Source organism: Impatiens glandulifera, chromosome 2, assembly GCF_907164915.1.
Source record: "Impatiens glandulifera chromosome 2, dImpGla2.1, whole genome shotgun sequence".
In the NCBI taxonomy this organism is placed as follows: Eukaryota; Viridiplantae; Streptophyta; class Magnoliopsida; order Ericales; family Balsaminaceae; genus Impatiens; species Impatiens glandulifera.
In genome coordinates this window covers 40,592,253-40,664,341 of record NC_061863.1, presented here as the reverse complement: position 1 = coordinate 40,664,341, position 72,089 = coordinate 40,592,253, and the positions used below count along the sequence as shown (strand labels likewise).

Below are 72,089 nucleotides of genomic sequence, written 5' to 3'. Positions count from 1 at the left end.
GGCCGTCGTCCTGCAGCCGGACATAAAAAAAATGAGCCAGAACCACAAGCATGATCAGTTTGCTTTGTGTGTGGTTGATGGTCCTCTCAGCTCCCTGGACACGCCAAATGTACTCGTCTATGTTTGTCATATTGAGAAATCCATGTTGGAGGGTAAACAAAAGAGCATCAAACATTGTACATCCATAGAAGCTGTCGCAAATGTGGACGGCCATATGAGGATCTTGATGGACAGGCAAAATCATGAGTGCAAGACTACCACACCTAAGGATTGAAGCAAAGTCCTCTATCGTCGGGCATATGTGCATTTCCCCAATAACAAAAGAACGAGAGTCCATATTCCATCTGCTTTGCATGTGGGCCATCAGTCCGTTGTTAACGTTTATTCGTAATAGAGGTAGAATCTCATCTACATGATAGACACTAAAAGGGACAGGGTCATCGTTGATCAGACTTAAGTATCGCTCCAGCTGTTGCTGCGATAAAACAAGCATGTCTGGGTCAATCTCTACATCCATCTTATGAGTTTTACACTAAAGGAATGAAGGAAAGAGTCAAAACAGAGAGAGAGGTGAGAGTGAGAGTGGAGTGTGAGAGTGAGAGTGAGGGTATGAGAGTGATGATGTTGATACAGCAGTAGTTGAAGTAATAAATGAGTTTTCATTCTTGAATTCACATCAATACATAACTCCGGTAGGTGCATTACATGTTGTGAATATATCTTCGTATTATATTTTTTAGTTCATGTCAATACGAATATATATTCGTCTAGGAATTTGAAAACATATATTGAAGAAGATATCTTCGTCTCGTATTTTCGAAATATCGATTGTACCCCAAAAAAAATTAAGAAGATATATTCGTTTAGGAATTTCAAAATATATAGTGAAGAATATATCTTCGTTTAGTAATTTGCAAACATATATTGAAGAAGATATCTTCGTCTCTGATTTTCAAAATAAGGATTGCACCAAAAAGGAACATAAGAAGATATCTTCGTTTAGGAATTTGAAAATTGATAGTTAAGAAGAGGGCCACAAGAAGACATAACAAGATAATTTCGTTTCAATAGGTGGTCATCATGTCAATATTACGGTTACAAGTTTATCAGTTTCATCATGTTAAGAATATATCTTCGTTTAAGAATATTAAAACATACAGTTAAGAAAATAACCTCGTTTAGGATTTCACAAATATGGGTACAAGAAGACATATCAAACATCAATACATTATAAGCAATTCATTATAACTCCATACATTAAGATCTGAACTGCCTTCCATACATTAAGATCTGAATTGCATTATAAGTTATAAATCAATATCAAACATCCATACATTAAAAATAGGTCAATTGACCTGTGTAAACATAAGAATTACTGTACAAGTATAATTCCGTATAACACATACAAATCCCTAATATCTTGATCTAATTGCAGTCTTTAACTTGAACCTATTGACATTGTGCTCAGACATAAGAATTCTGTATAAATATTTTATCCTCAATGTACTCAAAGCTTCGTCGGCCTTCAAAAGAACAAGAGAAAGTATAAGAACATTTAAAATTGTTAAATGTCATAGAATAACATATGGTATAACACTCACATTATTTTTGTTGATGTCACAAGACCAACCCTTCATCGTTCCTCTATATGTTTCCATATGTCTCATTAAATATACACAACAGTCGGTCTTGTTTGTTTGGTCTTGCCAAGGCAGCTTTGGGGCCGTTATCTTGTACTTCTTAACCTTTTTTGCAAATCTTTGTATGCCTTGCCTTTCCAAGAAAGTCGAAAAACTATCGAGTTGATTCCTCAACTGGACATACTTGTCCAAAATTTTCATTCTATGCGGACGACCGGAGTTGTCTAGTACATTGATTTGGGAGTCTTTAATATTCACACATACAAGAAAGAAATGTCCAGAAGTGACGACAGGTAGGAATATCTGCAAAAAGAACATAAACATTTGTTATTTTATGGCATTCTCGTTACTTGGAATTGAGGGATATGTACATACCAGGTCAGCGAAGATGATGTCTTCTTTTGTGACATGGTAGTTTCTCATGTCTTCTTCAAGGGATTGACAAAATAAGGTCCTATCATACTGCAGATTAACCTGCAAAATAAGGGTGGAGACTCAAAGTCATGAACATTGAAGGATACATAGCACAAAACAAGAGAAGCACTTACATGTGAAATTGATGAAAAACATATTATTCGTGGTTCATGCTTTGGCAACCTACGACATTTGAAGTGCACAATTATGGACCAAGCGTCCACAACTTCGCTCGCAATTTCATGACCCATTTTCACTGTTTGAAATAGCTTACGGGTGATATTACCCGGTGCACCTTCGTACAGAACGTCCCTGCAAAATACATTCATTTACAAGACCATAACTAACTAATTTCATATTTGAAATTCCGAAAAGCATGAGAGGTAACTTACATTGGAGGCAAGTCTTCATCAAACACAAAATCGGCTAATCTCTGTTCCTTGTTGGTTATGTTGTGGTCCAACATATCCGCAACCTGATGCATGTAAGGGGATCGAAGGTGCACAGGAATTTTCGTGATCTTCCTCTTAGGATATTCTCTAATGTTGATGCATCCCCCCCCCATCACCTTCATCTTCATCTTCAGAAGATTCAACGGCCTTAGAAGCCTCAACATTTTCCTTGCCTTTAACCTGATCATTTGGTGCAACAGACTGAGCTTTGGGTTCCGCAACATGTTCCTTCCCTTCACCCTGATCATTTGGTTCAACATGCTGCGCTTTGGGTTCCTCAACCGGTTCCTTCCCTTCACCCTGATCATCGTCTTCAACAGTGGGTGTCTGCACTTGGGGTACCTCATCCGGTTCCTTGACTTCGCCCTCATGATCAGTTGGTTCAACACGGGGTGAGTCATCTCTGTTGGGAAGAACTGCATCATTAGGTTCGTCCGGTTGAGAAGGGGGTGACTTGACTTGAATGGGCTGAAATGCAGCCTGTACATCTTCCTGTTCAACAAGGAGTGATTCATCGTCAATGTCATGACCTACATCCTCAACATCTTTCGGTTGAACAGGGAGTGACTGATCTTTATTGTGCAGAACTACATCATCGAGATCATTCGGTTCAACGTGATCTGAACGATTTTCTTGATTGGGCATAACTGCATCCTCTAAATCATTCTATTCAACCCGTGCTGTTGGATTGTCTGCATGGTCCTCCACTGTAGTCTCACATGTGTAATCAACCCGGGGACTATTGATTTTCAAGCCCGCACACTGTAAAGTGTCCCCAAGTGCCTCCCTTGTAGGATCTTCCACGCCTACACGAACCGCACCATCGTTCACCACATTCAAGTGTTTCATGAACCCTTCAGACTCTCTGAGGTTCAGGAAACCGGCCTCAAAAAAGGGCTTCGGATCGATGTTGCGTTTCTCCAACTCCCCTGATAGGTAATTCAGTTGTTGGGCTGTATCTTTAAAAGTTTGCAGGATTTTGGATGTCAACATCTGTACATTATGAAAAACAGATTTCATTAATCTTGAAAACAGGATAATAAAGAACAATGGGAGTCAATTTATTGTTTCCACATACCTCATTATCGTCTTCTTTTACTTCAACCGAGTCAACTAGATTCTCGGGTTGTTTAACTGCTAGGCGCGCCCTTGCCCTGCCCAGCCCAAAACCACCGGCACGAACTTCTAAGTTGGTAAACTCTAACACGGTGACGTCATCCCAACAAGAGATTATTGGAAATTTTCTTTCGTAAGGCAGACGTTCACCTTCCACAAAAACACCATCTAGGTAGCAAATCTGGAGTAAAGGAATGGGAAACATGTTAGAAAATATGACATATCTATAAATCATATATAAGAGAGGCAAGAATACTTACCGATAAAAAGGGTTATAGGTCCATCGAAATATGGATTTTTATCTTTACTTGCTTTTTCTTTCCAACTTCTTACACTGTCAACCAATCGTTGTAGTGTAAAGTGGCACCAGTTCAGTTCCTTTATGTTATCAACCTCCATTAAGGATTTGAGAATTTTGAACCTGAAATGAAAAAAATACATTTGTCAGTATTCACAAATACAATTAGATATATAATAGGTTTGAATACATGTTTACCTGGCTCGTGAATTTTGAACTGGACATAAAAAACTTGAGACAACAAAGACAACGAAGTCTATTTTGAAATCGTTGTCTACACTTGTGTTACTTAATATCTTGGGGATCATAGAAAGTGTTTCGGGAGCTTTTGAGTCTTCCCCGGTCCATCTGGTCTTCCAATCCCTTAAGAAATTAAAATAATCAGGGTCCTTAGTCTTGTCCAACCCAACGGACTCGACTACGTTCATTGCCCCTCTAGGGAGGTTCATCACGAGCTGTACGAGATCTTCATCGATACGGATCTCATCACCGTTGGACAATACCAGAGAACTCTTATCCGGGTCAAAACATTGGATTACGTGTCTGGAAAAATGAGCCAGGCACTTGGAGACGCCCATTGTAAGAAGAGAACCAAACCTGATTTCCTTCACAGCTTCCCTCTGTTCTACGCTCAATTTAGGAATCAGTTGAGCGAGGCCATGAGGGGATGATCTTGTTAGAAATGTCAGTTTACGTTTCTTGATGGTTTTGGTTTTTTGGGGAGATGGTGGTAACTCTTCATCGAATGGGGTAGTAGACGGAGAAATATTAGTGGTTTCTGGGGGTGGTTCTGGTAACTCTTCATCGACTGTTGGAGTGGAGGTAGGAATAACATTGGGTTTTTTTTTAGGGGGAAAAGGTGGTGGTAAAATCTCATCAGTACCTGCAGCAACATCAGTAGCTTCGACAGCAACTGTGGAAACGGATTCAGCAGTCGATGACGACTTAGTATTCGTCTTCGGATTTCTCTTCCTCTTCCTTTCATATGTAAAGGTATTAAACCTCGAAGTCATTATTTTTGGTGGGATAACATAAATCAGTATTCAACGAAATAAATTGAATAATCATGTGTAAAATTAGTATAAACACAATAAGATTAACATACCTCTCTGGTTTATTGTTGGGATTGACGTTAGATGCAGGAGTGGGGGCATTTTCGTTTTCGTTGATGCTCCTACAAACTTGCAAGACGACCTCTCGGGAGTCGATGGGATCCACTTCCATGTTGTTGCCTTGGTTCCCCGACATGTTCAGAAGAAATCCTTGTAGTATAAACGAAATATCTAGGGTTTCGACGTTTAGTGTTTGGATTATCGCCGGGAGAAAGAGAGAGAAGAATATGAACAGTTGCTTATGAAAATGAAATTGAGGGAGAGTCGGCTTGTAGCAGGAAATTGAAATTATATCAACTAGTAATGGAAGCGAATATATATTCGTTCGATATCGTAACTTCTTAAAAAAATTATAAAAATAAATTGAAAATAAAAACTATTCATCGAAGCGAAGATTTATTCGCGGGATGTAAATGCACGGGTAAGTGAATTTACATGACCGGCAAGTTGGCTTCTCATGGGAGGGGAGGGGGTTTTACATGAACGTCAGGCTAAAAATATTTGAAAAGAAGAAATCTTCGCTTTCAATCGTATACTCGAAAAACAAAATTAAAGCGAATATTTGGTCGTTTACTGAATGTCATTTTAAATTAATTGAATTAACATTTATTAATAAACGGAAATATAAAATTAATAAAAATTAAATAGCCAAGTAATTGAGGCGAAGATTGGTTCGGTTGCGGAATGTGATTTTTAATAAATGAAATTAATATTTAATAAACTGAAATATAAAATTCATGTCATTTTGGTCTTTACATAGACATGTAATTGTATTTTCATCGAAGGCAGGCGGTCTTCTCATGGGTGGGTTGGGGGGTTTACATGAGGTTTTTATTCTAATTAATTGAAGCAAATATATCTTCGCTCCTGAGTGTCTGAAGGCCAAAAAAATTAAATGGAAAAAAAAAGATTGAATTAATTGAAGCGAATATTATATCGCTGCATGTGTTTTTTAATAAATTAAATTAAATTAAATAAACGTAAATATGAAATCCCTGTCAATTTGGTCTTTACATAGACGTGTAAGTGTATTTTCATGAACGGCAAGCGGTCTTCTCATGGGTGGGTATGGGGGGTTTACATGAGGGTCATGGCAACGGGCGTGTAGATCTTCGCTCCCATCGCATCTCACCCTTTCCTCTGACACGGTGCCCTGAGCGAAGATATCTTATCTGGATATCATATGAATATTATATAATTTCCTGGCGTTAACAGGCGCTGCCGTTAACGGCGTCTGGTGTGAACCCGGGCCGAAACCCGGATTCCGGATTCTCCCTCCCTCCGTCTCCTACCCAGATTCATTTATTATTAAATTAATAATGCTGCAATCTGATTGGTCCGCCACAGGGGAACACAGCAATCGGTAGCAGAAGATCTGAATTGATCTACATGTGGGGAATGCGATAGTCAATCTCCATATTTCTATCCTAGAAAAGGACAACAATGTTGAACTAAAGTCAATTCTAGATGGAAGAGTTGTTTGGAATGATTAAATTAATATTGGACAAATTTTTATTAGATGATCTAACGCTTCAGATGATGATGTTAATTGGAAGAAGAATCGTGGTTCAGACAAAGTACCCTGAGTTTATGTTAACGGTGGAAAACATAGCTTTTTTCAATTAAATTGATAATGGGCGAACTGATGGGGGAGACAAATGATATGAGAGCATTTTAGTGTTACATTTTCTAAACAAATTGTTAAGAAAGTTGACTTGTTATGTAATTTCTTTCTGAGTAAGTTGTATATTAGAGGTTAATTTTTATTTTTTGTACTCTTATTTTTTTTTCGAACTTCTTAAATAAGAAATTTAATTTTTGTAAATTGTTCAAACAATTATGATATATATATTATTAATTCAATTATTTGTATTAATTTTATATATTTTATTTTGTATTATTTACTAATTAATTTTATATATTTAATTTTAAATTAAATTAAATGATAACTAATTTCTTATAAAAAAATCTAATTTTATTTAATAGAATAAAATTGACAACTAATAAAAAAAAAAAAAAAAAGTTTTAACCCTTAAAACAATAATTTAACACTAGCTATTTAGTTATTGAAAAAATAACTTTAGTTTTATTTAATAAATTTTAATCTCGAGAAGAAAACTTGTAAACAACCAGCCCTTCATTTCATCGGAAAAAGATGCCGACAGGCATCACAAAGACGGAAGAGAAGAAACTAACAATGGCCTCCAAGAGCAGCAGCACCAACAACAATGGCGCCAGTATATGCTCTGTAACTTCCCATTTTCTCAAACTTTCTATCCTCTCCATTTCCATTATCTTTCTCTTTTTCTTCATTGCTTACACAAACCATCCGACAAATCAAACTCCATTTCAACTTTACGAAGACCCTCAGTTCCCACAAAATTCCATTAAGGTATACGTAGCTGACATCCCTAGATCCCTAAATTACGGCCTTTTGGAGAAATACTGGTCACTCGAGGGAGATTCGAGACTAGGAAGTGAACCGGATAATGAAATCCGTTCTACACAGTCGTGGAAGAAGCTCAATTTTCCTCCTTACCCAGAGAATCCACTGATTAAGCAGTACAGTGCTGAGTATTGGATCATGGGTGATCTGATGACCTCTCAAGAACAAAGAACTAGGTCGTTTGCTAAAAGGGTTTTCGATCCCATCGACGCAGACGTAGTTTTTGTACCTTTCTTCGGTACCCTCAGCGCTGAGATGCAGCTAGGTATGGCAAAAGGGGCGTTCAGGAAGAAAGTGGGAAATGAAGATTATGATAGACAAAGGCAGATGGTGGATTTTGTAAAGAGTACTGATGCTTGGAAACGATCTGGTGGACGAGATCATGTCTTTGTTCTTACAGGTGATTCATCTTTTTTTAATCCTTTAAAGCTTTCCCTAAGTTCTGAATAATATGGGTTTTGTTTTAGTTGACAGATCCAGTAGCATTGTGGCATGTGAGATCTGAAATTGCTTCAGCCATTCTCCTAGTGGTTGATTTTGGTGGGTGGTACAAGGTTGATTCCAAATCATCATCTAACAGCTCGGCTTCTTCGTCCTCCATGATAGAGCATACTCAAGTCTCGCTGCTGAAAGATGTGATTGTGCCTTACACTTATTTATTACCAAGATTGAGCTTATTAGCAGCAGAGAATGGGAAACGTCCAACCCTTCTTTACTTCAAAGGAGCCAAACACAGGCATCGGGTAACCCTTCTATAACTTAAAGGTTTTACTAGACTAGATGGAAATAGCTGGTATGTCAGTTAGTTTCTTCTTGACATTCTCAATGAAACTCATTTGGAAACACTTTCATATTTGATATGGTTAAGAAACCAACCCCAATGAATGTCTGTTTCTGGATACAAATCCAAATAGGATTGCTATTAAAGGTGTGTGGCTGGCTAGGATACACCGGAAACCATGAAACTTGTACAGTTTGTAGATCTCTCCAAGATGGTTTGTTTTAACCCTTACCTAACCCAATTGAACTCTGCCTCTGGTGAAAATAGCTATTCTATAACTGATGCTTTTTTTTAGTCATGTCTTCGGATTAAAATCATATACACATTGTTTTCAAATGGAATCTCCACTGGAATCCCACCCACATGAGAAAACGAGATGAAATAGTGTTTCCAAATGAGCTATTATGTTTTCCTTGTAAAAGTAGTTTGGTATGAACTGTGTGTGGTTCAGTTTATACATCTCTCCAAATCGATATGTTTTAGCCCACATCCAGCCCAATCAAACACTGTCTTTGGACAGAAGAACAATTCTAGCCGGCAGCTTCTTTAGGTGTCTTCGGACTAAGTTATTAAACATTTCGTTTTCAATTGGAATCTCTACCCAGATGAGAGAGTGGCACTCATTAATGTGGGGTTATTTGGGGTTTCTTGTGAAGGTTATCAAAATCTTGTTCGATGAAAAAGTGGATATTTTTGGGATTAGTTGGGTTCAATTACTAAAGTGTTCTTTTATATTTAAAATTTTAATTTTAGTAAATTAGGGGTATTTTATTTGATGAATTAAGTGAATTTTTGGTTGAAAATATAGGGTATAAAACACAGCTTTGTTTGGTATGCACCTTTTTTTCATCATAATTCCTAAATAGTGTTAGTTTCCAACTTGCAGGGTGGCCTGGTAAGAGAAAAATTATGGGACATGCTAATTAAAGAACCAGAAGTAATAATGGAAGAAGGATTTCCCAATGCAACTGGGAAAGAACAGTCTATTACAGGAATGAGAACATCAGAATTCTGTTTGCATCCAGCTGGAGACACCCCAACTTCTTGTCGTCTTTTTGACGCCATTGAGAGTCTCTGCATACCTGTCATTGTCAGCGACAATATCGAGCTTCCATTTGAAGGAATGATCGATTACTCACAGTTTTCTGTTTTCGTTGCTGTTAGTGACGCTTTGCAGCCAAATTGGCTTGTCCGTCATTTGAGAAGCTATTCTCTTCAGCAAAAGCGAATATTTCGTGAAAATTTGGGTAGAGTTCAGCCTGTTTTCGAGTTTGATAATGGCAAACCAAGTGGGATTGGTCCTATTCCACACGATGGGGCTGTGAACTATATTTGGAGGAAGGTTCATCAAAAGTTACCATTGATTAAGGAAGCTATTGTTCGAGAAAGGAGAAAACCTAAAGGTGTTTCTATTCCACTAAGATGCCATTGCACATAAATGGATTATGATCTAATGATCTTTGTAGTGATTTATATGTTTTGGTTTTATTTGTACATCATTTTTAAATGTCTACTGTATTTTCTATGTTTCGAACATTTATGTGCTTATTTAAGTTGAAAATTATTTAGGGTCTGAAAATTTCACTTGAGCAATCAGACTTCAACTATGATTGAAATTCTAAAGCCATGTTGAGGATTCATATTCTTTTTAGCTAAAAAATGGCTATAAAATTGTATGCATAAACCATCTAAACTATGAAACTTGTAAAGATCTATCCAAACTAATGATTCTCTTATAAGTGCATTCAATTTTTAAGAGATCTTTAATTATAATAATTGTGTTAAATGTTTTCATTTAATTTGTATAACATGATTTTGTTTGTTTTTTTGGTTTTGATCACCTCATTTTAATTTTAATCTTAATCATTTAAGCCTTAATTTAGATGAAAACAATGAATAATTTTACTGGGAAGTGGCTGACAAATCATGAGATCTTACAAGAATATACTTTTCAGTTAAAACTTAGGGATTAAGTCATTTTTTATCAAAAATTTATCCCAAGCATTTGGTGTCAATTTTCTAAAATTTCTATCTATAATTATTTATAAGATCGGTTTAATTGATGTATTGGCTTTAATAGTTAAATAATTAACCAAAGACAAATATATATATATATATATATATATATATATATGAGATACAGTAAACTAAAATGAAAAATATATTCAGTTTTATATATTTAAACTGATCCAGTTTATAATTACTCTTGTAGCTTTTTTTTTTATCGTTTTGGTTTGATTTTTTAATTTTTTTTGGGTTTTGCTTAGACACTTGTATCAAGTTTTCTTTCTACATTTCTATTCATATTTTGATTGCATGAGTATGATAATCTGCAACCTAAACCAAAAAAAACAACTCAAATAATTTACATTTTTCAATTGAACAAAATTATTTGATAATACTCTGATTATATCAAAATAAATCCACATCAAACAAGGCCGCATGCCATCTTTTCTTTTATTGGGTAATGCTACGGCCAATAAAGAAACTGACCCTTTCTTTCTTATTTTTTTTATTATTTTTTTTTATTTAAGAAAAAGATGGTTTGGAATACATACTATTTTTTAAAATATTTTATTAAGTATTGATTTAAATAAAATAATGTTATAATTTTTTTAATTATATATATATTAATAAATTTAATAACATTTGTTCGTTCAAATATAGGTTCACTTCAAATTAATATTTTAAACTAAATCCGATTATATTCTGGTTAAAGTTTGAACTTCAAATTTAGAACCCAAATTCATCTACAACTATTTTTTCAGCAAATCAAATATTTCATGAAAATTTGGAACAAGAATCAAGATCAGTCTATTTTCTAGTTTGATAATGATAATTCCAGTGGATTGACCTATTATTCATCGTTATTAAGTTATCTATATTTAGATATGAGGAGTGATAGAGAAGGAAATATGAGAGAAAATAGGTTGACATCATCTTATTGGTTGGAAAAAAATGTGAGAAAAGAGAGAAAAAAATTTTGCGTCACGTCATTGTCTCTCATTTCTTTTCTCAAATTCTCTCCCCAATCATTTCTCATTTAGATATTTAAGGGTGTGCCCAACCAAACTAAACAGGCTCAAGCTTTGGCTTAAACTCAAGCTCGGTTCAAACTTTTATATTAGAGCTTGAGTTCGACTCGTTTAGAGCTTTTTTACAACAAAGAAACACGTTAGGTGAAATACTTCACATTTATTGGGTTATTAAATATTAATTTATTAATAAATATTAAACGATGTTTCAAACAAACATTTTACGAGTCTCTAAACGAACATATTTGTAGTGCATTAACGAGTCTCTAAACAAACATGTTCACGAGCGCATTAACGAGCCTCTAAACGAATATGTTCGTGAGCTGACGAACCAAAGTGACAGGATCCTATGCTCCCGATTTATCCATGCTCCCTTGTTCCCTCTCATAGGGGAGAGGCAAAACCGTCTTTAAAAAAAACTATTTTGCCCCTCCACCTGCGAGAGGGAAGATGGGGAGTAGGAACAAATCGGGAGTAGACGATCCCATTTGCGAACCGAATATCTAAAAGCTCTAATTTGACTCGTTTAATATTTTAAACTTTTGAACGAGTTGGATTTCAGCACGTTAGGGAATTGAATGAGCTTTTTACTGAGCCGATATTTGAATATTTCGCGAACAACTCTATAATTTACTTCCCTAATTATATTGTTCAACAACAAATAAAAAAGATTATGATTTTAATAATGTTTTAGTACTTATTTAAGTAGAAATATACTCTTAGTTGGTCAGTTTTTATATTATCATACATGTACAATTGTACATATTTAAGTGATTTAGAAAATAATATAATTTCAACTTGTACAATAAGGTTGAGGCTGGTTGTCAAATAAAGATCATTTTGCTGTTCCTTATATTATAATATTATATCAAATCATAAGTAATTATATATTAATGGTTATAATAATTCAAATTCAAAATATTTAAGGGTTATTATATTATTAAAGTGGTTAATAAGAGTAATAATGTTTTGAAAAGATTCCGTCCAAATATAAAAATATTTGAATTGATAAAAATAATTAAATTAAATTCAAATTCAATGTTTATTTATATTTTTAAATTCATTTAATATATAAAGTTTGAAAAAATATAAAATTTATTTATATATATATTAATATTTTTCTTTTTAAATTTTTGTCAATTCTAAAATATTATTACAAGTGTATAATATGTTATTTTGTTTTTTATAATAATAAAATATACATATATGGGAACGTTATAATGCATTATATCACCCTTCATGGAGGAACCCTTAAATTTTGCTTCATCGATTAATATTTGATGATCAATTAATATATTATTTATTTTTAGAGGAATTCGAACTCTGGTCAAATTTAACACTTTAACCGCTAAACAATTTATGATCGTTGAAATAATTTTATAATTTTGTGTATTATATATATTTTGTAAGTTATATTTTGAATAACTATATATTATATAAAATTTTCATACTCATACAAAAAAAATTATATAATAAAATTAATTATATATTTTATCCTAATATTAAATAAAAATATTTTCGTTAATAATGATATATATATATATATATAATAAATTAATTATACTTCTTAACCTAATTTTATTTATTAAGTATAAGACATATATTTTATGAATTTTGTATATATATAATTAATAATTTTAATAATAATAAAAATGCATTATTAAAATATTTTGCATCATAGTTATCATCTAAATTATCTTTCAATAATATATTATTAATCGTAATTATTCTCAATTCCCGCCATATTTAAACATTCGACTATGTCTTTTGGCTTTTTCTTACCCTCCATGAAAGATTTGTGCCCCCTCCGTGGACAAACTCTTTGATTTTTTCACAAATGTTTGTGTTACTCAAGTCGACATTTTTGTTTTCGCTTCATCTACAAATGTTCGCACACCCACATATAATAATTATTTTTAGAGGGATTCAAACTCTGGTCTTAAATATGAAATTTTACAATTTCACTTATGATTATTGAAATAATTTTATAATTTTGTGCATGTATATATATTGTAAGTTACATTTTGAATAACTATATATATTATATAAAATTTTCATACTAATACAAAAAAAGTTATAATATAAATAATTATATCTTTTATTCTAATATTAAATAAAATATATTGTTTGTTAATAATGATATATATATATATATATAACATTATATGTAATAAAATTAATTATATTTCTTAACATAATTTTTTTTTGGAAAACGGTTAAAACCATTTCATTAAAATCCCAAAAGTGAGATGGTCAGAAATAAAAGCTAGACAAACCCTAGCTATGATTAAGGTTGACAATCAAAAGACCCTAAAAAACTGATTAGTAACATTCATACATTCTAAAAAACAAAGATTGCAAATAGAAAAGACTACATTCAAACCTAATCATCCCAGCCTGGGATTTTCGCATATCATCTATCTTCATTGAGAGGCATTCTTTCTCTTCCTCTTCCTCTAACGATAAAAAGAGATTGTATTGAAGAGAATGATGAGTATTGTTGTTTCTCATTTTGAATTCTCTCTTTGTACGAACCCATTCTGATTTGATAGAAAGAATTATTTCTGAGATTTTCAGAACTTTTACCTTTGTTATCTTCAACTTGAATTTCTGTATTCTTGTCTTCCTTATCTTCAGCTTCAAACTCCACATCGGTTTTGGAATCTTTTTTATCGACTTTAGAATTCTCTGTTTTAGCTTTGAAATTCTGGGTGTTTTCATCTTGAGTTTCCTCAACAATAACTTGAGGTTCATCTTCCATTTTAGGCTTAATCCTTTGTATTACAGAAAATTTTCTTTTCCTCTTCACCTTGATTCTCTTTACTTTCTTTTTTTCGCTGATTTCCATTTTTCTCAGAATCCTTCTTGCTTTCTTCTATAAATGTTTGATCTTTGAGTTTAGCCTCATCTAGTTCCTTCTTTTTCTTTTCTATTTCCTGGTTTTTCTACTCTTCTTCTTTAGCTTTATCACATTTATTGTGCAGAAAAGTGTTACAGAAAGCCCACATTTTTGGTTTCCATTCATAAGAGATCTCTATGACATTATGCTTTCCTTTTCTGTCAACAACTGTCATTTTCATTGGCAGGACACTCTTAGGATGCACTTCAATGTTAATTCTAGCAAAGGACAAGTGCTCTTCTCCTTCAGTTATTGGGTCCATATATAATAGTTTCCTAATTGTACCTACAAAATGACTAATTGCTTCAGCATTGTACATGTGGGCTGGAATGTTCCAAAGCTTGAACCAAATTTGGGCTGTTTCTTTTGGTTTGCTTTGTAGATTCATCTCTTCTGACCACTATTCCAGCTTTATGCAATTTGATCCTATGTAAGTATGCCCTTTCTCCAAAATTTCTTTCAGATTTGAGCCATTTTTGAACTGCAAAAAATAGAGATCATGTATATTTGCATAAACTTTTTCAAGCCATTTTTTCTCCCCACTGTTTAATTAGAGTCTCTTTGGTAGTTGACAATGATACTTTGTTTTTTCCAATAAATTTTCCAACCACTACAAACTCTCAGTCTTCAATACATTTCTCCTCTATTTTAGAAGGCAGTTTGAATTCAAAAGGAGAGTTGAGTACCTCTACCTTTGTTTGGATATCCCCAAGTAGATTTTTCCTTTGTAGGCATGATCTTCAAACTTCTTTCCTACTTTATTCATCCATACCTCGTTGACTTTCCATGTTGAATTACTTTTAATAGTGCAGGTCTTGGTTTTGGGAGCTTTCATTATCTCCTTCATTGCATCAACTGACCATTTAACTATTTCATCATATTATGTTTTTTTCAGTAAATTCCAGTTTTAGAGATAATGAATATTGAGTTGGACTGTTATTTGCTGAGCTTTCTCTTTACTGATTATGATTTCATCCTTCTTAGAATGCATTAGGAGTTTGGTAATCTTGTTTTTAAGACCAAACAGGTTGACTCTTTCATTATAACCAACATTCCAAATTACTTCTTTCTTCCCCTGTTTTCCTACAACATTTTCTTCAGAATTTGTAACAGCAATTGGTTTCTTATCTTTGTTGCATTCCCATTTTTCTTGAATTATTTCTTCAGCAATCATATTAATTTATTTTTCAGCTACCTCCCTTAAACCTTCCATCACAAATTCTTTGACTTCCTTATACTTATTGCTTTTCTTTCTTCCCATTTTAATGAAAAACAAAGCAACAAAGCAACAAAGAAGAACAATTACAGAATAGGATACCCAAGAAATCCTAGCTATACAAAACAGGGTAAACCAGAAACCCTAACCTTCCAACCAAGCTTGTAGATGAATGACCTACCTAGCAATTAGGGTCGATACCGTGTCGTTCGTGCCGATTGTGTCGATTGTGCCGATCGTGTGCACGTTTGACAAGTGACACTAAACAACTAACAACGTGATCACAATTAACGAACCGCGACCTTGATACTGTGTAAATCGTGTCGATTGTGCCGTTCGTGCCGATTGTGCCGATTGTGTCGTTCGTGCCGATTGTGCTGATCGTGTCGTTCGTGCCGATCGTATTATTCGTGATGAAAGAATTTGCTGCAAAATTGGGTACTTTTATTTTTTTTATTAAGTATAAGACATATATTTTATGGATTTTGTATATATATATAATTAATAATTTTAATACTAAAAAATGCATTATTAAAATATCTTGCACCCATATATATCATCTAAATTATTTTTCATTGATGCATTATTAACCCTAACTATTCTCAATTCCCGTCATACTTAAGCATTCGACTATGCCTTTTGACTTTTGCTCATCCTCCATAGAAGATTTTTGCGGTCTTTAAGGGTGCATTTTTAAATATTCTATTAAACCTTTCGGCATAATCTTAGGTCCTAAATCACCCCGTTGACAAACCCTTAGGTTTTCTCACCAATGTTTGTTTTACTCAAGCCGACATTTCCACCATTCGATTACACTTTTCGACATAAACTTATGCTCTAAATCGCCCTCCGTGAACGAACCCTTAGGTTTTCTCACCAATGTTTACGTTACTCGAGCTGACATTATTGTTTTTGCTTCATCTACTAATGTTTGCGCACCCACATATAATAATTACTTTTAGAGGGATTCGAACGCTCCTCTTAAGTATGAAATTTTAACATTTTAACTGCTAGATCACTTATGATTGTTGAAATAATTTTATAATTTTGTGTATGTATATATATTTTGTAAGTTACATTTTGAATAATTATATATATTATATAAAATTTTCATACTCATACAAAAAAAAAATATAATAAAAATAATTATATCTTTTAACATAATATTAACTAAAAATATTTCAGTTAATAATGATATATATATATATATATAACATTATATATAATAAAATTAATTATATTTCTTAACCTAATTTTATTTATTAAGTATATGACATATTGAGTACATATTTTAAAATTATTGTAATTTTGTTGTTGTTGAATTTATGTTTTTTATTTTTATGTTTTTCATGTGCATCCCAAGTTCCCAACATTCGATACATATAACATTTTTTATTTTATTTTAAACTGTTTCAAGTTTATGGGCGGGTCAACACACGATTCGACCGATATATCCATTTACTCTCACATATATATCTAAATTAACCACAACTCTCGACTCGACAAATTCAAATTAAGCATTACTATATATATATAGAGAGAGAGATTATATTGTTATGAATGGTGCGCGTTCATCAATTTTTGTGTAGAATTTAAAATATAAAGTCTTATTAGCTTAGTTGGTTAAATGGTTGTACTTGTTTTGTTAGATTGCAAGTTCGAAACATATATATAGAAAATTTTAAATTATTTTTAACTGTTTCAAGTTTATGGGCGAGTCAACCGACGACCCGACCCAAGCATCAATTTATTCTCATATATATATTCAAATTAACCACAATTCTAGACCTGACAAATTCAAATTAAACATTATTATATATATGTTGATATTATTATGAATGTCGCGTGTTCATTAAATTTTGTGTAGAATTTAAAATATAAAGTCTTATTAGCTTAGTTGGTTAAATGACTATAATTTGTTAGGTTGCAAGTTTGAAACATACATATAACATTTTTAATTTTATTTTTAACCGTTTCAAGTTTATGAGCGGGTCAATCCACGATCCGACCCAAGTATCCATTTACTATCACATATATATCCAAATTAACCACAGCTCTCGACCCAACAAATTCAAATTAAGCATTATTATGTATATATAGATACTAGCATAATGCTCTTGCATTGCAAGGATAAATAAAATTCACATTTATAAAGTTGAAATAGACAATACTCACATATTTATAGTAGGGGTATAAACGAGCCGAGCTGAGCTTAAACTATTCATGACTTGAGTTCGGTTCGACTCGTATTTTATTGGCTAGGCTCGAGCTCGATCGAGCTTTCAATATTAAGCTCGAACTCAGCTCGATCATATAAGCATAGGCTCAAGTTCGGCTCGAAAGACTCAAATTTAAATATATTTATATATTAATTTCTTATATTAAAAATCCTAAATCACCATTCATCAATCGCCAGTTCACCAAATCACCACACAAATATTTCAAATCATTAATTACATATTAATAAAAACAAAAAACATAAATCATAAATCAACAACTATTATCTAACTTTAGTGATTAAATAGAGCAACAATTGAACAAGATTTAGGGTTTTACCGGAACGAGATTTAGGGCTTCGAAATGAGATATAAGTTTGTTGAAGAAGTATCAATGGGCAGTCTCTAGACTCTTCTTGCAAAATGGTTGTGGAAGTCGGGAGTGATCTTGTAAGATTGTTGTGTTGTGTGGACTATAGAGTGAGATGCAAATGAAAGTTGAGACTCTTCTCAAGAAAGAAAAGTGGAGTGAGCTACGGGGAACAGTTTCCCAAAGTGACATTGTTTGGCGTTCACTTTCCCAAACTAACATAGTTTGTTTATTCCCAAACTAACCTAGTTTACTATTCAAACTCAATTTTTTTTTTATTTTTTTATTCTTTTTACAATTAAAATTCATTATATATAAAACTAAATTATTTATATTTTGATATATAATTTAAATTATTATTTTTATAAATTAAATTATTTATATTTTGATATATAATTTAAATTTGATTATTTATATTTTAATATATATATATATATTTACATTTTAATTATTATTTATATATATAATAAATATTCCCTTTAACATTCTAATAAATAATTAATAAATACTAATAAATTTAAAATATTTTAACTATAATAATATAATAATTATATATTCATAAAAACGTTTTTAAATTTATCAATTATTTATTAAATATAATAACATTTTTAATTAATATTTTAACGCTAGAAATATGGTAATCTTTTTATTATATTTAATAAATAATTGATAAATTTAAAAACGCGAATATTTAATTATGATATTGTTATGGTTAAAATATTTTAAATTTATTAGTATCCATTAATTATTTATTAGAATTATTTAATATTTATTACACTATATAAATAATAATTGAAATGTAAATATATATATATATTAAAATACAAATAATCAAATTTATAAAAAATAATTATATTTAAATTATATATCAAAATATAAATAATCTAATTTATAAAAATAATAATTTAAAATATATATCAAAATATAAATAATTTAGTTTATATAAATAATAATTTAAAATATATATCAAAATATAAACTTTATATATAATAAATTTTAAATGTAAAAAAAATAAATAAATAAATGAAACTGAGTTTGAATAGTAACTAGGTTAGTTTGGGAATGAATGAACAAACTAGGTTACTTTGGGAAAGTGAACGCCAAACAAGGTTACTTTGGGAAACTATTCGAGCTACGGGCACTGATTGTTAATGATGTGTTGTATTGGAAATTTGGAATTTGAAAAACAAGATAGAAAATAAGGTTAATGTGAATAATTGGATTTTGGGGAGGCCCATAAGTAATACGCCCATAGATAGTCTTATGGGTATGTTTCAAATATTGATTAAAAATAAAATAAAAAAATTATATGATTAGGCTCGAAAAAGTTCGACGAGCCAAAAGGCGAGTCTTACCTAACCTCAAATTTGGCTCGAATCTTAAATGAGATGGCTCCAGCTCGGCTCGAATTTGATTTTGATCGAACTCGAATTGAACTTTGACTAAGCGGCTCAACTCATTTACACCCTTACATTGTCGTCACCATCATCATCATCGTTTTCATGGCCTTCATTATCTTTTTCGTCGACAATATCTATGGTCTGAACATGAGGGACTTCAATGGTTGGGACAACCTAGTGGTCGTCTTACTCCTCTCATTCAACATTATTTTCGTTATACATTAAAAAAGAAAAAAGGATTACAAATTTGATAAAGAGACACCATTTAACTTTTTTCCCATTAATTCACTAATTTTATCATCATCTCTCGGTCAACCAAAAGTCTCATTTCTTATATAATAGACATCTCATATTACCATGGGTGGATCTATGTATGGGATCAGGTGGGCTGAAGCCCATCCTAAAAAAATGTTTTTTTACGGTACAAATGTGACATTACCTCATAATTTCTTGAATTTTTTAATTTATTATTTTTTAAAAAAGACAACTTACTTTTATCCACTTTCGTTATTTTTTTAAGCTTACCCTAAATTTTTTTCAAGTCCACCCCAACGCGGATTTTTAGACCTGTCCATGCATATTACTAATTTTTTATCCTCACTTATGCACCAAACTATCTTAGTAGTACCAACATATTTTAATTTTACTTTTTACAAACCAACAATCTCATCATATCACTAATCTCTTTACCTTAACTACTTCTTCGGTAGATCAACAATCACATTCATAAATTTAACCAACAATATTTTTGTTTTCTAATTAATCTCTCATCTTATCCCTCGGAAAACCAACCACAAATCTCTTATAATTGGCAAACCAATGTTACTAGTATCTTTATCTCTCGATAAACTAACCACAAATCTTAATCACACTTTCACACGCCTCTTATCCCTTGGCAAACCAATCATCAATCTCAATTGACCTCTAATCTCGTGACCTAACGATCCTTTATTACTGGTCTCTTATCCCTCGATGAACCATATCACAATCACAATATTATCGACCTCTTATCTATCGACAAACCACATCCCAATCTTAAGTTTACTGGTCTCTTATCCCTCGACAAATCAACCATCAAGCTCAATCGACCTCTTTAATCTTATAACCTCACTCCTGCACCCAACTATCTCAACGGTACCAACATCGTTTACCTTTACTTTTGACAAACTAACAATCTCATCATATCACTAACTTCTTTACCTTAACTTTTTCGGTAGACCAACAATCTCATTCATATATTTAACCACCAATATTTTTTGTTTTCCAATTACTATCTCATATTACTAATCTCTCATCTTATCCTTCGGAAAACCAGCCAAAAATCTCTAATCATTGACAAACCGATGTTACCGACCTTTTTGTATCCCTTGGTAAATCAACCACAAATCTTAATCACACTTTCACACCTCTTATCTCTCGGCAAACTAACCACTAATCTCAATCGAGACCTCTAATCTCGTGATCTCATGATCCTTTGTTACAAATCTCTCACACACTTTTACATGTCTCTTATCCCTCGACAAATCAACCATCAATCTCAATTACACTTTCACACGCCTCTTATCCCTCGACATACCATACGTATATCACACACTTTCAGAAGTCTTTTATCCTTGGCAAACCAATGTTATCGACTTTTTACCCCTCTTAGCAAACCAACCACCAAATCTCACTAGATCTCTTATATGCATCAGCAAACCACATCCCAATTCCAATGTTACAGGGCCTCTTATCTCTTGGCAAACCAACCACAAATCTCAATCACACTTTTACAAGTCTCTTATCCTTGATAAATAGATATTATCAGTCTCTTATCCCTCGACAAACCAACCATAAAATCTCAATCGACCTCTTATCCATTAACAAACCACATCCCCATCTTAATGTTACCGGCCTCTTATCCTTCGACAAATCAACAATCAATCTCAATCAACCTCTCTAATCTCGTGACCTCACAATCCTTTATTACCGGCCAATCACACTATCACACACTTTTTATCTCTCGATAAACCAACCATTAATCTCAATTGACATCTAATCTTTCGACAAATCAACCACCAATCTCAATCAATATTTAACATTGTGACCTCACGATCCTTTGTTACTAATCTCTCACACACTTTTACATGTCTCTTATCTCTCGACAAACCAACCTTAAATCTAAATCACACTTTTACACCTCTTATCCATCGACAAACCATATCGATATCACACACTTTCATAAGTCTCTTATCATTGGCAAACTAATGTTATCAACTTTTTATCCCTCTTAGCAAACCAACCACCAAATCTCAATTGATCTATTATATCCATCAATAAACCACATCCCAATTCCAATGTTACCGCCTCTTATCCCTCGACAAACCAACCACAAATCTCAATCACACTTTCACAAGTCTCTTATCCTTGACAAACAAATATTATCAGTCTTTTATCCATTGGAAAATCAACTACAAAATCTCAATCGACCTCTTATCCATTAACAAACCACATTCAATCTCAATGTTACCGGTCTCTCATCTTTCGACAAATAAACTATTAATCTCAATCGACATCTTTAATATCGCGACCTCGCAATACTTTATTATCGGCCAATCACACTCACACACTTCTTATCTCTCGGTAAACTAACCATTAATTTTAATTGACATCTAATCATATGATAAATTAACCACCAATCTCAATCAAACTTTAACTTCGTGACCTCATACTTTGGTCAATCAAATATATGATTCATATATTATAACCATCAATATCTCATTTGTTAAATGCATCTTATCAACACATATAATTTACTTAAATTTGCATTTGTAAGGATTCAAACTCTTGCCTCGAGTGTGGAAGATGATCAATTTAACCACCACACTACTTATGATTGATATATTTTATTTATAATTTTGTGTATACATGTTGTATATTTTGTAATTAATAAATTTCGAAAATTTTATTTTTTTTATAAAATTCACAAATAATATTGACTCTTTTTATTAATAAGTTAAAACTATTTTTCAAAATAAAAATATTATTTATCATTTTGTGTTAAATCTAGTCTAACGACAAAAAGATGGATATCCACATCCTCTTCGAGGTCCTGGGTTCGAGCCCGTTATGCGACAAATTATGCGCTTAGTTAAATGGTTAAATGTGTTTGCGGACATATGCTTAACCCGCGGGGATTAGTCGCACTCTATACAAGAAATAAAACTCAACGTTTTAAAAATAATGTAGATAAATAATCAAAAAGATTAATTTATTTTTAACTATTTTTTCAGTATAAAAAATATTATTTATCTTTCAAATATAAACTGTAGACAAACAATTAAAATTAATAATTTATTTTTATTTAAATATATCACAAATTAAGTTTCAAATGTATTATTTTATATATATAATATAATTTTAAACATGTTCTATATATAATATATATAAAAATTATAAAAACAATTAATATAAATAGAATTATATATATATATATATAAATATTTATTATCAATAGTATATAAGAACACTTATTATTATTAATATTATTAAATTAAAATTTTTATTATTAAAAATGATTAATTCTTAAATTATTAATGTTTTATTTATTAGTTAAAAAGAGAAACAAACGGAAGGAATAAAAAATATATATGTAATTTAAAAAATTGGTTTAAAATTATTGATATATATATATATATATATTAAAAAAATTTCTATTAAAGAACACTAATTATTTTAATATAATTATATTAAATTTTTATTCTTAAAATTTATTAATTTTTGATTGGTTAAGGTTGATTATATATTTTATTTATTAGTTACAGCATGGCCGGATCTATGTAGGGATTCGGGTGGGCTGAAGCTCACCTCGAAAAAAACAAAACAAAATTTTACGGTTCAAATTTCATTATATTCACTAAATTTTTAATTTTTTTTAATATACTTCAATATTTGTTTATTTAATTATTAAAAAAATGGTAATTGAGAATTTTCACTAGTTTTATTGAGAATTTTCTCGTTATTTTTTTAAGTCCACCTCAACCATATTTCCCGAGTCCGTCCCTGAGTTACAAAGAGAAATGAAAGAACGAATATAAAAAGTCTCTTATTCAAACTGATTCACGACTTGACCCACATAGGCCGTACCTATTTACTCTCACGTCAAGATTCAAATTAACCACGTGTTTCAACCGAAGAATTCAAACCGTCAAGATTCAAATTAACCACGTGTTTCAACCGAAGAATTCAAACCATTTAGATTTAAGAATTTGATATATATATATATATAGATATAGGGTTGCGAATTTGAGAAAATTAGGTGAGAATGTGGGTTCAAATTCCAAAGACTAAAATGTGGGTAATATACATATTTATTAAGAGTGAATATTATAAAGATTAAAATGTGAGTAAAAATTTGAGAGATTGTGATATATGTAATGACAAATTTGAGTGATTGTTGATTCTAAACAAATTTTTTTAATCGTTTTAAGTTTATGGACGAGTCAACCACAATTCGATTCAAATATTCATTTACTCTCTATATATTCAAATTAATCACAATTCTTGACCCGACATATCAAACAAATTCAAGTTAAACATTATTATATATGTTAGGATCTAGGTCGCCGATAGCGGACCAGGGTCCGGCTAAAGGATAATCTTTGACTATACTCAACGGTTGGCGTTAATCCGGTTAAGAATTAACACCGGTTTCAATACTACACAAGCTGTCACAAACCCTTGAACTGAGTTCAAGTGCGGAAGTGGTTTGTTTCAGATTGAAGCAACACACACACATGATGGATAGAGATGAGATTTGGAGAAAGTCGGTTTGAAGATTAATGAGTCAGTTAGAAAAGTATGGGTCGGTTAGAAAGATATGAGTCGGTTAGAAAATGGGACCGACAGAAAGTAAGGCACGATGCATGTTTTTATGGATGTTCGGAGATAAAACTCCTACGTCACCCTTTTTTCTCAAACCACGAGAAGGATATTCACTAAGGAATACACACACAATACACGATCGAGTCTTATTTACTACTCGATAATCACTTTTACAATTCTCACAGAAATTGCACTTTACAAACACACTTAAGCTTTAAATCTTAGAGAGATGTTCGCTCACAACACACTTAGCTTGCTTGTCTTTATGTTCTTACTTATGTCTTCAGCTTCTTCAACTTCTCCTTTTATAGATGAAATGTGCTAATGGTCACATTTCTTCAACGGATACCTTCAGGGTAATCCTTGAATGTGATTGGTTGAGCAGAGGATCAGCATGACATTACATGCGGTTTAATCTTCCAAGGCATGAAGCAGACCGGTCTTCATTTGTCTTTGCTTGATTATGGCAACTGTCGGTTGGACAGTTGCCTGCACCTGGGAGATTGCTCCTTTGACTTATACTAGAATGATAACTTTTTTTCAGGCAATCTTCTGCAGCCTGTAGCATATCATCAGACTTGTATGAATATGGAAATGTTACAGTCTGAGGCTTTAATGTCATCTTCTGCATATACCCAAAGTGTCTGTTTGCACCAATTTGTAAACTGTTCTTTATTTGATATTCTTGACTTCTTTCTCTAAGTAGTCTTCTCGTTGGATTTGGATTGAATACCTCATTCCAACTGATCATGTTGACCGGTTGATCAGTTCAACCGGACAGCTTCAGGTTTTGGATTTGTCACTTACTTCTTCTAGCCGGTTTGATTACTTGGCCGGTTGTGATTCTTGACCGTTCGAAGTTCTTGACCGTTCCTGCACAATAAATTTGTTTTGTTAAGTTCTTATTAGCCGGTCAATTTTATCTAACAATATATATAGATTATTGTAATGTTTGTTAGATATGACTATAATATATATATATATATATATATTATATTTGAAAATACTGGATTTTCATTTTTTTCGAAATACGACTATTTCTCGCGGGTTAAACCTATAGTACTAACATGTTAACTCAACCATTAACCGTAAAATGAATAATTGTTGTAAAATTATTAAAAATTTATTATATTATTTTTAAAATAAATAAATTATGATTTAAAAAAAATTAATATATAAAATATATTAATTAGAAAATATAATTAATATGTATTAGAAAAAAAAGTTTAATGCATTATGCATGTTATTACATTCTCTTAAAGAAAATTTGAGCATGATCTATTCTCTTAATTGTTTTATTAATAATATTTTTTCATTTAAATTATTATAGCTGGTTATTAATTGTTATGAATTGATAAAACAGAAAAATAATATGAAATTTTTTGGGTCGGGTCAGAAGTTAGAACAAAAATTGGCCAGATCAAAAAATAATAACAAGCTCATGGCAAATGTATTGGCCCATCATGTATCTGCTTTTCTTCAACCCTAAAGATTTAATTTTTGCTAAGATTCAACCTAAACTCAATTCTGCCTGAGACTACTAAGGAGGTTGCTCATTTCGAAGACGACGACGACGGAATCATTTCTCAGTAGAAAGAATAACTGAGTTTTTCTTCTCCACTGTCACTCTTTTCTGTCGCCGTCATCGAGATCTCACCGCTGAAATTCCAATTCACTTTGAGAAGAAACCAACTATACAGAGTCGAACCCAGAAATAGATTCTGCAACTGAATGCAGACGCGGCCGTCAGCTGACTAGACTCCATTTTCTTGCCGGGCCGCCCACGGGAAACACCGAGCGAGAGAGACGACTGCCCCCCCGCAGCTCAAGCATTCTAATTTAGGTCCGTAATTTAGCTCAAGCATCCTTATTTAGGTCCGTAATTTAGCTTAAGCTAAACAGTGAACAGACCCACTAATTACATAATTTAACTCATGCCCATAACCCGTATAAGACCCATTGCTTGGTTTGCAATCGAAGTGTTTTTTTTTTTCAGTTTATTCTTGAGCTAAGCCCCACCTATTTTACTGCGTAGTGTTTATCTTTCTTCAAACCTGAAACCCTAGACATGTTTTTTCTCTTGTAAAAAACAATTTCGTATTCCCCTAAACCAAGAAACTTAATTCTTGTTAAACTGGGTTTGTTTTAAGCTTAAATCTGTGTTTCTCAATTGTTATCACAAGTCGGATTGCATCACTAGCTCCTTTTTTTAGACAGATGACGGATTGGGTGGAGTCATTATCGGTTATTGCATCAGCTGTGTCCACTTCGTCTACTAAGAGGCGCCTTCAGATCTTTCGCAATGAAATTCCGGCAATTATTGTCAATTCAGGTATGTTTACTAATAACTCTGTCTCAAACTTTCCCATGTTCGAAGTCATTTTGTCCATATCAGCACATTACTAATGAAAAAAGAGCTATATTTACCCTCTGTTTCAATGTCTTAATAAGTAGGTTCTATTTTAGACTGATTCTCTGTCCCTGTTCCAAGATTTCTGTGGGGCGTTATTGTTTAATATCTGTTTGGAACTCATTTAGTTCCATCAGTGGTAACTTTGTTTTGATGGAATAATTTTTAGTAGTTTACTCCTTGTTCCTGTGATATGGAACTGGTGAAACTAAATCAAGCAACCTAGACTAGTAAATGAAGTCTGAATTCTAGCTGGAAAATACAACACAGTTATTGTAGGACATAGTTTAACTCCACTTATTTTTTTTCTATACGTGAGAGTAGTTTAGTGGTATCCATGGGCACCTGCGGGAGCAACATCCTTGACATTTTTCAATTTTGTTGCGCCTGTCTTGGAATACAGATGTCATGTTTTGTACTAAAATCGTGATGCTTATGTTCACAACTAACACAACATTGCGTTGATTGTAAATTTGAGCTACTTCCTCCACATGCCAGCTCTATAAAATTAGAATAGAAACTCCAGTAAATTCTTACACATCATCAATTCATCATGTTCGTGTTTACCTCGTATCATCTGATAGGCCTTTCCCCCTTTTGAACTTTTTTATTTTGATATGCGAGTCCTTGTCTTATGAAGTAAACAATTGGGTTCTATATATTTTTTTGAAAAGATAAAACTTGTATATAAATGATTTACTAAATGCTATTTCCATACATACAATGCAATTCATTTAACACATCTTGCGGTTTCTTTTTAATGAAAAATTGACCTTTTTCAAAATACAAGAAACTGTCCAAAGAATTGGGTTCTCTTTATTGTTTTATCTTAATGTGTTTTTATTATTGAAATGAAGCTAAGTTGTTTTATTCTCACTTCCAAACCACTAGGATTGGGTTAACAGTGTTTGTTAAATAACTAATTCATATGTGACGGGTTGCACTATTTGATGAATTATACTTTCCTCTTATAACATTTGGATAATTTTCTGTTTTCTGAAATTGCAGAGATGTCAAATGAGCTTGCTGCAGTGTTGGTAGAAATAATCTTTAGGACCCTGTCAATTTATGATGACCGGAAATCAAAGAAAGCTGTGGATGATTTTATTTCTGATGCTCTACGTGAAGTTATTTTTCTGAAATTTTTTACAGCAATTCTTGTGCAAAACCTTGAAAAACGGATAAAGTCAAAGTCTCCTGTGGACTGCTATAGGCTTCTTAAGTGGTCATGCCTTCTGCTAAGCAAGAGTAACTTTGCCAATGTATCTGCTAATGCGCTGTCCAGAGTAGTTGGAGCACAAGCAGCAGCTCTTCACATTGTTATGCAAGGACCTTCTTCTGAGAAAAAGTCATGCAAGAAAACCTTTTTCCACTTGTTCTTGGAGGTCCATTATATGCAACCTTTACATTTTCATTTCTGAATACAAAAAATATTTCTTTTAGGTTTCTTTCTTAAATTGTTTGTCCAAAAAATCAACAGTCGCCAAAGATCTTCAAGATTTACTTGGAAGAATTGAAGGAAGCAAGGATCCCATACAGAGAAAATCCAGAAATATTGTGGCTTATTCTTGAGTTTTCATGCTCTAGTCCTTTCTATTTGGAGCAATGGAAGGTAAGAAACCACTTCATCATGGCTTGTTAGGAGGATTACATTCTTGTTGTTTTTGCAAAAGAAGCATTTTCAACAGATACTCAAGATTTTACACTCTAGCCTGACCAGGAATTATTTTTTTTTCATGGGTATCTTATTTATTGCTTCTTCAATAACTGCTACTTTATTATTTGTGTTGGACAGGCAACTTTTCTGGACATATACGTTACATCTGTTCTAAATACAAGGGAGAAGCCAACTAAAGATCTCAGTGATGCTTTCCTCCCATTGTTTACTCGATTATCGCATGAAGAGTTTAAGACTATAGTGGTCCCATCATCAGTTAAAATGCTGAAACGTAACCCTGAACTTGTAATAGAATCTGTGGGGTATCTTCTGAAATCTGTTAGCCTTGATTTGAGCAAGTATGCTGCAGAGATTCTTCTAGTAGTACTATCACAGGTTCGCAATGCAGATGAAGCAAGAAGGCAAGAAGCCTTGATTATAGTAAGATATTTGAGCCAAAAGTGCAGTGACCCTGATGCTATAGAAGCAATGTTTAATGCTATCAAATCTGTCATTGGAGGTTTGTATTTGTATCCAAGGTTCTCTGTAATATCTTTTCTAATGTTTACAATTTTCTGCTAAATGTCTTAATTTGATGAATATCGATAGGTTCGGAAGGAAGGCTTACATTCCCTTATCAAAGGGTTGGCATGATTATTGCATTGAAAGAATTGGCAAATGTTCCAGAGGGGAAATATCTCAAAAACTTATCACCTACAATATGCAGCTTTCTACTGTCGTGTTATAAAGATGAAGGTGTTGGTCCTTTTTAAAGTACCTCCCCCATATGTACCTTTATGAACCTGTTCAATGTGTCAGTTAGATGAGTAGATTGTTATCCAGATCCTGTTGGGATTTCAATACTCAGTGAGCTTTCCTTAATAACATAATTATTATTTTATTTGATTGATTATAGGCAATGAAGAGGTAAAGCTTGCAATTTTGTCAGCAGTAGCTTCTTGGGGAGTGAAATTTCCTGACGCCGTGAAACCTGATTTAGTTTCTTTTATAGCCTCTGGGCTAAAAGAGAAAGAAACATTGAGAAGGGGCCATCTCCGTTGTCTACGAGTAATATGTAAAAATGCAGATAACATTGCTATGGTGAGAAACTGATCGAAATTTTATTCTTTCATCCCCTTCAATCTTTTTTCTCTCATGTTGGTTTCTTTATCTAACAAATAAAGGTGTGACTATATCTTCAGGTTGCATCTTTGCAAATGCCACTTGTCCAATTGACTAAAACTGGTTTTACCAAAGTGTCTCAACGATTAGATGGTATTTATTCCTTGCTTTGCTCAGCGAAAATTGCAGCTGTTGACATTAAAGCAGGTACTTCTCAAAATTCTGGCAATATTTACTTTGTGTTTTCACTTTCCTAGTTACTAGCTCACATTTTCTAAATTAATGCAAAATTTTGTTTTGTTTATCTCTGTTGAAGATGAAATCCTTTTGAAGGAAAAGATCTGGTCTGTGATATCACAAAATGAACCTTCACTGGTACCGGTTTCTTTGGTAGGTATTCGGTAAAGTTTTGTGTCATCATGGTTCTCTCTTATGGATATCTTTTACCTAGTTATGTTATGCTATACAGTGACACTATTTTATCTTATAATTCTGAAACAAGAGGATGAGATTAGTGCCATGTGAATTTGGTCACGAATGACATTTAGTGGGCGCTTATTATGTTGCTGAGGTTGGTTTTATGCCTGAATTATCCCTTAGGTAGTATTCCTTCTGTTGCTTTGCAGGCTTCAAAGCTATCAATTGATGACTGCATGGCATGTATCGAACTTCTTGAGGTGTTACTTGTGTCTCACACACAGAGGTACATGCTTATTAATTTTCTACTTCAATTTAATTTTCTAGATGCTGATATGGGGTTTGAAATTTAACTTGTGTCTCACACACAGAGGTACATGCTTATCCTAAAAATTTTAGTAAGGAAATAAGATTATACACTCTCTTAACTTATAGGCAAGGAGAAAATAAGTCCTTAAAACTTTTGGAAGACTATTTAAGCCCTCAACTTGTCCATATTTAGATTAAATAAGCCTCCCGTTGTCTAATCGTTTTATATCCTTTAAAAGCATTCCGATACACATTAGTTCCGTGTGTCCTGTATTTGTGCCCTATAACTTTGAAGAAGATGCATAATTTCCTGATGATTGAAGATCATTTGATTTGATATTGAAGGGCTTATTTGATCTTTGGCTACACATTCAAGAACTATTTGTTCTTATTTCCTTTAGTTATTTTCTACATGTCTCAAAAATGTTAATAGGTAATCTTTTTTTATTTTGCAGAGTATTGGACATTGTTTCCACTAGATCATTGTTACAGGTAAATCTTTCTCTCATTCTGTCATCTTTTGAAAAATAAATTATATAATAATGTTTTTTTGTGGTGCAGTTAGTACTGTTTTTATTATGTCATTCGACTTGGGATATTCGAACAGCTGCTTATGAGTGTACGAAGAAGATTTTGTCTGCTGCTCCACAATTAGCTGAACCTATATTCCAAGAATTCACAAGTTCACTCTCTGTAATAGGAGAAAAAGTTCTGCATAATAGGAGGTAATGCAGAGATTACTGTTTCCATTGCAAATGATTCAATCTACATTATTTTGTTCCATTTTATTAATGTCAGTTTTACTCCTTTTATTTTATCATGAAATTTGTATTCTATATGTTTAAACTTCTTTTGTTTGTTTATCCTTTGGATTTACTAAGCTTTTCCTTGCAATTACAGTGAGCTTGAGAGCACATTGGATGGCCAGGTTGCATCACATGCATCGGTAGAGGTTTTGGTGAAGGCTCTACTTGTGATCTCATCAGCAGTTTTTCCTTTCACTGCCAACTTGTGCGTGAATATTATGTTATGCTCACACCATCCATGTTTGGTTGGCGGAGCAAGGAGAGATACTGTGTGGAGGGTAACTTCTTGATCTCATATGCTTGGAAAGTAGTTACCTTGGATGTAGTTGTCCTCATTAAATATGGATGTGATATCATGCTTGATTCTTATCTCTCTATTCCTTTTCTTTTTTTTTTTATAATTTCTCCCTTGCAATTTCTTTTTAGCTGGAGACATACGCTGCAGTTTTTATTATATATTGTTCTTTATGTTGATGTAGGTTCTTGTTCATATGTTCATGAACATAAGGAGTTAGTTATACATGGGTCTGAGGATCACGACATGTATAGTAGAATCAATGTATTAAAATCAATTAAATAATCGATTTCTCATGTTTGATACTTATCAGTCCAATTCTCCTTTTGATAAGGAATAAGGGAACAATGAATCCATCTATAACAAGGACTATAGTCTTATGTGTGTATAATGGACTATGTATTGAAAATAAACTTTTAAACTGAAGTGTTAGGATGAGTACTTGCTCATAGGTAAAGAGTTGTATTAGCATTCATTATGTGTATCTGATGCCATTTGTTATTTTCTTAATTGTCAGAGGCTGCGGAAGTGCTTGCAGACACTTGGTTTTAATATATTTGATCTTATAACAGCTAATGTTGGTATCATCTGCAAGGTAAATTGCTAATCTGATTTTCAATTTTCTTGGGATATTTAATGATGGCTCTAGGCTTGAAGTTGTTGAAACTTTCGGAAAGAAAGTGACCATTTATGGTTATAATATGACCAAGAGTAATATTGTTTTGCTACTGTTGCAATACTAATTTATTGCAAGTTGGTTTCATTGTTTGCTGAGTTAGTATTTCAATATACAGTTTTAAGAAGGTAAATGAATGTGCTAAAGAACTCTATATAATGGAAATATCAGCAAATAAATGATGGATACTGATAATAAAATTTAAGTTAATTGCCATTGTTTTAAAGTATTATGTCTTAAATATGGTTGGAAAATCAATACCTTTTTTCCAGTCTCATGATCAATTGTTTCATTAATAGTTTTCATCAGTTAATCTCATTTTTCTTGGCTTTCACATGAGCTCTGAATAACGGTATATGTGTAATGCAACGCCATCAATATAGTGCACACTTGTCTAGAAATTTAAACCTGGTTGCCTTTCTCTTTTCAAAAAAAGGGTCATCTAAAATCTATCTTGCAAGTTAAATGTTCATTTCTATTTATTATGCAAATTCAAGGATTTTGTTTCATACTTTCATTCAAGTTAAGGGTCTAATTAGAGTTTTTGACTCTGCAAACACCATTTTGTAGTTTTAGATTTGGGTGATGGAGGTCTAAGATAGACCACGAATGTAATGCTATTGTTTTTTCGACTTTATTATGCATTTGATCATTCTTTTTAATGTTACTTGGTTATAGGGCTTGCTAGGACCAATTGGCCTGATGAGTGCAAATACTTTTGAACAAGAAGCAGCCATTTATAGTTTGACTACTTTAATGTCTATAATCCCAAGGGATATTTATGGAGAGTTTGAACAGGTTTTTCATATACTCATTTTGCAAGTTCTCTTTCTATGATTCATTTGGATGTCTCGGTCTAAAACTCTGTTGTAATATTGCAGTTCTTGGAGAATCTCCCTGACCGTAATGCACATGACACTTTAACCAGGAGTGAAATCCAGGCAATCATCTATTCTTTATCACTCAAGCTGAGACAATTTTCTACGTTCTCTTGTATGCATGTATATAGATTTCTATGTAGTCTATCTAGGTTGCTATATGTTAATTTTTCCCATTGACTTAGTGAAAATATTTGAATATGCTAATTTGCTATGGCTATAGTGTTATATCTTCAGATTGGAACATTGGTCTTTCGGTACCTGACTTGTATTATTTTCAGTTTCATGTTGCGCACTGCATTTTCTTGTAAAATAAAATTGCAAGATTAGGATGATTTTTTTCTTATGGATACAAAGATAACCGCTAAAGAAGTATTTTGTAGACAATTATCTCTTTATAGCTTTTGTTGTAGGTAGATAAAGATTTGCTGAAGTAATTGAGTCATATACTCATGTTCAGTGCTTGACATGGAAAACATCTAGCTAACATTAATTTAAATATGATGCTGTAGAATATCAGTATACTTAGTGGTAGACATAATGGGACTAGGTGTAAGTAATGGTAACCACCCACCTTCCTAATCTTTATATTGGATGTATCAGGTAAACTAAAAATTCATTCAGCGAAATATCCTAAAATTCTCTAACTTTATGATCATCAAAACTCACAGATACTAACTGGTGACTTACATAAATCAAATTCTCAAATGAAGCGGTTTATTGTAATTGATATTTCTAGATCTCACCTGAAACAATTTAATACTATTGTTGTTGCTTCAGTTAGTGTGAAACATTATTTTGTTCTCACATTTATTTGACATGGATTGCTTTTCATTGTAATGTCCAATAAAAAAAGACACTCCCACCATGCAAATCAGCAACAATTCATTACATTTAATCTTTTTAACTTCTAATTAATGAGATTCATTTCGCCTTTCATCTTTTATCAATATTATTAAATTTTGTGTTTTGCCATTTTAACACCATGAATGATTGCAGCACTAAAATTCTTTAGAACTACACACATTTTTCATCCAGGAAATTCAACAATTGAATAGTTATTTTAGTTGGGGATTTTATTTGAATTGATGTTAAGGTAACAGGAGTTCATTTTATCATATTCTTTGGCTTCCTTGATAATTCAATCTGTTTTATTTGTTTCTTTAATTCAGTAAATGTGACTTGTAGAATTGATATTTTATTTTGATTTTTCTGAACTCTTCTATGTGTGTTTAGCATTGATATATATGGTTTGTAGATTTTAATTCAGTTAATGTGTTCATGTTGTTAAGTGCTATGTTTTATCATCTTTGATGGCTTGGCTTTTCTAACAATTGCTAGTATTCCTGCTGTAATCAGATATTTCGTACTCCTGAAGGAACAATTTCCAGTGAGCAAGGTGTTTATATTGCAGAGTCTATTGCCAGTAAGAATGTTAAGCAAGCAAAAGGCCGTTTTCGTGTATATGATGACCATAATGAGATGGTGATTTGCCTACTTATATTTATAGTATTGCAATATTTTACATCTTGCATGAATAGTTGACAGTCTCTAATCTATACGTGCTTCCAGGATAATAATGTTAATTCCAATCGTTTCTCTAAGCCTGAGCCTTCAGGTAGAGAAGTTGCCGGTGTAGGAAAAAGGGACACCGGAAAGTCAATCAAGAAAGCTGGCATGTTCTGTCTTAATCTCTAAGCTAACTATTTTCATTGGCGGAATTTAATTAACATTTTGTCCATTAATCATCTTATCCAGATAAGGGCAAGAGTTCAAAGGAAGAGGCACGTGAATTGCAGCTTCAGGAAGAGGCCTGTTTACGTGAGAAAGTCTGGATTATACAGAAGAATCTAACTCTGGTTCTTAAAGCCCTTGGAGAGATGGCTATAGCTAATCCTATTTTTGCTCATAGTCAGCTACCTTCTCTGGTATGTCCTTTGCATTAGATATGCTATTTTTTTCTAACTAAACAATTGAAAAAATGCTAATATATTTCCTGTTTTTTCATGGTCAGTAATGTTTCCTTGGGCATTTAACACTTTTTTGTTCCTATTTGTTGGCAATACTTATATTTTTATTTGTTTTTAATTTCTGACAAATGTTTGTAGTGATCAATATTTTTATGCTTACTTTCTGTACATATATTGTAAACAGCACATTAATTGAGTAATACTGAATATATATACCAAAGTTTTCTTGGTTCTCTACTTGCTCATGCTTGTTTGTTATTGAGTTTTTTACAGTCTCGATCATTGATTCACTGAAAACCTTTGATGTATTTTATTTGAATTTTGATCATTTTCTTGTCATCTAATTTCAGGTTAAGTTTGTTAACTCGTTGCTGAGGTCTCCAATAGTGAGTGAAACGGCTTATGAGACGCTGGTGAAACTTTCTAGGTGTACTGCACCTCCTCTCTGCAGTTGGGCAGTTGACATTGCTACTGCCTTGAGATTAGTTGAGACTGAAGAGGTTGATGTTTTGTGGGATTTAATTACATCCCTTGGTGAATCAAGGACAGCTGAAAAACCCGACGTGGGCCTTTTTGAGCGTACAGTTAACGGATTGTCCATATCCTGTAAATCAGGGCCTCTACCTGTTGATACTTTTACCTTTGTTTTCCCGGTAAAACTTTTAGGTTTAATAAAACTGTTCTATGCCATACCATCGTCTGCTTCTATTTTGCTACATTTTCACATTGGTCTGTACTTTTGCAGATATATAATGCGATATTGCTGTCTTCCAAGAAGACTGCACTTCATGATGATGTGCTCAGGATGCTTTTTCTCCACATGGATCCTGTTCTACCTCTGCCTAGGCTTCGAATGATATCAGTTAAGATTAGAATAATTGGATGGTATTTCACTCCTTTTTTTTTTCTTTTTTATTTGGTCTTGCTTGTTTATAGTTTTTCCCTTATTCTGTAGGTACTATATCATGTCCTTGGTATTGTTCCTGCTTACCAAGCATCTATTGCACCAGCATTAAATGAACTGTGTCTGGGTCTGCGTTCTGATGAAGTGGCATCTGTATGTATTTGGACACTTGTTTTTTGCAACTTTGCTATTTCTCAATTTTCTGACACATTATCTTCTTCAAAAGGCTCTTTCCGGAGTGTATGCTAAAGAGGTTTATGTTCGCATGGCTTGCTTACATGCTATAAAATGTATACCAGCTGTTGCCAACCGCTCTCTTCCTCAAGATGTTGAAGTTGCTACAAGCATTTGGCTTGCTTTGCATGATTCTGACAAGGTTATGATTACACATATTTCTCTAATCTTCACTACAATTTGTCTTGGTTCTTTTTCTTCTTTTATTTTGTTTTGTTTGGTCGGAATTCAGTTTATTGTACATACATGATAATACTCGCGGTAGCATGTGAACCTATTTGAGAACATATATTTTCTTTGTTTCTCATCTATATATGGATCTTAATAAGATAATCGTTTGGAGTAGTTGTGTGATCGGTTTCTATAGATTTCTGTCGTTTCTTTGTTGAAACCGATAGAAACATAATTTCCTGAAAATGGGATTTTCAGATAGTCCCCATTTTGATTTTCCCTCCGTTGACTTTCAAATGGCAGATTGTTGATTTTCATAACTATTGTGTTTCCTTGTGTTATATTCAATGACATGATGCTTGCACAATGATTTTCTATGATGGTTAAGTAGGTTTGCTCCCTAATTAGGAAACTAGATTCTGAATTCTTAGTGGGGCATATCTCATAATTATTTATTGTAAGGGGGTTCTCCATAAGTCTTGTAGTTTGATTTGTTCTATACATTTCATGACCGCAAATTTTGGAAGATAAGATTCCCAGGTTTTATCTACCCTTGAACTAGGTAGTAAATTATGGCACAACCTTAATATGCTAAAAGTTAACAAGTTTTTTCAGTAATGTGAAGCCTCTTACTTCAACATGTAACTCATCAATAATATATTACTTTTTCCATTCTGCTAACCTGCCCTTATGATGCTGCCATTGACTCTCTGATATGCGGTATTCAATTGTACTACATGTTGAGCATTCTGTCAGGCTAACAATAACATGTGTTCCTGTGTACCTCACTTGTGTTTTAAAGCATCGTAAAGCTTTCTATGCATATTGCTATTTACTTATCTTCCCAGTTTGGTCTCTGTATTCACTGGATGTTTTCTCTTTACAGTCAGTTGCTGAAGTGGCAGAGGATATATGGGATCGGTATGGCCATGACCTTGGGATTGATTATTCCGGACTGTTCAAAGCACTTTCCCATGTGAACTATAATGTCCGTTCAGCTGCTGCAGATGCACTATCTGCTTCTTTGGATGAAAATCCTGATACTATTCAGGTGTTGATTGATATCATTTGAACATATTGAGATATGTGATTGTAATCTTGATTCTGATGTATTTACTGTATTATAGGAGGCTCTGTCAACTTTATTTTCTTTGTACATCCGTGATGTTGGCCTTAGAGAGGACACCAATGATGCTGGTTGGGTTGGAAGACAGGGAATTGCCTTAGCTCTGCACTCTGTGGCTGATGTGGTCAGAACTAGGGACCTTCCAGTCATTATGACTTTTTTGATATCACGAGCTTTGGTATGTATCTTTTTTTGTTCTTCTTTATGTTGACCATCACCTTAAAAGTCTGAAGCATGCATTTTTGTTTATTTCATTTTATATTGTTAGGAAATAGTATTATAAGCTCCTATAATTTCCATAAATTTCATTATAGTTTGCAGTGAGATGTGCTGTACAATCATTATAGATAGTGTAGATAATTTCTTTCGATTATTTACTAACTAACGATGAAATGTGATACTTATTTGTAATTAACAGATAAGTTCCCATTTTGATTGGAACCTAGAGTTATCGTAGGTCATAAAGTCATGTACTTAAAGAGAACAATATTGAGGAATAAAATACAAAAAATTATTCCTTCAATTACCCAATGATTAATAAATGAACATATCTTTATATAATAAAAGAATTCATTTGCACTTAAATGTAATCCAAAAGTACTATTGTCTTGCAACCACATTGTAATTTGGCTGTCCACTAACAATTTTCCACAAGAGTACATCTTATGCAATTATTAAATCTTTGTACATCTCATTAACATTTTGCTTGTTTTGCTCTTTCAACTTTCAAGATTTTCAGTAATGTTTTAGCAACGAAGTCTAGCTTACTGATATCAATTCAACCTTAGGGAATTTCTCAACTTGTGGGTTGATGAATGACATCACATCATGGACTCTTGATATTTGTTTTGGCATGGATGTAATTTAGATTGTTCATAATATAAAATGTAATCCTTCCATCTGCAGGCTGATAGTAATGCTGATGTACGAGGTCGAATGATTGATGCTGGGGTTATGATCATAGATAAACATGGAAAAGATAATGTCTCTTTGCTGTTTCCTATTTTTGAAAACTACTTGAACAAAAAGGTAGATGCCCTTCTTTATGTCTATGAATTAATTTGCCCCCTCTGATGCTTTTTTAGTGTGGTTGTCGAGCAGGGTATGCTGTTCTTTATGTTTATTCATGTACAATATTTTTTTTCATACGAGTTTGTACATATGCTCTTTTCTCTAGGCATCTGATGAAGAAACATATGATTTAGTTCGTGAAGGTGTTGTCATATACACAGGAGCTTTGGCAAAGCATTTGGCTGAGGTATTTTGAACCTTCTGCTGTGGAAGTTGGAGTTTATAATATTTTTTTGTTCGGTATCTAACGTCATAAAATTTCTCCAGGATGACCCTAAGGTCCATGCTGTTGTAGAGAAGTTACTGGATGTGTTGAACACACCATCAGAAGCAGTCCAACAAGCAGTTTCTTCCTGCTTATCTCCATTAATGAAGTCAAAACAAGTAAGATTAATTATTGCTGGAATTTGAAATTTTGACTATTAACTTCATTTTGCTTAAATGATCTAGTGTATATCATACGAGTCCTCATAGAGAATCTTGAGCCTGTGAAATAGTTTAAAATTGATCTGAAGCAGAACCAGATTTAAGAGAATTTCTGATGGTTACTATAGGAGTTATGACCTAGACATAAGATAAAAAGGTTTGAAAAAAGGCACAAAATCTCTGTCAAGGGAGATCCAAGCTAAAAGAATGGAAAAACAACCATATGGGTTTAAGTGCCACTCTGAATGACATATGTTATTGCCAACTCAACAGTTCAACTTCTTCCACCTAATATTAGCATTTGTCTTAACTTACTCATGACTCTCCTCTTTAAGTTGTAGTACATATGCAACCACAATCTGTTATGTGTTGTTAGCATGGTTACCAATTTTATAAATCTTGAAGGTTCGTTTATTTTCTTATGATTGGTCCGTGTTTATGGAGGTCTTATGGATAAATGTTTCCTTTGTCACCTTTTATCTCTCTTTATATATTTATTTATTTTTTCCTTTTTATTCTATTTGGATTCAATTTGTTAGGATGATGCTCCTGTACTGGTTTCTAAGCTACTTGATCGATTGATGAAAAGTGAGAAATATGGAGAGCGGCGTGGAGCAGCATTTGGATTAGCTGGTGTAGTTAAGGGATTAGGAATTTCATGTATCAAGAAGTATAGTGTTGTTGTTACTTTATCAGGAGGTCTGGTTGACAGGTATTATACTCGTTCTTTGATGCCTGATGTGGTCCTTGAAGTAGAAATATTTTATTTATATGACACTATATATATGTATTGTACACAACCTTATAAGATTTTGTTTGGCACGAGCCATTCAACTATTATCAGGCTTAGAAATCTTCATCATTGTATAAATACACATATATTTCATTATAGGACAAATTATTATATTTTTCATGTTAATAATGATCTTTGTGCTGATTTGATATGATAAGTTCTTTGAGAGTGAATTCGAAGTTGAACAGCTTTTCCTATGCTGATTTGTTGATGTTCTAAAACAACTAGCACACTGGGAGGCGATACTGAAAGGTTACAAGAACAAGATACTGAAATATAGGATCATGCATGGTCCTTATATTTCCATGCTGGTTATAGAAACTGATAATATGGTTCTTGAATTATGCGACATTCTTTAGGTTATAAATGAAATTGGTTGCTCTGGCTAAAAGATCTAACATAATGAGCCAATGGAATATGGAATTAGGATTCAATTGGATTTTCTCCAAATGAGAACTGGAATTTATAGTTATCAAATGCTTAGGTAGTTTTTCTGAAGAGGTTGCTACATATGGAAACATTAGCTTTCATACTCGTTGGAAATCATTGTTGCAAGAACTAAATTATATGTGTAGATCTGTCATTTTACCGGTGTGACTTTCCAAAACTGGAAATTCTAAGCTGCCTATGAAGATATAACCTTTAATTGAATGGCTCCTCTCACATGACTCCTTTTATATTTCAAGCTTGGGCATAAGTTTGTATATTGTGTTTAGCATGCTTTTCCAATTTCACCCAAACCTGTCTTTTCATCTTTAAATGCTTAAGATATGCAAGTATTGAATTTCAGTTTTCTAAACTTCCAGGAATTCAGCTAAACGTCGAGAAGGAGCATTGCTGGCATTTGAGTGCCTTTGTGAGAAACTAGGGAGATTATTTGAACCGTATGTGGATACATCTCTCTGTAGAGTGAACTACTTCATTTATCTAATCTGGAGCTAATATTTTTTCTTATCTGTTAGGTATGTAATTTATCTGTTGCCTTTGCTCCTGATTTCTTTCTCTGACCAAGTTATTGCTGTCCGAGAAGCGGCTGAATGTGCTGCTCGTGCAATGATGTCCCGGCTTAGTGCTCAAGGGGTGAAGCTTGTGCTGCCATCACTTTTAAAGGTTCTTTCTGGGTTGACTTTGTCTTTTAATTTACATAGAAATGTATATGAAGGATTTCTTATTTAACTTCTGTGAGAATTTTATACAGATAGATGAGTGAAATGTGCTTAAATTGATTTTCTAGTCACTTTTATCAATCAAATTGACACTCTTTATTGCAAAATTGTATTAAGTGAGATTTTGACACTAACTGCCCTAAACTCTGCAAAGTCATCTGTTCCATAAAAAAAATTGAGGATGGTGAAGTTTTTTTTTTTGGGAAAAGAGGATGGTGAAGTTTGTGACATACACATTTATGTGAATACTTTTGGTAATATATTATGCCCTTTCTTTGAATAAACATCCATTCATGGCATTCTCTAAACTTGAATAGTGTTGCTTGAACTTCTAAAACAATTGCATCCATTTGTAATTTCTCAAACATTGTGTGTACTAGTTCCTATAAATGTCACTTCTTGTTGGTTTTCTCGTTTCTGAATGTTACTCATTTATGATGAAATTGGAGCTTACTTACAGGGTCTTGAAGATAAGGCTTGGAGAACGAAGCAGAGCAGTGTGCAACTTCTTGGTGCCATGGCATACTGTGCTCCACAGCAGCTTTCCCAGTGCCTTCCTAAGATTGTACCTAAATTAACAGAGGTCACAGCTAACACGTTACCATATTCATTTGCTGCTACAATTTGATATGTTCTTTCACTTTTTCGTTATAGAAGAAGCTGTTTTTCTCATTTCATTTCTTTGTTACAGGTGCTAACCGACACACATCCTAAAGTACAGTCGGCTGGACAAACTGCTCTTCAACAGGTAGCGCTTTGTTGCATTATCTTTTAGCTGTATATATCTATGGGTTTGATTTTAATTTCAATTTTTTGGATTTTTAGGTTGGCAGTGTTATAAAGAACCCTGAGATATCATCTCTTGTCCCTACTCTATTATTGGGTCTTACAGACCCCAATGAGTGCACAAAATATTCACTCGATATTCTTCTACAAGTAAGTCCAATCTGTTATTGAAATTTATTATGCCCCACAATGTTCTGAATCTGAATTCTTACATTATACACACCTTATCTGCAGACAACATTTGTGAATTCGATTGATGCTCCTTCACTTGCGTTGTTAGTACCTATAGTCCACAGAGGGCTGAGGGAACGAAGTGCTGAAACAAAAAAGAAAGCTTCACAGATAGTTGGGAATATGTGTTCCTTAGTGACTGAACCTAAAGACATGATTCCTTATATTGGTATACTCCTCCCTGAAGTGAAAAAGGTATCTTCCAGCATATAGCTTTTGGTATATTGTATTCAGCTGGATAGGCATGCAGATAGTTGCTTATCCTATACAGATTGAGCCCTGATGATTTCCTCAATCAGAAATAGTGCTATTGCACAATTGATCAGTTTTCACACTCATCTGGTATTCAACATTGAGGTGCGGGTGGGGGTAGGGAGAGAGGCAGGTTTATATTATTCTTTCTTTTTGACAGGTTCTTGTAGATCCTATACCTGAAGTTCGTTCAGTTGCTGCAAGGGCTCTTGGTTCTCTAATTAGAGGAATGGGAGAGGAAATTTTCCCAGATCTTGTCTCATGGTTGTTGGAGACACTTAAATCCGACGGTAGTAATGTTGAACGTTCTGGAGCTGCTCAAGGCTTAAGTGAGGCAAGTCTACATGATATTATTCATTGATATTGCATATTTTGATTATTATTTCAGACTTAACAATTCAATGCAGTTCCCTGCTCATCTTCATGTATAGAATGAAATTTTTGTAGCTTTCAACTTGGTATTTAAAAATTTCCTTGACTTGATTTTGATCTTCCATATCTTGTTGGATGGATATGAAATTTTTATTAGCATGTGATAAGTTAGAGTAGGTATCATCTGTAATCTACATGATGAAAATAACAAGTTATGATTTATTTTTGTTGTTACTTATCATTGTATTGGGTATAATATAGAATATGATTATTGTAAACAACTTCCTTTACTTGGTTATATTAACATCTCCTAGGACATTTTTGCAATACATTTTTTCTAAGATTTTTAGGAATGGTCTTAATTCTTTAAGAAGTTGGCTACCTTATGCATTCATTGGAAGTTTGTATATCAAATGTTAGCCAATACATTTAGCTAATAATGCACGGCAACGTAGATGTTATACACACAATTACCCAATCGTACCCCCATTTCCTGAGCAAATTCCAAGTGCAAATGTCTTCTAGTTTTGTTGGAAACATGTATTTGTCTTTAAGCTTTAATTGTATAAGCTTGACACTCAATCTTGTTTTTCATTTTCTAGAAGTTCATTTAATGTCTTGTATTCTTTGTTTTAGGTGTTGGCTGCCCTAGGGAGCGAATACTTTGAACGTTTACTTCCGGATATTATCAGAAATTGTTCTCACCAGAAGGCCTCGGTTCGGGATGGTTATCTCACACTTTTCAAGGTTCAGGAAAAAAAACTTAAGAAGATTTTTTCTTATCAAGTACTTAACGTTCTAAATATGTGTTTTCATCTTTGACATTTTGTCCATCTTCTTTCTATTTTAGTACTTTCCGAGATCTTTGGGTGTACAGTTCCAAAATTATCTACAGCTGGTTCTACCAGCTATCTTAGATGGTTAGTCATCTATATTATGGATTATGTCTTATTTTCATATTATTTGTAATTAGTTTCCTAGAATAGTTGCTAAGATCATACTTTGATTGCTATGGTTTGTAATTCGTCATCTTGTTTCTCATTGTCATTCAGGTCTTGCGGACGAAAATGAATCTGTTCGTGAGGCAGCACTTAGTGCTGGACATGTTCTGGTGGAGCATTATGCAACAACGTACATTTTCTTTGATTTCTTGTTTTTTATTTGCTTAGCTTTAGATTTGTGTTTATATAAATGTATTTATTATTTGAACTTCTTCAATTCAGCAAGTGCTGCAAAATATCAGTTGGATTTCTTGTTTGCATAATATAGTTCCTTATAACAACCTAAGCTGGCATTGAATTTATGGGTTGTGAAATGTCTCATGAAAAAGACGTTCATAACGTTTAGAACCTTTTAGTTTGGTTTATCGTGGAGAATGTATATACCATGGTTTTAAGTTTCGGATTTTGGCTTATAGGTCGTGATGAGGACCAATTTCTTTAGAGGAAAGGACAAGTGAAAATTAACTTTCAAACTTTGGGAAAAGAAGAATAAAGACTATAGTTTGGAATAGCAAGGCAAGAAGATAACATGGATTTATCATCCCATCTCCTGGAAAATTAGTACTTAAATCTGATATGTTAATTATAGTAAGAGTCAATTATGGAAGGTTAGCAATTAAATCATGTGTGAATGGTAATCTGGAGGAGGGTTTGAAACTTGTAAATAAAGGCCATAATGAATGGAGAAATAGAGATAGAAGCCAAATACAGAACAGCCAAATCCAAGTTGGAGAGAGCTGTTAAAAAATCTTTAATGGTGGATTAACTATGACAAAAAGTGGGGAAAAAAGTGAAAACATAAGTTGTTTACATGCGTTTGAATTTGCTTTGGAAGAAACCGATTGTGATGATTGATTTTTTTGTGGGAACAAAATATTGTTAAAATTGCCTTTTTATTGTTCTGATCGATGAGGCATGAAAGTGACATACCTTTCATTTTGATTTTCTTGTTACAAGATTCCTACCTAGGTTGCCTTGACTACATATATTGGTAGACCTTTTTTTTTTCTCTCCTGTTCTTTCCTTTTGCTTGGACTTGTGAAGTAGTTGCCTTTGTGAGTGCTTTCATTATACAATCTAATTCGCGATATTATTTACTCATCTTTCCCATTTCTTTCAGATCTTTGCCTCTCCTCCTCCCAGCTGTCGAAGATGGTATCTTCAGTGATAATTGGCGTATACGTCAAAGTTCTGTGGAACTGTTGGGTGATCTTTTGTTTAAGGTACAGTATGTTGTGTTAATTGCCCTACCATCTCACCTTTGTGGAATTATTGCTTATCATCTTTGATTATTTGGTACTAATATAGGTTGCTGGAACTTCTGGTAAAGCACTCCTTGAGGGAGGTAGTGATGATGAAGGTGCCAGTACTGAGGCACAAGGACGTGCTATCATTGAAGTTCTTGGGAGAGAAAAGAGGAATGAAGTCCTTGCTGCTCTTTATATGGTTCGAACGGATATCAGTATAACAGTACGACAGGTAAAGGCTTTGAGGCATTTTTAATTGCTTCAATTAAAAGTTGATTAACTTATTTGTGCTAATGTGAGATTTATATGACATTTCTTCGAGATTAAATACATTGTATGATGTAATCCTTCTGCACCAAATAGTTTTTGTTATGTTTGTATTTATGCCAATTTCTGTTGGTCCAGGCTGCCTTGCATGTGTGGAAGACCATAGTAGTAAATACTCCCAAGACTCTAAAAGAAATAATGCCAGTTTTGATGAATACTTTGATCTCTTCTCTTGCTTCTTCATCATCTGAAAGACGACAGGTTCATAATTTTTGTTGTAAAACTCTTTTTAAAATTATTTCATATTCTGAACATTTCCATGACTTTTTACTCTGCATATTTCCAGGTTGCTGCGCGATCCTTGGGAGAACTTGTTAGAAAACTTGGAGAGCGGGTTTTGCCTTTGATAATTCCCATTTTATCTCAAGGGCTAAAGGATTCAAGTCCTAGTCGGAGACAAGTGAGCCTTCTAACTTTTTGCTCATGCATTATAGCTGTAAATTAATTTTTTTTTTTTTTCAAAAAATTTACAGCTGTGATAGTTTAGATTTCTGTTTTATGCTTAATATTTGTTTTACACAGATTTACCTTTGTTCTTAGCTTTGCTAGGCCAAACTGCTAAGATTTATTGTCACAAACCTATGAGTTAGATTTACCTTCTGTATATTTGTCCCAATCTATGTCTATTGTCAAAAACCTATGAGTTAGATTTATTGTCACAAACCTATGCTCTATTCTACTATAAGATTCCCTTTAGGGCCTTATGGACTGTGAAAAGCTTTTTTTTGCTGAACTTAATAGTCAAATTACTTTGTTGTGACAATGCACATTGCTTAAAACACGGATTATAATTATACCCCTAGGTACTGGTCCATGCTGTTGGCATGTAACCACATTAGATATTAGATGTCTTGTATTATTGTTACATCATATGTTCCAAATAAAGGTGCAGTGCATGAATTATGACATCTTATCGAACAAATTAGTTTCATTTGCCACAAACAATTGCCCTAATTTCTGTAATGTTTATATTAATTGAAAATTTGAAACGCACCAAGAAAAAAGAGAGCGATAGCTTGATGGAGTGCTCACATAGGAGGGTAGTGAATAAACTAGTTCTGCATGCATTTTTCGTTGTTTTATTAATGACTTGGTTATGCATCTAGCCTTGTTTTCCCTAACGCACGTCCTGTTATTGTCTGTTAAAGCTTGTTGTGGAGGTGAGTTTTCTGTCATCCACTTCATAATATAGATAAGAATGCACATGTGTCTCTCTAGGTATGATCTTGTATGTATCTAGCTGTTAAATAAAATTCTCAATTACTTTACGTCTTCAAGAAGTTTGTTGAGTAGATGTCTATTTCCGGTTTTTAATGGGTGGATTGTTGACTTTTACTCATGATGAACTTTTGTGCAATTACAGGGAGTGTGCATTGGTCTAAGTGAAGTAATGGGCAGTGCAGGCAAGGCTCAATTAATCAGTTTCATGGATGAGCTTATCCCAACAATTCGCACAGCACTTTGTGATAGGTATGTATATGTTTGCTAATGATTATTGATTGTGAATATTATTTTGGAAAAAGGCTAGTAAGATGTATCCAGCTGTTACTGGCCATGAAGTGTTTGACCTTGATAAGCTTGATGCATTCACCCTCTTAAACTCTACTGCACTCAGTTTGCAAGATATGAGAGTGATCGAATTCATGAACATTCAATAATTTGATTGAAGCTTTAACAGGTGGCTCATTCCAGCCAAATGGATAAGTTTGATAGAGATTGTGACAACTGAAAGTTCAGTGGATGAATTAAGCCTTTCTTATGAGTTCAACAGGCCATTCACTTTTTTTCCAATTATTTTAGGATATTGTAACCTGAATTCACTTTTTGGGAGAGACAAGAATGGAAATTCTGAGAAATTTAAATATGGTCACAACCATATGTTCTAGGTTATGACTGGAATTTAAAGTTCCAATGGAAAGGTTTCGTAGTTCTGTGTTTATTCTATCTGAATAGCATATTAACATGTTTCTTATTTTTTTGTAAAAAAAGAAATATCATTTTAACATAATTTTTAGCCCTCATCAATCTCAATATTAAAGAAACAGATAAAATAATGTTAATAATTGTAAATAGTGTTTGCTTCATGTGAGGTGAGTAGTTGGAAGGTCTAAATATAATTTTATGCTTGTACTTATTGCTCAATCCTAAAAGGCAAAATGGAAGGAAGATTACTTTGCTAGATTACTGTATCGTCCTTTGGTAAACAGCTGGACAAATTGAACTGTATTTTCTTTTTCCTCATTCCCTCAACAAATGCTTCTCTTGATCATATCTAATTGTGCTTCTATTTTATAGTGTGCCCGAGGTTCGTGAATCTGCAGGCTTGGCTTTCAGCACACTGTACAAGGTGACTTATTTGTGAATATGAGCCTCATGTTTATCTCCTTATTATTTTGTACTAAACTTGTTTAATTGTAAATTATCATTATATAGAGTGCTGGAATGCAAGCTATTGATGAGATCGTGCCAACACTCTTGCAAGCTTTAGATGATGATGAAACTTCTGATACTGCACTTGATGCCCTCAAACAAATTTTAAGGTAGGATAGCCTTATATTTTAGTTCAACCCAATCATGTCAAAATTATTATTATTTTTTAATCTTTATTATTTTGCAGTGTCAGGACAGCTGCTGTTTTGCCTCATATCTTGCAAAAACTGGTCCAGGTTCCTATAACGTATGTGGTGTTTTTTTCTTTTTTTAATTCTTCACTAAATTGTTACATCTATCTGAATTCTTTTATTATAATTTCAATTTGAGTAGGCTATGTTCTCTACCACTTTTTATGTTTAATTTTACTTCTCTATCAATTGCTCTAGTAATTTGAGTACACCATAATGAAGAATGGCAAAAATTTGAGCTTAAAAAAATGTTAATACATTTATCTTAAGGCCATTAAATGCTTTTGTGCATCTTTTCTAAGCCTTTTGTTACATTTTCAGTGCCTTCAATGCACATGCTCTTGGTACTTTTGCTGAAGTCGCAGGGCCTGGCCTTAATTACCATCTTGGTACCGTGCTTCCTACTCTACTTGCAGCAATGGGCGATGATAATATGGTATATATAGACTATTTTATTATTTTATTTTGGTCCAGGGTTAATTACTGCATAAGCTTTATATTATATGCATTTCTTCTTATTACAAACAATAGGAAGTTCATAATTTAGTAAAGAAGGCAGCGGAAACTATTGTTGTAGTTATTGACGAGGATGGTGTAGATCCATTGATATCTGAACTACTAAAGGGAGTGGGGGATACTCAGGTATTTTTTGTACAATTTTTAGGATTGCTTTCCAAATCTCTTTCTCTAAAATTGTCTGGTTTAACTTCAGGCCTCAATTAGAAGAAGTTCATCATACCTCATTGGATATTTTTTCAAGAACAGCAAATTATATTTGGAGGATGAAGCTCCAGCTATGATAGCTAGCTTAATTGTTTTGCTGAGTGATTCAGATTCGGCGACAGTTGCGGTAATGTCCTATAAATATTACATGTGGTTAAACTCCCTCCCCTCCTTCATTAAAACAACTTCTTACCATCTGGTCCACAGGTTGCCTGGGAAGCTTTATCTAGGGTTATCAGTTCGGTTCCAAAGGATATTCTTCCATCATATATAAAGTTAGTTCGTGATGCCATATCCACATCTAAGGATAAAGAACGTAGAAAGAAGAAAGTAAGTGCATGTCCAATTTACCTACTCCAATTTGGAGATTGTATGTTGGTAAAAACATCGAAGTAGTTATACTGAAACAAATACACTGTTCTTATAAAAGCATATGGATGGATTAATCAATATAACGATGAATAGATAAACTCATAATAGTAATTTATTCATACGTGCAGGGTGGTGCTGTTCTTATACCTGGATTGTGTCTTCCTAAGGCCCTTCAACCCCTGCTTCCCATCTTCTTGCTGGTACTACTCTTTTCATCATTTCTTTTATATTATATATCTATTGCTAGAGGATGTAATCTCCAATTTTCAGTATATACAATAAAAAATTGAGACTGACTCAAGGTTCTACTTGTTCATCTGCAAAGAAAATGTGCTTTCTTCTATTTTATGTGAGCATGATGAATCATGTCTTTCATGAGAGAGCGCAAGACGTAATATGATTCTCAATATGATGGATTACTGTCTTGATAGATAAACTTACAAGGTCACTAAAGTGTTTCCACACATTTCTGGATAATCATGTGTTCTGCACAAAATGGATGGAAATTTTCTTCAAATATTAACAGAAATTTATTACCTAGGTAAATCTAGCCATAGTCAATAGTTGGAGGTTTGAAGTAGCACTACAATCTCTCATATCTTTTCTTTGCACTGAAGCAGTTTTACTTCCATTTATTTCTTTCAGAAAGATGTAAAGCTACATGCATACACTGTTCCTTGTCTTGCTGAATTACTCAATTTGTTGTTTGGTTTACTCTACTAGGGTCTTATGAGTGGACCCACAGAATTACGAGAGCAGGCAGCTCAAGGTCTTGGTGAGTTGATTGAAGTGACAAGCGAAAAAGCACTAAAGGAGTTCGTTATTCAAATCACAGGGTACTTCATATTCTCAAAATAGTTATTGTGACTTTACTGATGTATTTTGAGAATTTAATCACTTAACTGATTTGATATCTGAACATGAAATTATAATTTACTGGCATCTCTATGAACATGAAATTTTGTTTCCCAAGCATGAATGATTAAACTTCAATTTATAGCCTAGCTTTTTGTATGCTATACTGTAATGTCCAAATATATGACACTTAAAGATGGTAGCGCTGTTCTCTAGTTATCTGAGTAAATTTCCTTCTTTATTGCAGACCCTTGATTCGAGTAATAGGGGATAGATTCCCATGGCAAGTGAAGGCTTCCATCTTATCAACTTTGAGCATCATAATCAGGAAAGGGGGGTTGGCTCTGAAGCCTTTTCTGCCACAACTTCAAACAACATTTATCAAGTGCCTACAGGATACTACAAGGTTCGTTACACTTAAACTAGTTTTAATTCTACAACCATTTACCCTTGGAGTTCTTTTAAATAATGTCACTAAAACTTGGTCTTAGTATCTTATTCTGAAAGTTAAGCTGTCATGCCCTGACCCAGTTAAAATGATGCATGAGAAGTGTTACATGACTAGTAAATCCATAAATATGTGTAACATAAGAATACAGCATTCTTTTCCCCCCAAAAAAAAGGAATACGTCATTCTTATATCCAGTAATTTAACAAATACAAGTAATTCATTTAATATTACATGAAAATTTCTATATCACTAAGAATTGCTATTGGAGCCGTTAATGTATGTCCCTTTGGTTTTTCATGCATTTGTAACTTTATTATTACAAAAGTCTGGATCTGGTGAGTTCTAATGCTGGGTAATAACCAGTAGTCTCTAAGCTGTTGGATTAGGAACAATTTTAAGAGCATTTATTTCTGTAAGTATAGTATCAGTCTTTTAGAACCTATAAGGTTATAACTAAGGCTACTTATATTTAATGACAATACCAATAATTTGTAATTGGTACTACTATTCTGGAATTCTCTACTTAAAATTCTTATTCACATGCCCCTCAATGTATATACCCCACTAGTAGCATATGTTATATAGTCAAACTCAGTGTAATAAATCCAGTAATACTTATAGTAATTCAGTGCAGTACATTTATCAATCCAAAATTTCTGCGATAAACAAAAGATTTGATATACTAATTGTTTCATTATAATGTTGCATAATTGCTGGGTTATGAATATTCATAATATATAAAATGAATCTTTAAGGTATAACTAAGTGAAGACTAAGTGTATAAATTTATTTTTGTGGGAAAACGGCTTAGTGCCATTTCATTAAAGTGTATAAGTTATTAATTGTACCTTCAATATGAAATTTATTATTGCTTAATAATTGAACATTCACATATTCCCAATATCATACTTAGACTAAATCTTGTAATCATTGTTTTCTTTCTACTAAATAATGTGGAGATTAATTTATATATGTATTTACTAAAAATAAATGGATGTCCTTGACAAATATGGGCAACTGTAAATTTTGAGTTTCTTCTTTGATTTCTTTATAACATCAATTCTTTGATCTGAAGCTAGAATCAACACATAAGGAGCATCATTATGTGGATATTGTTTCTTAAAACAAATTTGACAGTTATTTGATTTTTCATTTGTCATGTTTTTTGTTGGCTTTGTTAGACCATACTGAATTACTGATTGGATATTGGTTAGTTATTACCTTTGAAATTTATGTTGGTATTGTTGCTTATGAAGGACTGTTCGTTCAAGTGCTGCTGTTGCACTTGGGAAGCTTAGTCCACTCAGTCCGAAGGTTGACCCTTTAGTAGGTGATCTTCTGACATCTTTGCAGGTATTACTCATCATATTTCACTCAAATGGTTGCTTCTGGAAATGTGTATCTGGCTAATCAAATTTTCTTGGCAGGCATCCGAGGCTGGTGTGCGTGAGGCCATTTTGACTGCTTTAAGAGGCGTTCTTAAGCATGCTGGGAAGAATGTGAGCAAAATAGTTCTGATGCGTGTCTACAGTCTTCTAAATAATTTAGTAGACGATGATGATGATCAAATTCGAGGTTCTGCTGCAAGTGTATTGGGTATCACTTCAGAGGTTCGTTCATTCTGCATGAATTCTTCTGTTTTCTATGATATACAGTCGCAAATAGCAGCATTCTGTTAGCTTGTTCAAACTTCTAGCCAAAAAACTTATTCAATAGAACCCATCATGGTAGCTCTAGTGGTAAGATTCTCGAAATAATAAGATTCTTTAAGGTAAGATTTCCATTGAAAGCACCTTGATTGAAGTGAGGTAATGACAATGGAATGCTATGCTAGCCTTCTCCAGGAAAAAGAACAGTCTAAATTTTTTTTATGCAATAGAAGAAGCTGCAAAAGATATTAATATCCTATAGCTGACTCAATGAAATATCAATCTTCATTTGTTTGGTACCATGGTTTGTTCTTTGCTTCCCTTGATTGATTGCTTATCTCATCTCATTGTATTGCAGTACATGGAAGACGGTGAACTTTCCCAGTTATTTGTAGACCTGTTGAAATGTGCTTCTTCTCCTAACTGGTTTGCAAGGCATGGGTGTACACTTGCTATATCTTCCATGCTCAAACACAATCCTAAAGTTCTATGTGCATCTTCCACATTTTCTCTTCTTGTTGATTTGCTGAAAAATAACTTAAAAGATGAGAAGGTACCGTAAATCATTCGTTTTGCCTTCGTAAGCATCCTTTTTTTGCTTGGTTCTTATACTTTCTTGTGCAGTTCCCTGTACGCAAGGCAACTACCAGAGCATTGGGGAGGCTTCTAGCTTATCAAATTCAAAATGAACCCTTGAATGCTTCACAGCATCTTGAAATTCTTTCATTGTTAGTATCAGCCATGCAAGACGATTCAAGTGAAGTCAGAAGAAAGGCACTATCAGGCCTGAAAGCAGCTGCCAAGGTAAAACTGCAGAACCTCCTAACTTGTGTGGAAATTGTCAAACTAATGCATTGTTTATTTAGTTGTATTAACTGAGATAAATGTATGATGTTTGGTACCATGGTTTGTTCTTTGCTTCCCTTGATTGATTGCTTATCTCATCTCTAAATTTGCAAAAGTTTTATGATGTTTTTGTTCTTATCTTTATAATAGCAACGTCTCTAATATTTTTATTATTTAGTTGTTCCTTTATCTTCTTTTATATATGGATATGGTATTATAAATCATTCTTTTGTCATATCCTTTTGACTATTAATGTTTTGTAGAACTATAAGGGAATTTTAGTCCAAGAACTATTTAGTTGGATTCATAACTTGTATATTACTGTATAGATAGATAGTATTTTCTATATATTGTTTACATGTATATTCACTGTATATTATATGCAAAGGCGGTTAATGACTGGATTTTGTATTACAGGTCAATTCTTCATCCATCATAGTTCATGTATCTGTATTTGGACCTGCACTAGCTGAGTGTTTAAAAGATTCAAGTACGCCTGTTAAACTTGCTGCAGAGAGATGTGCTTTACATTGCTTACAATTGACCAAAGGTGCGTTTCCTTTGTTTCACTTAGGTGGAAAATGGTGATAGGTTTGAAAACTATTGATAAATGACGTTTTTATTAGGAAAACGTATTATTTTGTCTCCCATGAGATTAGATATTATAAATTATTGGAAACCAGATTCTATGTAGGTTATTGTCTTAACTATCTCAAATCATGTAGATGTTTCCCTGAAGCTGTGTTATTGCATTATTGAGAATTTTCAATTGTGTTATAGGAGCCGAGAACGTCCAATCTGCACAAAAATTCATCACTGGATTGGATGCTAGGCGAATCTCCAAACTTTCTGAACATAGGTACTGTAAATGGAGTTCGCATTTAGTTATTTACCAATACTTGAAATTAGTCAGTCATGTAAATTTTAAACTTGGTTGTATTTTCAACATTACCATTTGTTTTGTGATACATAATTGCAGTGACGACAGTGAAGATAGTGAGGACGAGTTGGGAAGTGGCTGATGAACAAGCAAGTGAATGTATACTTTGTTTCAATGGCGGGTTTCTTTAGAGAGGTTAATTTTGATGCTCATATATTTGTTTAGGCATATTTCATGGTGGAATGATATTTTGTTTTTGGTACTGAGAGAGCCATTATTCCTAACAAATAGGTTTGCCCTCTTGTGACTGTAATTTATCAAACCTCTTAAATACAAAAAATATTTTAAAGGTTTGCCCTCTGTAACAAAACTTTAAAATATTTTAAACAATCATTTTGGGTTATAACCAAATATATATATAACGATGTTTAATTTTTTATAGTGTCCGGATTGCCGGGTCGAGAGCTGTGGTTAATTTGGATACTTGGGTCGGATTGTGGGTTGACCCGTTTTAAAATTTAAAACGGTTAAAAATAAAATAAAAAATGCTAGAGGTATGTTTCGAACTTGCACCATAACAAAACAAGTACAACTTTTTAACCAACTAGGCTACAAAGACTTTATATTTTAAATTCAACACCAAATTTGATAAACGCTTTAATATTAATATAAGTTCAATTTTTTAACTAACTAATATATAATGATGTTGAGTAAATGAATACTTGGGTCGGATTGTGGGTTGACCCACCCATAAATTTAAAACGGTTAAAAATAAAATTAAAAATGTTATCCGTAATTTTTTTCACGGTTTTTATATTATTACTCGTGTAAATGCACGGGCTAAATGTTAGTTTTATTTATAATATCTAAGATGTTATGTATTATATACCATTTTTTCACTCAATTAGTTTGGATGAAATTGCCAATTTCATTGGAATTTATGTTGTCATTATGGATTGAAATTATTGAAGATTTGGGTCTCGTATGAAGTTCCTTCTATTTTTTTTATTTCATAATATCTTAAAGAATGACCAATGACATTTTTTTTATTTCATAATATCTTATAAAGAATGACCAATGACATATCATTTGAAAAAGAAAGATGGCACTTCAAATAGAAGAGATGATCCATCCGATTATTTAAAACTTAATGTTTATTAAGCTCCATAAATTAAAGTTTGAACCCCATATAATAATAATTCTCAAAGTTTGATACAAAATGATAATTGGGTCCATTCATTTTAGTAATATGAAAATAGAATTTTTGTTATTAATGTAATCATGTCAAAACATAATATTAGGGCAAAGAAAAAATTATCTATATTTTTAAGTATTTGTTCTAAGAAATGAAATATTTATAAAAAATAAATAACTTATTCTCCATGCATGGTATATAAAAATTGATTTGTCACTAGCATATCTTTATTTTTATTAAAATGTAATAATATATAATTTATTAATTAAACCCTCATTAATTAATATATTTTGTTAAATTTATGAGGTCTTAATTGTTTTATTTATTTATTTCTTATTTAGTTTGTTGTATATTTATTTTTATTTTTTGTGTTGGGTTAAATTGAGTGTATTATTCCTAAAGTTAATATGACTTCAATTTAGTGTAGTTTTAGTTATAAATGTTTAATAAACAAAATCTTTTAAACTTTTTTTTAACAAATTCATTTCAGTAAGAATAATAGTGGTTTGTCGTCGTGTCCAACGCAGAAGAGTACCGACAAAACCAGATCAGTCAATCTCGATGATGCCTAAAACGAAAACTCTAAGGGGACAAGACAAAAAAACAAAACTCATCCATGGACCATGTCTGTTTTTTATATAAAAAATGTTCAAGTTGAATGGAACATCATCCCGATCGAATGACACCTCAAGATGATGTTATAAATGATCATGAGAACTATACGAAGTTTTTCATTCCCTTGAATCAAAGAATCAAGGCCTCAAATGAAATCATCAAACCTATAGTTTGATGTTCTTGGGGACCGAGAAACCTAGCATAGGTCTAATCTAGAACCGAATGTTCTTCACACCAAATACCCCATATACCCCATGACTGAGTGTTCTTCACGCCAAGGACCGAATAAAATTAGCCTTATGCTAACCTAGGACCGAGGACTCCCGCACCCGACCGAGGATTTCTGCACTCGACTGAGGATTCCTACACTCAGGACTGATGAATCACTCGCCCGACCGAGAGCCTCCAGCACCTCGATCGAAGATTCCCGCACCTCAACCCATGACTGAAAGAAATCGCACTTAGGACCGAGAGGACCGGTCCTAGGGTCTATTTGGTTTGGAATTTAAAATTTCAAAATTATTTTTATAATTTTGGAACCCCAAACCATTTTCTAAAAATTTAAAAAAATAGAAAATATTTTCATAAAAAATATTTTGACAAGAGTCTGTTTGGGATTTATTTTTAAATCCTAATACCTTAAAACTGATATTTTTCAGGTACTTTCCTCATTAATCATCGATATCAGTCTCAAGTACCAATATTTAAATATTGTTTTTTATAATTTAAATACGCGAAAAATATGTGTATGACCTGAAAAATAATTGTTTAAAATAAACGTAATAAAACCAATTTTTCAAAAGTCAGGACTTTATAAAGTAGAGACTATTTTAAACGAGTACGGAGGATGTAGTGCGAAAGTCTTTTTTTGAGTATCACCAAACATCGAACCAAAAAGAGACTCTGGTCCAAAATACGTTTGTAGACGTATAATTTTATTGATTTTAAAAATCAATTGGCGATTCTTATTAAATAAATAATCTTTTAAATTATTTATTTTTAATTAATTAAATACATATTTATTTAATCAAATTTTAATTTGATTATTAATCTAAAAATATTATTTGAAATTTGATCAAAATTAATTATTATTAAATTAATTTAAAAATGCGGGGACATATTTTTATAAATCTTTTAAAGTAATGTATATAAAAAAAGTATTCCCAACACACAAATCGATGTTGAAATTTTTCGAACCGAGAGCTTTTTCCGGGGATAACAATTATACATAAACAAACTAAAAACATAAATCTTAAAAAATAACCATTATCCATAAACTTACTAAAATATACATCATACACAAGAACAATTATCCATAAACAATAAAAAAACATAAACCATAATCAACTTTGTTCAAGTAAACACAAGTCAAAAATGAAAAAAGAAATACATTTCATTGTTCGTGTAGGTTTGCTCTCTTGAGAGAAAAATATCGATTTTTTCTAATATCTATTTTCTTCTTTGCAACTATCGCTTGTAATTTGTTGAGCCTATGTGGCTTAATTCAGTGACCTGATTGAGTAATACCAATCTTCAATACGTTTGATGAAGATGTTGAGCATGCAACATTACTTGTTATCGGTATTGATTTTATAGTGAATTGTCTTTAATATGGAGAAACACTAGCATTTAAATTCGATAGTGTTGTTCGAGGACGAGGATGAACACGATTAGTTAGATTTGATGGAACTATTCAAGGAGGAGGAGGAACACGATGATCGAGAATTGACGGTGTTGTTCGAGGAGAAACACGAGCAGTTGAATTCGATAGGGTTATCTGAGGAGAAGGAGGAGGAACACGAGAAACGAGATTCAATAGTGCTGTCCGATAAGAAAATGAATAGTTGAATTCGATAGGACTGTCTGAGAAAGAGGAGGAGAAACAAAGAACAATTGGTTTAATGCTTCATCAAGATTAAGGTAAATAATAACATCTAAATAATTCTTTAAAAGTTGTACAACCTTCAACACATTATGATAGTGTTGAAATGACTTAAATCACCATTATCCTCGCGATACCAAACCTAAAAAGAGAGAATAATTGGAGAATTAAGGATTAGAAGAGTTGAGTTATTGGAGCAAGTTATGAATGAATGAATAGAGAATGGCCGGAGAATTGCAAAGTCGGAATCATTGGTGGAGACAGATGAGAGCGGATAAAAGTGAAGATCGAGAGCACGCAAACAACTGTTTCATATTATTATGTTCTAATATAAGTTGATATATATATTAAATAGTTAGAAAAAATGTTATAACTCATTAAATTAGTGATATGTTTTTTTTATATAAATAATTTTACGTAGATAATAAGTTAACGGTATTAATAAATCGTTAAGACAAAATTTTGTTTTGTATAACTTCAACCCTATAGAGTTCCAAGTTATAAGGTTTGATATAAGAGATTCAAAATCTAAATTTGTCCTAATAAGGAGTCTCAATTTGACAATTCAACCTAAAATAAACTAAGAGCATAATGCAAATAAAAGCGAGAAAATTATAGATAGATTATAAAGAATAACATGAGTGAAATTTGAACTAAAATTTTATTTCCTTTATGTCCGAGCACATTCTAGTTGACCGGAGCAAATTTTTTTGCTCAATAATAATATTCTTTGTCTGAATTTGAAATTGAACCTGTAATTTTTTTTTAAACTACCATAATACTTGGTGAGTTAATGCTCGATACTAACCTTAATATATTATTGGTTTATATTTATGAAAAGTATGTTATTACTTATAAGAATAATCTTTTTTTGAATAATCCTTGTAATCCATACATTTTTTTTGTTGAGACATTTTTTTTGTTTGTTGAGATGGAGAAACTTACTAAGAATTTTAAAAATCAATAACTTTATAAATAACAATTATATATTTTTTTAAATCACAGTCAACACAAATATTTTTTAAATAAGCTTGCTAATTACTTACTGATGTTGTATGAAAAGTGTAAACTAATTATTTAAAATATTTAGTTAATTAAATAAAATTAAAATTAAACAAAAAATAGAACCAGATTTTTGCAGAGGTAAAGGAACAATTGTAATTGATTTTAGTAATATATATAGTTGTAGGGTTTTTGTTACTAATGTAATCATGTTCAAACAATTAGGGTAAAAAAACAATATAAATTTTAAGAATATTTGTTAGAAGAAATGAAATATTGATCAAAAATAAATATTTTGTTCTCTATATCCTAATGGTATATACAAATTTGATTTACCATTAACATATAATTATTATTTTTTTTTTATCAAAATGTCTAATAATATATATATATATAAAAACAGTCGAGTTTTGAACATTGAAACTGTCCAACCCGAACTTGGTTTTAATAAATGAAGAACCATCAAAGGAACAAACCATCTACGAAACCGATTAACATACACCACTAATGTTATACAAACCATCTAGGGAACTTGAAAAATAATTTGTATATCAAATGAATCCAAAAATATAATTATAATCCACACATATAGTGATAAAATTACATTTTATAATAGTCTCAATATTTCCATATTTGTGTACATATATTTGAGAAGATAATAAAGTTGGGTTGTGACTAGAAAATAGGTTGAGATCTTGTGAACACAAATACTCCTCCAGTAGCAGCTCTCCCCAAAAGCATGTTTCCATCTAAATATGACAAGTAATATAATCCACCCACTGTTTGCCTGCAACTCTAACTCTCATTTGTTATTTTTCTATTCACAACTTTAAACAACCAATCAAACAATCCTCTAAGTACAACTAATTACCTATTTGTTTGACTTGTTAGAGGAAATTGAGCTTTAAAAGTGCGAATAAATTGTAAGATCTGAAAAAGATATAACAGAAGAATATTTTAGAAGATTGAGCTAGAAACACTTGATCGAAAGAGGAAAGACTGACCTGCAGATTGAGAAAAGAACGTGGAAGTATGGCTGGAGCCAACAATGCCTGCAACTCCGGGCTTATGTTAATGTCCTGAATCGCTGCCTAAATAAAGAGAAATAGTGATTAAGAACCAAGCTTTATGAGTAATTTTCATGTTAAAGTGAGTAAATTTCATGTTTGAGTTTTTTTTTTCTTTTCTTTTCGGTTTTATTCTCTTTTGTGCAGGTGTTGTTGGGTAGTTTATTAATTTAATAAAAAGGCAATGTGTTTCCAATTAAACAAAAAAATTATAGGTTTTGTCTATTTTTTGCTTTTTACAATACAAAATCGTTGAATTTTCTAAACCAGAAGAAGAATATAATCAAGATACAAACAAGAGAAACAGACCTCTTCAAATTGAAGGTAAATGTTGCGTGGAGAAACAATGGAAAATTTTGCAGTCACACACAGAGTACAACCTTCTTGGTCCTGTAAGACAGAAGAAGAAGACCTCAAATTAACTCAATAGAGTGGCATTACCAAGAGAGCAAATAGAGTGCCTATACTATTGGGGAATCATGCATAAGAAAGGATTATTTGAAAATTTTCTATTACTGGAATTTTTTGCTTTCAAAATGCCAAGTACATGGGGGTATTTATGGTAAAATACTCTTACTTCAAGACCTTCTGTTATGAATTTAAGATCTTGAAACTCTAAACTAACCTACCATTAAGTCACTCTAGAAAACCTAGTTCACATTTAACAAAGAGTCCTTTTAGAAATTCTAAATAAAAGTCATTCTAGAACACAGCTCAGGTTGGCCTCTATGGGAAAAGTAACACAAGTAATATGTCCACATCCATACAAAGAAAGAAGGAAAATGGTTACAATTTAAAGATTACTCAGCATACAAGAATAAAATATTCGACGTGAAATACATATATTACCTCTAATAAGTTTGAAACACTCCACTTAACAATGTTGCGAACTACACCTCTGTCAGTTTGATCTTGGCATTCAAATTTCTGATAGACTTGACCAACCTATAGCATCAATTCACGCGCAAAAAAGAAAGAAGATAAATACAAAAAATAAATAAACCGGAGAATACAAGCTAAATGAACAATTTGACATGCGAGTATGGTAAACTAGCCGACCACAACGGTGGTTCCATTAACAAATGTATACTATTTTTGATTTCTCTGAACAGACCTATTCTTGTCATGGAACAAAAGTGATAAAATATATTTTCCTCTGTTTACTAGATATGTTTTCAAACTTTTTTTTCCCTCGTAGCGAGAAATATCTCTTTGTACCTTGAGAAAATATATGGAAAATGAAAAAGAAAACTTCGGCCGGCCTTGTTTGATGAAGGGTCCAAATAATCTCGATTCATTATCCCATCATCAAGCAAAATATCAAATTACTGTTACTTTATATTTTATAACATTTTACATAATAATTTTTAGTCATTAACTCAAATAATCCACTTCTCATCAAATAGTTTATTTCCAAAACAAACTGAATTACTTCAAGAAAAAAAAAAAACTACTTCATGTTTTCTCCAATGGAAAGAATTGACAAGGGATAAAAGACAAATTTAACCTGCAAACAATAAAGAGAACCAAAACACTTTGAATTTTGAAAGTCAATGAGATTTTTTTCAAAAAATTCTAGTGTATTTAGTATCCGGTAGAGTTTTCTATTAGACCATTATAAAATATCAGCATAACTGATGGATTATGATCCTTACTTTGAAAATGGAGAATGTCCTTGCTTTATGCTACAATTTTATATTTTATGTCATTGACCTGTCCGAAAAGTCCAAAGCTATTTTTAATGAATGGGATTCCATAAGACATTATTGAGTTGCACCTGAAGGAATGGAAGCCTTTCAGCAGATTCAAAAAGTATGAGGACATCGGAAGCAGATGTGTACTGCAGTCGCCATGTCCCATCCAATTTCTGCATGTCAATAGATGTGCCAGCCCCATATTTCTCCAACTCAACCTAGCCAATTTTCATAGAATTTAGAGATGTTTTTTTTTTAGAATTAGAATTTAGAGATGTTATGTAAGATAGAAAGAAAAGACAAGATTATAAGAAAACAATAATGAAATAGGAGAAGCACATGAGCAATCTATGTTTATGAAGAGCAATTCATAGGCATACAAAGAATTAAGAATAAGATACTTCCTAGGAAATACCCATAACTACTACATTCAATCAGTTAATCTAGGCCAATATAATTCCTAGGAAATACCCATAACTATTTGCTAGAATTAGGTAGATTTGTTTGCCAATAATGTAGACTCGGGTTGTTTCCTTCTGGAAAAGTTTTTAATTGCTCATATCTCATAATAATAATAGATTTTGAATACAAAATGGCTGCTTTTGGACTTCAAACTACAAAAATAATCTACTACCAAATGCCTTATGAGCATGAGCTGCTTATTACAATAAATAGATTACACGGAAATTTAATCATGGTTGAACTGAATGCAGTAACACGTTAGGGCTTAAATATATTGAACAGACAAGAAGATTGATAAGATAGAAAAGACAGGATTATGACAACCTTTTTGTTGCAATGCCTGGATTAGAGAGAGTGAAGAATACAGCTCACCAAGACCTCCTCGATGTCAGAGCGTTGCTGAGAACTTGTAGCAAGGCCACGTTTTGTATCTTGGATAGTATTCAACACACGGTGCTTCACATTCTCCAAATTCAGAACAGCATCCTAGATAGGAAATTTCTTCGTTAATGAAGTTATGAATGGACTCATCTGCTTTTGCTTCTTCCTTCTCTTTTCACAATATACAGTTTATAATATATGAAAAGCTTATTCAGGAAGTTTTCTTATCATCTACATTCTTTAATTAGAATTATGTGTTGCCTCTTCTATACATTAACACTCATTATTTAAAATGAAAATCCTTTGTAAACTTAATCAAGTTATATATATATATATATATACATATATCCATATTGAGAGGACATGAACAATCACATTTGAAATGGACATGATAACATAATATGATAATATTAACTAACAACCAAGTGAAATTTAAGTAAAACGTCCTTTTAACACTATTTAGCACTACACCATTAAGTTCTCATAATCCCCTGCAAAAACATATTTCTTTGTAAATTTTGAGAAACAAAAACAATTAATAGGCAAACCTTCTAGTGGCATTAGTTTTCAGAAAGCTTCGCATCTCTCATGGCGGTCCATCGAAAGCATTGAAAACAGGATCAATGGCTAGGGAATCAAAAGGTTGTCAATTTGTCATATTCATGAAGTTACTTGGGGTGTGGTTTGTCTCCCAAAGAAGGAAGGTGGCCTTAGTTTCAAGAATAGCAAGGTGTGGAACAAAACTTTGTTGATAAAGCATTTATGTGTTATATCAGTGAAACAAGAATCTCTCTTTGGGTCAGATGGATCCACTCAGACATTATTATGATATGAGCTTCTCGTCATTTGAGCCTTCTGATATTTCTTGGACCATCAAGAGAACTATGAGAATCCAACCAGAAGCGAGTAAATTGATCAAATATAAAGTTGATAAGTTTGGCTTGACCCATTACATAATGACGACATTTTTATTAACAGACCTATGTTCTCAAAGATGAATATAAGTATAACATGTTTGAAACGTAACTAAAGATGTTTGGATTGAAATATGGCATAGCCGACTTAGAAGCAGATTGGAAGGAAGACAAGTTTTTCAAGAAATTATTAGTTGGACGAGAGACATTAAGAAATCTGATTGTTGCAAATGACTGTTGTGATTGAATGTATTCTCAATCTCTCTGGCTAGGGAATAGATACGGACACGAGGAAAAGAGATAAATTGCGGAAAGGTTGCTTGATCTTCTAAAGTTGTCCTTATGCATCCATTCTCTAAACTGCCTTTCATGACAGACCTGTGACTATGGACAAAGTTAGATGTGTTTTGTCTATAAAACATTTTATGCACTTTATCGAAGGACGGAAAAATATTGATCATCTCCTATTTGATTGTACATTCTCTTTGTCTTTCATCGATGAGAGATGAAATGTATAATGGTTATTTTGGCCTAAAGTGTGGAGCAAAGGCAAATAATGGACCGCCATAGATGCCAAAAGTAAGTGTTTGTACTCAACCATCATAAAATGCTCTTTTTCCGCAATAGTCTACGAGATCTAAAGCGAAAAAATGGAAGAGTGTTCAGAAGGCCAAGGAAATAAGATGATCACATGGAAATTGAGTAACATGCTGCGAGCCTGCGATTTACAAAGTAAAGCTGGAGAAAATACACGAATAATCATACTATCGGAATTTTGTGCAAAAGTGGGGTATGGATATTGCTTCAAGACTCATCTCTCCTACATAATCCCAATTCCTAGAGCTATTTGGGAAATAAATCAATAATGAGAGAATGGCTTGATGTTGCCTTTCTTATAAATTTTGCTGTCTTTGGGTTTCTTTTTCCAGTCATGTAAGTTTATTGTTATTATTGCCATACTCAGCATGTTGGGTATATTTTCTGTTTGCTTCCTTGTTTTATGAGGTACTTTGTTTTTCATTTATTAAATTAAGACCCTGGCTTTCCTAAAGAAAAAGGTTATGACAGAAAGCCCAATAACAGCAAACACATAATTAAGGAATAAATTAAGAGTGCTGAATGACTAACTATGAACCTGTGATGGATTCGCGGAGACAGTGGCTGAAATTTGAAATATTTTCTTAGTGAAACAATTCCTTTTCAACATTGGATCCGAAAGAAACATCTTATTCCAAAAGTTCCTTTGAACCACAGGAGTTGGCACTGAAAAGGCGAAAGCCAAATTCATATCTGTAGAAATTGTAAACAATTTAGGTAATGAATTCAGCCAAAGCACTTATAATTACAAAAATGTAGTAGGATACAGAAGGTAAGTCTGGTTTCATTTACTGATTCTTTCTCTAGGAGCTAAATACACTAGAGACCATGTATTTTCATTTAACATGCTTAATGTGAAATAAGAGAAAAAGAAGTTTGAGTTTGAAGTCCTACTTAATCCGGATATAGATAAATTTCTATGCACCTCCCATGTGTCCTGAAAACTATTTGTTACATCTGTAAGTGTCGACATTGGTGTCTTTATGTGTTCCATCAAGGAGTTATAATCAGCCTCAGCTACTTAATGTGGTCTTAAACCAAAATTTTATCTTAGAATTAAATCATTTAAAATCATTTCATTCTTAAAAAGTAAACAATATCCAAACTGTTTAGAAATTGGTTTTCGTTTGTAGTGCACCATTAGTTCATAATGGATTAGGAAAGGTAAATCAGACATTAATCTAAAATATAATTCCTTGCGCAGAAGAAAACAACTAAACAACCACTTTATCATGAGATTCTTCCAAAGAATTGCACTTCAAAAAACAGAGCCACAATGTCCCGCAAGAGTTTGTAAGATGTACACCATTACCCATCACCTAGATTTGCCTATTCTATGTGTTTTTATAATCTAGAAGGTCGCATCAGATGTTGAAAAACTCTTCCTCAGTAGAACCACGCCAAAATCTTAGTATTAGCAAATTCTTACACTGAGAGAGACTGAAATGAAGGGACTTCCACAACCATGAATTTATTATCTTAAGTCAAACAAATCCACCAGACTAGGTTCTGGTAAATTATTACTAAAGGATACCCAGAAATGTTTATCTTGATTCTAATTATTTAATTCCACTATGATCCTATTTGCATCATACATTGGCTAACTCACTTCCACATACCATGAAATCGAGATATATAGTTGCTCAAACGATAAAGACAAGTACTTTTCAATGTTTTCATTCACTCAGTGTTCAGAAACAAACAGTGTCTATAAGCTTTACATAAGGATGATCAGTAAACCAATAAAACGAAACTCTAAGACATGAATCCAGCAGAAAAGAATGAAATAAAGAACGGACGGGAAGCATCTGAGTAACTGTTGGGAAAAATGTCCACCGACCATTGAGAAAACGGGTATTAACATGGAAAATGAGCATCAAAGATTAACAGGGTAAGGAATATAATCGCATCAAATGCATCACGCATGAATATCTGAAGATTCAGAATGAATTCAACAACGTACCGTTGTTTTTTCACGGATCAGGTTTAGATAAAGGCCGTCTTCTCGTCTCGTCCAATCGTTCTTGAAGAGTAGGCTCTGCAATACTGATGCATTTCTTCAAATGGATGATTATATTCAATTATTTTATAAAATGATTAAATAATAACACTTACATTTATTTATATTATTAGTTTATATTTTGGAAAAGAATTTGGTTAGGGAAATTTGATCAAATAACTTCAAAGATGAGGTTATTTGATCTGATGGTAATTTGTTATTTTATTTGCGCTCGTGGTGCTATATTTTTTTTATACGATTTTGCCCTTGTCGCGAAGTGGATTAGGAGTTTGTATAAATACTCAAATATTTTCATTTCTTTATTTTTCTTTCTCTCTTCTCCATTTCTCTCATTCACTTCACGGCGGCCGACGACGACGGCGGCCGGCGACGACGACGGACGGCGACGGAGTTTCCTTCACTTCATACAAATCTATACAGATTTACAAGCTCTTCTAACCTAACTAATTCATTTATGTTTTTATTTATTGCGGATTTACAAGATCTAACCCTAAATCTATTTTGCATGCAGGTTTCCGATTCTAGGGTTTAGGGTATGCAGGTCTCCGATTCTAACTATTTGAAGGTCGTCGAGGTAGATGTTCATTTCAGATCTGATGAACAGTTATGTTCATGTTTACATTTTCTTCATTTCAAAAACCTTTTCATAGGTTCATATTTGGTCGTATTTGTTGATTCTTATTTGTTATATGGTTCATATTGGTTCATGTTTGAGCATTTCGTTAGGTTTTTATTTGTTATTTGTTCATATTTACAGAAAATCTCTAATAAGCGTATGTGTTTCCGTTTCAGATCTGCTTACCGTTTCGCTACGGACCGTTTCGATACGGACTTACCGTTTCGCTACGGACTTACCGTTTCGCTACGGACTTACCGTTTCGCTACGGACTTACCGTTTCGCTAAGTAGTACCTCGCGATTCGCTAAGTGTCAAGATTTTTTGTTATTTATAGTTAATCATGAACTTCATTTGACAAGGTATCTACATCACTTCATGGTTATGAAGAGAAACTGTGTTAGTAAAATAAACCTTATAATTTTACATTAATGCCTTTGAAGAAAAATGCCTTTGGAAACATTTAGATTTTTCAGAAAATGCCTTTGAAGAATCTATCATTGACCTCCAGATAAGCAAAGATTGGCTGACTTTGATTTCGTTAGTCATTAAGCTAAAGAAATAAATTTCAAACAATTTTCTCTTACCTGGAGTTCAACGGTAGCTTCTTCAAAGGCTTTTTCTGAAGAATCTAAATGTTTCCATGTAAAATTATAAGGTTTATTTTACTAACACAGGTTCTCTTCAAAACCATGACTTTGTTGTTGATACCTTGTCAAACGAGATAGATTACCTATGAAACCAATAAAAAATTTTGTACTTGACGATTCGCTAAGTACTACGAGCTCCAGCTAGGAGAATGGTTTGAATTTGATTTCGTTATTAAATAAATATAGTAGCGAAAACGTATTCAAACCATCCTCTCTTAGCTGGAGCTCGTTGACCTTGCGGTTCGCTAAGTACCTCGCGATTCGCTAAGTGCCTCCCGATTCGCTAAGTGCCTCCCTATTCGCTAAGTGCCTCCCGATTCGCTAAGTGCCTTCCGATTCGCTAAGTGCCTCCCGATTCTCTAAGTGCCTCCCGATTCGCTAAGTGCCTCCCGATTCGCTAAGTACCTCCCGACTCGCTACGGAAGTTGAAGAGACGCGCGTACGCACACACGCTATACCTTATATATTCAAAAATTTCAGAACATTTCTCACTGAATCTTGTCAAGGCCGATCATTTCTGCTTTCTTCTCGTTCGTCATTAAGGTTGGTTCATTCTTCTCCCTGCCGATCATTTTTTGGTTTTTTGTTTATGATTTTCGGTTTTGCATGTTAAGTGTTTATTTGTCTTTTTCTTTGTTTTTATTAGTTTATGAAACGTATGGTAAAATGCTGTCTTCTGTTCAGTATATTTTTTCGCCATTAGGGTTTCGCTAGGTACCTCCCGATTCGCTAAATACCTCCCGATTCGCTAAGTACCTAGCGATTCGCTAAATACCTAGCGATCATTTTCTGTTTTTTTCTTTATGGATTTTGGTCTTTGCATGTTAAGTTTAGGTGTTTGTTTCAGATTTTTTGTTTAGGGTTTTTGCATGTTAAGTTTTATTGTTTGTTTCCGATTAGTTATGTATGGTTCTCTAGGATCAACAACTATGTCCAAGAGGTAGTTAGTGTCCTTCTAAAGTGTACGATTTTGACTCCTCTTTTGTGGGTATAAATAAACCCTTTGTGCTATTCGAATGGAAATATATTTAAAATCGAATAGCACAAAGGGTTTATTTATACCCAAAAGAGATGAATCAAAACCCTAAACAAAAGTGTCTTATGTTCAGTTAACGGTTTCGTTAGGTACCTCGCGATTTGCTAAGTACCTCCTGATTCGCTAAGTGCCTCCCGATTCGCTAAGCACCTCCCGATTCGCTAAGTGCCTCCCGATTCGCTAAGCACCTCCCGATTCGCTAAGTACCTAGCGATTCGCTAAGTACCTCCCGATTCGCTACGGACTAATCGATTCGCTAATTGTTGTGTTTGTTCTTAGATTTTTGATGATGTTGTTCCTTTTGTAGATGGCAGAAACAACTGTTACTGAGTTTCCCAGTCGGATTTCGTGGAAAAGTGCCCTCACCCTGAAGAAGATTGTTAATAAGTTTGAGGAAATCGATCTTTTAGAGAGTGTGTACAATACCCAGTTCAGATCATTATTCACAGCCCCCCTCTTGCAGTTCTCAGGAACTATTGTACATCATATGTTGATGAGGAGGTTAAGCTCAAACTCCAAGGAGATAACTTTCATGGTGAATGGGCAAAATCTTGTATTTGGTATGAAGGAGTATGCGTTGGTTACCGGCCTATGTTTCGGCATTTATCTTGAGTTGGACCAAGAAAAATTGCGTTGTTGTCCACCTCTCTCGGTGAAATACTTTAAAGGGAGCATGAGTGTGAAAATGTGCGACTTGGAGAAAGCTTTTTTCAAATGCAAAGACAAGAAAGATGCATTCAAGATGGGGCTGGTATGCCTGATTTGCCAGTACCTATTCACATTTGACCCAAAAAGAGTTATATTTCCAAAAATACTCAACATGGTGGAAGACAAGGACACTTTCCTCCAATATCCATGGGGGAAGGTCACCTTTAGAGCCACCCTCAAGGGTTTAAACAAGAACATGAAACATCTCAGTAGCTCATATTTTGAGAAGAAGGAGAAGGCTGAAGATCCTTATGCTCCTTTTGCATATAACATATATGGGTTCGCATTGGCACTTCAAGTGTGGAAGTATGAGGCCATCGAAAACTTTATCCTTAAATTCGCCAGAAGGAATCAGATTAATGACCCTCTACGCCCAAGGTTGTTACTCTATCATTCCAACAGGAAAAACACATCGATCGAGGTAAAGACTGCCCTAGAGACCACGGATGTGACTGAGATGGAAGAGTCCTCCATGGAGAAGAGGTTATACAGTGGTGAGGAATTTGAACAAATCGACGAGACAACTGATGATTTTTTTGAGGGATTTACTGATGGGAAGGTAATAAAAGATGATTTTGATGAAGATGAAGAAAGTGAACTTGAAGAAGTTACTCCCAATCCCCCCAAACCTGCCACCAGGAAGAGAAAAGCTGATGCTACTCTTAAAGAAGCAGTCAACTTGAAGAAGAAGCTTGCTTAAGAATCGATTCCGGCCCGCATTCTTACTCCCCCCTCCGCGACCTCAAGTCCTCGGGCTGAGACACCTCCTCCTCGGGCTCAGACACCTTCTCCTCGGGCTCCAACACCTTCTGTTGGATGTGAATTTAATGAGATGAAGGAGGAGCTGAAAATAGAGATGAAAGAGGAGCTGAAAAAACTGAAAACAGAGCTCATCAAAGAGCTGAAAATCACAATCCAAGAAACTCACCTTGAGTCGTTCAAGAAGATGATTTTTAATATGTCCAAACAGTTGTTAGATAAATCCAACAAAAGGATGTCCATATTATTAACCAGATTAGATGATATGGAGGAGAATATAAAGAAGAAGAAGAGTAAGAAGAAGGATTCTAAGAAGGCTGTGAAGGTCGAAGAGGAGAAGACTACTGAGGTATGGAGATATTGAATTTTGCACTTTACATTTCATTTCGCTAAGTACATATCTGATCTGACCAGTATCTATTTTGCAGGTTAAGGATTCTAAGAAGGATATCGAAGTTGAGAAGTGCAAGGTTGAACAGAAGGAGGAGAAGAAAGAGGTATTCTGCGTACTTGTCGTTTCGCTAAGTTAGTACTTGTCGTTTCGCCAAGTACTTGTCGTTTCGCCAAGTACTTGTCGTTTCGCCAAGTACTTGTCGTTTCGCTAAGTTAGTACTTGTCGTTTCGCCAAGTACTTGTCGTTTCGCTAAGTTAGTATTTGTCGTTTCGCCAAGTACTTGTCGTTTCGCTAAGTTAGTACTCATCGTTTCGCCAAGTACTTGTCGTTTCGCTAAGTTAGTACTCTGCGTTTCGCCAAGTACTTGTCGTTTCGCTAAGTTAGTACCACTAGCTAAGTACTGACCAGAATTTTGTCTATTTTGTAGGAGATGATAGCGATGTAGGAGACTGTGGGGGATGATGAGAAGGTGAATGATGGGAAGAAAGATGATGTAAAGGAGGACGATGAGAAGGTGGAGGATGAACAAAAAGAGGACGATGAGAAGGTGGAGGACGAACAGAAGGTGGAGGACGAACAGAAGGTGGATGATGATGAGAAGATGGATGAGGCTAAGGTGGATGACGGTGAGAAGGTGGAGGATGAACGAAAAGAGAACGATGCGAAGGTGGAGGACGGTGATAAGATGGATTATGAGGCTGAAGTGGAGGACGGTGAGAAGCTGGATGGTGTGGCTAAGGTGGATGATGTGGAGGTTGATCTGAAAGTGAAGGTGAAGGATTTGAAAGTGAAGGTGAAGGATGAGAAGAGTGTGGGTGTGGATGTGAAGGCACAGACAAATGAGGAAATTATGGGAGGAGATGACAATGATGATTTCCATTTATACAATACTCCTCCTAAAGGAAATTATGGGAGGAGAGTGAGGAAGCCGAAAAAAGATGACTCGTACACCAACCCTTCCTTGTCAAAAATGCCCAAGACAAAGGATCCAATGAAAGTGAATCACCTTCAAAAATTTGAAGATGAGCTGCTGGATAAAGTAAAAGTGTGGTTGGTTGATCCAGAAACCGATAATTTGACAAAGGATGTACATACTTGCCAAGCAAAGAAGGATATGTTTGTTAGAGTTATAACAAGGTTGACATGACTTGAAGACACTGTAAGTCGTGCAAATCAATTCATTATTCATTAATACTCATCGTTTCGCCAAGTACTTATCGATTCGCTAAGTACCTCTCGTTTCGCCAAGTACTTATCGAACCGCTAAGTACCTCTCGTTTCGCTAAGTACCACTCGTTTCGCTAAGTACTTATCGAATCGCTAAGTACCTCTCGTTTCTCTAAGTACTTAGTCAATGTTGTTTGATATATACTGAATGTATGTTGTATACTCCCATTGTGCAGGAAATCGATGCATTCTGTCATCTTTTGCGGAAAAGTATTTCCTACTATCCCAAGACATATAAAAATTCACATGTGGCAATTGGGGATTGCTTATTGTCGGACAGAATCAGGCGAGAGCACAAGACTTTTATTAAGGATTCTGTTAACTATCCAGTCGCCGAATTCAAAGACTATTACATGGCCGCACCACATAGATATATGCCAGAATGGTCAACAATTGACGATGTCTACATGCCTGTGAACATTAACCAGAAACACTGGATTTTGTGTGTAGCACGTCTTCAAAAGTACCGCATTGACGTGTACGATTGTGATGCCTATCTTTATAAGAATCTGGATCCTTATTTGAAACCCTTCTGCGACATGATTCTACATATATTCTCAAAGACAATCACTCATGGTGAGAGGGTAAGGTATCCTAAATTCAACTTTGAAGGCCCCATCCAACCAATGACTTACAAACGGTTACCACACCCCAAAGTGAAAACCGCTGCAGCTAAGGTTGGAGAAGTCCCACGGGCAACAGAGAGCGGGAACTGTGGGGTCTTCACGCTAATGTATATGGAACACTTGACCGCTAATCAATCCGTGCACAATGTGACCTCAGAAAACATGGAGTTTTTTAGGCAGAAGATGGCGGTCAGGTTATTCCATCAGATTATCGAACCTTAGTGTAAACATTATTTTGAAGTAAATTGTGTAAATTGGATAACTTATTTTGATGTATTGTAAACCTTGATGAATATTTTGGAAGTTGGATGATAAATTATTTTGATGTATTGAATTTTGAACTTGAATTGCAGAAAACCTTCAACGTAAAAAACAAGTGTAACCCTTGAATTGACCCTTCAAAGTACAAAAAAGATAACCTCGAATTGACTATTCGTTTTGCTAAGTTAGTACTCTTCGTTTCGCTAAGTTAGTACTCTTCGTTTCGCTAAGTTAGTACTTGTCGTTTCGCTAAGTACCTAGCGATTCGCTAAGTACCTCGCGTTTCGCTAAGTACTCATCGTTTCCCTACTCATATACTACTACTAGAACATACAATATAAACTTTAAACATGAATTAACAACATAGTATCTTACGCATAGTATCTTACCAGTACCATAGTTCAATTAACAACATATATTACAACATAGTATCTATCAAGCTAAAGGTTCATATTGTTGAGATGATGAGTCATGCTGCTTAGATGATGAAGCTCTTGCAGTAGATGGTGCAGGCATCACTGCTTTGCATGTTGCCCTATTATGTCCTAGCCCAGCACATGAGCTACATCGTCTCGGGACCTTACGGACCTCACCCTGGGATGACCTACGCTTTGTTTGTGGCCTGCCTTTCTTAACCTTCACATTTGGTTTAAGACACGAACGTTGCTTGATATGTTCGGGA

General features: G+C 33.4%; 4 protein-coding genes across 4 annotated transcripts; 3 read left to right on the top strand and 1 right to left on the bottom strand.

The window, feature by feature from the left end:
• Nucleotides 1–7,190: 7,190 nt before the first annotated feature.
• LOC124925391 (probable arabinosyltransferase ARAD1) lies at nt 7,191–9,857 on the top strand. The gene is made up of 3 exons (XM_047465384.1): nt 7,191–7,878; nt 7,953–8,221; nt 9,146–9,857. Exons 1-3 carry the CDS (start codon nt 7,230–7,232, stop codon nt 9,695–9,697), a joined length of 1,470 nt encoding a protein of 489 aa, XP_047321340.1. The 5' UTR covers nt 7,191–7,229; the 3' UTR covers nt 9,698–9,857.
• Nucleotides 9,858–25,774: 15,917 nt separating this feature from the next.
• Nucleotides 25,775–53,651, top strand: LOC124923864 (protein ILITYHIA). Its single transcript, XM_047463843.1, has 61 exons — nt 25,775–26,101; nt 26,476–26,590; nt 27,677–28,053; nt 28,149–28,280; nt 28,464–28,845; nt 28,935–29,081; nt 29,242–29,426; nt 29,528–29,654; nt 29,764–29,837; nt 30,074–30,150; nt 30,629–30,665; nt 30,735–30,898; nt 31,074–31,257; nt 31,792–31,869; nt 32,629–32,748; nt 32,832–32,891; nt 34,188–34,314; nt 34,405–34,503; nt 34,587–34,756; nt 35,149–35,451; nt 35,544–35,660; nt 35,754–35,855; nt 35,929–36,078; nt 36,994–37,158; nt 37,235–37,411; nt 38,140–38,262; nt 38,411–38,491; nt 38,572–38,688; nt 39,270–39,442; nt 40,330–40,407; nt 40,486–40,633; nt 41,150–41,272; nt 41,381–41,437; nt 41,515–41,625; nt 41,710–41,901; nt 42,119–42,292; nt 42,967–43,077; nt 43,181–43,250; nt 43,383–43,461; nt 44,452–44,554; nt 44,640–44,810; nt 44,984–45,106; nt 45,192–45,305; nt 46,269–46,375; nt 47,201–47,252; nt 47,339–47,445; nt 47,523–47,582; nt 47,848–47,962; nt 48,058–48,168; nt 48,239–48,376; nt 48,457–48,579; nt 48,750–48,821; nt 49,345–49,457; nt 49,724–49,882; nt 51,184–51,280; nt 51,355–51,537; nt 51,935–52,129; nt 52,201–52,380; nt 52,840–52,972; nt 53,203–53,281; nt 53,402–53,651. The coding sequence occupies exons 2-61, from the start codon at nt 26,476–26,478 to the stop codon at nt 53,442–53,444; spliced, it is 7,884 nt and encodes a 2,627-aa protein (XP_047319799.1). The 5' UTR covers nt 25,775–26,101; the 3' UTR covers nt 53,445–53,651.
• Nucleotides 53,652–58,520: 4,869 nt separating this feature from the next.
• On the bottom strand, nt 58,521–65,193 carry LOC124927776 (probable plastid-lipid-associated protein 10, chloroplastic). Its single transcript, XM_047468247.1, has 9 exons — nt 65,075–65,193; nt 63,650–63,804; nt 61,592–61,705; nt 60,841–60,975; nt 59,913–60,008; nt 59,373–59,453; nt 59,001–59,087; nt 58,868–58,926; nt 58,521–58,783 (listed from the first exon to the last, which is right to left on the bottom strand). The coding sequence occupies exons 2-9, from the start codon at nt 63,800–63,802 to the stop codon at nt 58,672–58,674; spliced, it is 837 nt and encodes a 278-aa protein (XP_047324203.1). The 5' UTR covers nt 63,803–63,804; nt 65,075–65,193; the 3' UTR covers nt 58,521–58,671.
• A 4,701-nt stretch (nt 65,194–69,894) lies between these two features.
• Nucleotides 69,895–71,368, top strand: LOC124924681. Its single transcript, XM_047464680.1, has 2 exons — nt 69,895–70,380; nt 70,697–71,368. The coding sequence occupies exons 1-2, from the start codon at nt 69,895–69,897 to the stop codon at nt 71,366–71,368; spliced, it is 1,158 nt and encodes a 385-aa protein (XP_047320636.1).
• Nucleotides 71,369–72,089: the final 721 nt, after the last annotated feature.

Excerpts from the sequence above, each read along its gene's own strand:
- LOC124925391 (XM_047465384.1), top strand. The coding sequence starts at position 7,230 with ATGGCCTCCAAGAGCAGCAGCACCAACAACAATGGCGCCAGTATATGC. Across the intron at positions 7,879-7,952 it reads TCATGTCTTTGTTCTTACAG|ATCCAGTAGCATTGTGGCAT; the intron begins GTGATTCATCTT and ends TTTAGTTGACAG. Across the intron at positions 8,222-9,145 it reads GAGCCAAACACAGGCATCGG|GGTGGCCTGGTAAGAGAAAA; the intron begins GTAACCCTTCTA and ends TCCAACTTGCAG.
- LOC124923864 (XM_047463843.1), top strand. The coding sequence starts at position 26,476 with ATGACGGATTGGGTGGAGTCATTATCGGTTATTGCATCAGCTGTGTCC. Across the intron at positions 29,082-29,241 it reads GTCGTGTTATAAAGATGAAG|GCAATGAAGAGGTAAAGCTT; the intron begins GTGTTGGTCCTT and ends GATTGATTATAG. Across the intron at positions 39,443-40,329 it reads TCAGGAGGTCTGGTTGACAG|GAATTCAGCTAAACGTCGAG; the intron begins GTATTATACTCG and ends CTAAACTTCCAG.
- LOC124927776 (XM_047468247.1), bottom strand. The coding sequence starts at position 63,802 with ATGAATTTGGCTTTCGCCTTTTCAGTGCCAACTCCTGTGGTTCAAAGG. Across the intron at positions 60,976-61,591 it reads CTGACATCGAGGAGGTCTTG|GTTGAGTTGGAGAAATATGG; the intron begins GTGAGCTGTATT and ends AAAATTGGCTAG. Across the intron at positions 60,009-60,840 it reads AAAGGCTTCCATTCCTTCAG|GTTGGTCAAGTCTATCAGAA; the intron begins GTGCAACTCAAT and ends TTGATGCTATAG.
- LOC124924681 (XM_047464680.1), top strand. The coding sequence starts at position 69,895 with ATGGATGAGGCTAAGGTGGATGACGGTGAGAAGGTGGAGGATGAACGA. Across the intron at positions 70,381-70,696 it reads CCGATAATTTGACAAAGGAT|GAAATCGATGCATTCTGTCA; the intron begins GTACATACTTGC and ends CCCATTGTGCAG.